Raw genomic sequence first — 71,337 nt, 5'->3', positions numbered from 1 at the left:
GAATTAAACTTAATACTTATCCCTAAGACTTAACCCTAAGACATAACCCTGAGTCTTAACCCTAAGACTTAAGACTTAACTCTAAGACTGAACCTTAAGACATATCCCTGAGGCTTAACATTGAGCCTTATACTTGAGACTTTACCCTAAGACTTAACCCTGATATTTAATCTTAAGACTTTAACCTTAAGACATAACCCTAAGACTTAACCCTGTCTTAACCTTAAAACTTAACCCTAGGACTTCACCCTAAAACTCAACCCTAAGACTTATCCCTAAGACTTAAACCTTAAGATTTAACCTTAAGTCTTAACCCTAAGACATATGCCCTATAGAATAGTTTTTGTATTTGATGGGTTTTATATAAGTATTGCACTGATGACATGAATGAGAATGGTATAAAAGCAGGAACCGTCCAATACACGAGGGCTGAGAAATGAAGATGCAGACAAGTGAAGTGGTTGGGGTTGGATTTATATGAAGCTTCTACAGAGGGGAAAAAATAGTTTCTTGTTGGAAGAAGGGTTCGCCGGAGTCAAGAAGACGCTCAATATGAGTTATGCATCTTGCTCAACTTTATTAGTTTCTAACACTACTTGTACAGAACCGATACACATGCATATTCGTAAAGCAGAAATAGAATTGGTTAGTAGTCTCTAAATGCGTGTGGCTCTCACACCCCTAATTATCATGACTAAAATAAGCATTCTATCCATGTAGCTAATTGTGTTGCTGTGCTTCAGCCTTGTAGTTTGTTACTCCCTATTTTCCCATACCGCTCCCTCTCTTTCTTGGCCCTGCACCTGCTTTCCCAGCAGCTGTAGCTTGTTACAGCCACGGCCTGTTGGCACAACATAATTACTTGGTCTCAGGATTCAAGAATAGCTCAAGGCTACCTTTCTTGTTAACTTCAGCACAGCAACTTCAGCACAGTTCTGATTACAGGCCTATTCTAATACCAGGCCTGGATTGTGCAGATCTTCAGAGATTCTAAGGCCACGCTTCTGCAGCCATTCTTCTACAGTTTCTCTTTTAGTTGCTATCTAGATTGAAGAGTATTAGTAATGTCCAGCTGTTAATTTATGTATGTGTTTTGAGGATTCTGAGGGGCCTGCCTGTTCCTCAAAGTTCATGTCAGACAGTGACTGTTGCTAGGTAGGGCCTGGCGGCCGGAAGATCTCGCGCTGTACGGAAACACAGGGCCCCCCTCCAGATAGCCAACAGCTTTTAAATTATGATGTAAGCAGACGGAAGTGACATTGTAAACCTAGGCTATATAGTGTCACGTCGTTCAGCAATAAACGCCATTTGCCATCCACCACATTGGTGTCTGTGAGCTGATGGACTGCGCGGCCAGGGGTCGGCCGCCGTGCCGTTCCTGAACCAGGTCACCGCGTGCCTGAAAAGGCAACAAGTGGTGCTGAAACCCGGGAAAATCACCTGGAGTCGGGTGAACGGCGGCCGGAGCGGCAGGACCAGCCCGGCGGGGAGGACGCTCCCGGACCAGCCAAGAGGATGGAAGCTCTTGCGAAGGTCGTATTACAGCTGCATAAGCAGTGCGGTATTGACTGTAAGCCCAAAGATTTTACTCTCGCAGTTGCGAGACTTTTGGAGCTGGGGGTCATTGACCAGCCGGTGGATATACTCCACCCAGATGTGTGGGACAAATGTTCCCGCGCTTTATGCGATGAAACGATGTCTACTGGTAGTGGGAAAAATCTGAAAGCGTGGGGGAAAGTCGTCCAGGCTCTCCAAAAAGCTAGACACGACCAGGAGACCTGGAAAGCTGCCAGGGATTGTCTGTTAACCACCCCGCGGGTGGGAATTGGGGCGGCTACGCAAACCTCACGCCCCCCGGCTGAGGAGGGTTCCGTGGACCCTCAAAGCCGACAGAAAAGTGACGCGCCCACTCAGCGTCCGAAAGACTCTAACATCTTCAGCTCGCCCACAGACTCCTCGGCGAACTCCTTTTGGGGCAAACTGGCGGCAGAGGCCAGGGGTGCTGAGGCGAAAGCCGAGGCTGAAAATACACGGATTGAACCACCACCATATGTGCCCCAAGATGTCGCCGAGCAGCAAGAAGAAGGGCGGGGCGAGACCACCCCCGGCAGGAGCAGGGAGGGAGCGCTAGAGTTAACAAGCGCACACAGAGGGGAGGGGGAGGAGAATGGGAAGGAAAAGAGTGATTGGCATGACCAAAAAAGGGAAAAGATCACGAGCGAGGGGCGGAAAGCTAATCAGAATGACCCTCCCCAAAACCGTCCTTATAAGGCAGGCGCCTCCCCAGGCGGAAGGCAGGGCGGGCAAAAAGGGAAAGAACCGCCCAATTACACAAGAAAGGGGAGGGGCTGAAGCCCGACCACATACCACCAACACCCGGAAGAGAGCAGTCAGTCGGACTCTGACTCCGACTCAGACTCTGCTTGGGAGACTTGGCTTGCAAATACAAAGACCAAAATATCACCACTCACGGAAAAAGAAAAACATAAGAGGACAGAATTTACTCTCACTGATTGGAGAAAAATACAAATTGCATGTGCCGATTGGGCCCCAACAGACACACTAGCATTCCCGGTCCGAGTGACGGACGGGGGACAGAGGGTTCATTCGCCCTTAAACCCTAAGGATATACAAGCGATTGTTAAAGCAATCGCAGACAAAGGACTCAATTCGGCCATGGTCTCCACCCTCATAGATGGAGTTTTTGGGGGAGATGATTTGCTCCCGTTCGATATAAAACAGACCTGTAGGTTGATTTTTGACAGGGCAGGGATGATTGTGTTTAAACAAGAATGGGAAGAGAACTGTGCGAGGCAGTTAGCCCGAGTAACCGGAGCGGATCATCCGCTACACGGCTCCAGTCTACAGCGGTTGATGGGTACAGACCCAACAATGATTACCCCCCAAGCACAAGCCCAGGGCCTGCGGGCCCATGAAGTTATGGCAACCACCCGTGTGGCTAGAGAGGCTATTCGCACAACCTCTAGAGTTATTGCCAAGCCATCGCCATGGTCCACAATACAACAAAAAGAAAGTGAGAGTTTTACACAGTTTGTAGATCGCCTCCAAGCAGCAGTCGATTCCTCGACCCTGCCCCCAGAGGCAAAAGGCTCAGTTGTCGCAGACTGTTTGCGGCAACAGTCTAATCTAAAAACCAAGGAAATCCTGCGATCGCTGCCACCTGGGTCAAGTCTCGCAGACATGATTAAACATGTAGTGAGCGAGGAACACCTAGCCCCAATCCAAGTGGCCGTTCGTGCACTGGCTAATGTGATGATATGCCCCAAATGTGGCCAACCAGGCCATGCGATGATTAATTGCCCCCAGTCAGGAGACCCGCCAATGGCACTCCTCCCGCAAAACCGATCTAAAGGACCATGTTGGGCCTGTGGAAAGAGAGGGCACCTCGCGAAGGAATGCAGACTTAAAAAGCAGGGAAACGGGAAGGGGAGGGGGCCCCTGGGCCGCACACAGCCCTCTCCCACTTGGGATGTCAGGCGGCCCCATTACACCAACCCCAGACAGGGGGGGTCACTCCCGAACCCGTTGCCCCCGCAGGAAGCAACCAACTTTATGGCCCAGCCAACTCCGTCCCAGGGACAGCAGGGACCGCCTGGTGGGGGCGAGACCCCTGGGTGGCCCTGGCAGTAAGGTGTGACAACCTGCCAGTGGTGTGGGGGATTTGTTCCCTCCATAATTCCATAAATGGTACCACCATCAGTATCCCCTTTTTAATTGACACCGGAGCAGATGTTACAGTCATTCCTGAAACGAGCTGGCCCCCACCTTGGAAATTGGAAGATGCCTCCACGGTGGGCGGAGTCGGGGGATTAACCCGAGCTCGGAAAAGTGCTCACTTGGTTGCAATCACGCTCCACACAGAAAAGGGACCAGAAAAGACCATTACCCTCTTTCCATACGTCATGTCAGGAGTCCCACCCCTGTTGGGAAGGGATGCCCTAGCCTTATTAAAAGCCAGAGTGACAAATTTACAGTAAGGGCCACTGCCGTACACCCACTTCCGCCGATCAGACTGACATGGAAATCGTCCGACCCAGTCTGGGTTGAGCAGTGGCCCCTGTCAAAGCCTCGAATGGATGCCCTTCTTGAGTTAGTTGACCGCGAACTGCAACGAGGTCATATAGAGCCTTCCACTAGTCCATTGAACACCCCAGTCTTTGTAATACCCAAACGAGCAGGCGAGGGGTTTCGTCTCCCCCACGACCTGCGCGAGGTAAACAAAAAAATCCAACCAATGGGTCCCGTTCAAACACTGTTGCCCATGAACTCCATGGTTCCGGAGGGACAACCTTGTGCTGTCCTTGATATTAAAGATTGTTTTTTCTCAATACCTCTGCATGAGGCGGACAAAGAGCGGTTTGCTTTTTCTGTAGTGTTTCCAAACAGCCAACGCCCTAACTTGCGCTTCCAGTGGAAAGTGCTGCCCCAAGGAATGATCAATTCACCCACTATCTGTCAAATCACAGTAGATCGAGCACTGGCACCGGTACGGCGCAGTGACCCGACTGCGACTATCATTCAATATATGGATGATATCCTGATTGCCGCACCATCAGGCAATCAGGTAGACCACCTGGTGACAATAATTTCAGAAACCCTCGAGACAAACGGGTTTGAAATCGCGAGTGCAAAAATCAAAAGAGGACCCTGTGTCAGTTTCTTGGGAATGGGAATCACAAGTACTTATATAACACCTCCTCAAATAAAAATCCGTCGAACCGTTAAAACACTCCATGATATGCAGCAGTTAGTGGTGTCTTTGCAATGGCTCCGCAATGTTGTCCTGATCCCTCCCGAAATCATGGCCCCCCTGTACGATCTCTTGAAAGGGAAACACCCATGGGAACAAAAAACTCTGACGACAGAGGCAGTAAACTCTCTCGACTTTATCGAACAACAGGTGTCATCAAACACGCTCGCCAGGTGGAACCCAGCTATGCCACTCTACCTGTATGTGCACTTCACGGTAGGGGGGGGAGTAGGAGCGCTGGCCCAAGGCCCTCCTGAAAAAGCTCAGCCAATACAATGGGTAGTCCTGGGAAAAACGTCACGCGCTTTCTCTCCAGGAGTCGAGTGCCTTGGTAACCTCATCATGAAAGGCAGGAAACTTGCCCTAAGACATCTGGGCATTGAGCCAGCCAGAATATACCTACCCTTTCGCAAACAGCTCCCAACACAATCAGTGGCAATGTCAGAATATCTAGCTATAGCCCTCACCGGATTTGGGGGGGAAGTCCGGTATGCCACAAAGCCCCCCTGGACTCAAATGCTAGCTATTGTCGACGTCGACCTCCCGCGGAAAATCACGGACCGGCCCCAACAGGGACCAACGGTCTTCACAGACGCATCCTCAGCGACCTCAACCACGGCAGCAGTATGGCAGTCGGGAGGAGAATGGCACTGTGTCAAAATGACCGATCGTGCGATCTCCGTCCAACAGCTGGAAGCAGCAGCTGTAGTGCTGGCATGCGGTCTGTTCCCAACAGAACATCTCAACATAGTAACTGATCCAATGTTTGTGGCCAAGATTTGCTTAGCCATGTCAGGGCCCGGCGTGTCAACATCCACAATAGCTCTGATGCTAGAAGAAGCACTTTTTTCCCGAAAGGGCACTGTATCGGTTATCCATGTCAATAGCCATAACCCAATCAAAGGGTTCTTCCAAATCGGCAACGACAAAGCAGATGCCGCTGCAAAAGGGGTGTGGACACTGAAAGATGCCCACCAATTACATGAGTCCCTCCACACTGGAGCTAAAGCGTTAGCAAAGAGATGTGGGATCTCGGCCACTGACGCGAAGCATATAGTAGCTACATGTCCCCACTGTCAAAAAGCACCATTGTGGTCTAGCGGAGTCAACCCCAGAGGTCTTAAAGCCTCCGAGGTGTGGCAGACAGATTTTACGCTCTGCCAATTGCTAAAACCTCGAGCATGGCTAGCAGTAACTGTAGACACATATAGCGGGGTGATCGTAGCGACCCAACACCTTAAGACCGACGCTAAGGCAACCATCCAACATTGGCTAACAGCCATGGCGTGGCTTGGCATCCCTAATCAAATCAAAACGGACAACGGCCCGAATTTTGTGTCTAAATCAGTCCAGGCATTCGCTCTGAAATGGGGTATTACTCTGATACACGGTATCCCGTATAATAGTACAGGACAAGCCATAGTCGAACGGGCAAATCAAACTCTGAAATCTAAATTAGAGGTATTAGCAAAACCAGAAGGTTTTACCAACGTCATTCCCTCAAGGGACCAGGCACGCTTATTAGCAACAGCCCTGTTAGCTTTAAACCAGTTCTCCAGGGGAGACGAGGTGAATAGCCCTGCCCAGAAGCACTGGGCCACTCGAGCGCTAGAAGAAGGCCCGTACGTCATGATCAGAAATGAGCTAGGAGAGTGGGAACAAGGGTGGAAATTAGTTCTGACAGGGCGAGGGTATGCTGCGGTCAGAAAAGATAGCAGAATCAAATGGTGTCCACTTAAATCTATCAAACCAGACCTCCAGAATAAAACTAATGAAAACTGTGAGTTTTTATCTGCAGGACCGGATCATCGGACACCCCCGTAACCAGTATACCCTGGTGTCAAGAGAAGATGACGAGTCGACAAGCGGCCTGTCCGCATCTGAGAGCTCTGCACCGGCGGAGTCCAGACAACGGCGAAACAGCTCCCGCAAGGCGGGGCTGAGATGTTTTTGTGTGATCTCAATTTTGGGGTTCATAACGCCGTCTAGCGGCTTGTATGAACATCAGCCGTGGGAATGGGTACTGGCAAGATGGGAAGACCAAAAGATACTGCAAAGGATAGTTACCGCGGGATCCCCTAGTTTTCAAGTATATCTCTGTGATCTAATCCTCTCAACCCCCTGTTCGAACACTATAATGTACTATATGTGTCCCAGCTCTAACCCCGGCAAATCTTACTGTAACGTCCCTTATCAGTATTACTGTTCTCGCTGGGGCTGTGAAACCATCGCATCTGGCTGGAAGGTAGCGAAACCAGACCCGTTTCTTAAGGCCAGTTGGGGACCAATAGGCTGCACCCCTAGGAGACCAAGTGGGATGGGAAGGACAGTATGCCGAGGGAAATGTGACTGCCAATATATTTTCTTAAACGTAACCAATGAAAACGACCTAGGACGGACCATCGGCAAAACTTGGGGCGTTAGATACTGGCAACCCGGCACAGATAGGGGGGGACTGTTTTTTATTAAAAAACAGGAAGTAAAAAGCGGAACAGCAATTGGCCCCAACGTCGTGATCAAAAGCGATAGACAGCAAAGAAAAGAAAACTTGCAGACTGCCATGCTCACCCCAGCCGATCCCTTACTAACCAAGCAGATAGTTCCCTCAAGCCAACCTAACATGAACTCTCACCAGTTACCCGACAAGTCATTTTTTAGCGTGTTAGATGCCACCTTTTGGTCGCTAAATCAGTCAAACCCAGATCTCATGAATTCCTGTTGGTTATGTTATGACGTCTATCCCCCTTTTTACGAGGGCATTGCCCTTGATGTTTCCTTTGACCATTCATCAGACAGCAATCCAACCCAGTGTAGGTGGGATACACCATGGAAAGGAGTTACCTTGAACCAAGTCAGGGGCCTGGGCGTATGTATTGGTAATGTTGCCCTAGCAAGCTGGGATAGTGCTGTCTGCGCAAGAACCGTTGCGGTTGACAAGACCCATAAATGGGCGATCCCATCCGCACCCGGAATGTGGATCTGCCATCAATCAGGAGTAACCCCCTGTGTGTCCCTCAAAATCTTTGATGATTCTGCTGATTTTTGTGTACAAATTCTGGTTGTTCCTAGGATCCTATACCATCCAGAAGAAGAAATGTACCGCTACTGGGGAGAAGCCAATAGCAGGCTTCAAAAAAGAGAAGTACTGACAGCTGTAACAATAGCAACGCTGCTTGGTTTAGGAGCAGCCGGCATGGCCACGGGAGTGACCTCCCTAGTGACCCAACGACGAGGCCTGTCTCAACTACAAGCTGCCATCGATGAAGACCTACAAAGAATCGAGAAATCCATTACCTTTTTGGAACAATCCCTCTCCTCGCTATCAGAGGTTGTTTTGCAGAATAGGCGGGGATTAGACCTCCTGTTTATGCAACAAGGAGGCCTTTGTGCCGCCTTGAAAGAGGAATGTTGCTTCTATGCGGACCACACCGGAGTAGTTAGGGACTCGATGGCCAAATTAAGAGAGAGATTGGCTCAAAGAAAAAGAGACAGGGAAGCCCAACAAGGGTGGTTTGAATCATGGTTTAACCAATCTCCGTGGCTAGCCACCCTGATATCCACCTTGGTAGGTCCGATTGCAATAATCCTGCTGATACTGATCTTCGGACCCTGTATATTAAACAAGCTAGTGTCCTTTGTCCAGAGCCGGCTAGAAAGGGTCAACATCATGTTTGTAGAACACCAACAACTGCTTTAAAAATGTACTTGATCAGTATTTCCCCCGATTTTCCCTGGCTCTCCCCAAGTATCCCAAGCTACACTCCATTACCCCCAGTCGCTTCCTAAGTGCCAGTTGCTCAGTGTGCCTTATCTTTATACTCTTTTTTAGAAATATTTTTACTATTTTAGCCTGTTTAGTTAAGCATGGGGGGGGGGGGGGGGGGAAATGTTGCTAGGTAGGGCCTGGCGGCCGGAAGATCTCGCGCTGTATGGAAACACAGGGCCCCCCTCCAGATAGCCAACAGCTTTTAATTTATGATGTAAGCAGACGGAAGTGACATTGTAAACCTAGGCTATATAGTGTCACGTCGTTCAGCAATAAACGCCATTTGCCATCCACCACATTGGTGTCTGTGAGCTGATGGACTGCGCGGCCAGGGGTCGGCCGCCGTGCCGTTCCTGAACCAGGTCACCGCGTGCCTGAAAAGGCAACAAGTGACCTTAAGCTTTCCCTTCTCTTTTATGATATGTAGCCACACTCCAGCAGTACTGTCAATCATTTTAATCTGTGACTTGCTTTGTATTCTTACTACCAAAATAACAGGCTCCTTTTGAAGACTGTGTGTGTATATATATATATGTATACATATATATATAAGCTATCCAGAATTTTGTAAACCTAATCTATCAGTATAAAGGCAGTTGTTATTCTAAAACGAGCTGAGTAAGAAGACTACAAGAGGATGTGATTCAACATACTCTTAAAGCGTATCTCAAAAGAGCTTTCAGATATTTGTATTCATTTAATTGTACTTGTATAGTGAAGAAACAGAACAAAGAACAATCTAATACAAAGTCCTGCCTTCAGTCACCAGAGTAATATTTGCAGTCAAACTATGGCTCTTAGATCACAACAGATTTCTTTGGGTTTTGTTAGAAAAAAATACCTGATTGCAGTGTGTGCTTGTTTATTGTTCAAGGAAGAACAATACTTGAGCCTTTTTTATGTGTTAGGAAACAGAAATCCGCATGAACAGCTGCTGATAGTTGAAGGTGCTCAGCTGAGAAAGATGATGAGAGGTTCATCATCTGTGCAGATGCCTGCTGGTGGCAGGCAAAATTTCATACCTTTGGGTTCAATCTAAAGACAGGTCTAATTGTATAATTGTATAATAAGATAAGTTAAAGGTGTATTTCATGTTCTTAGAACTTTCTTCATGCTCATTTAACTGTTTTGTTGGACAACTGCAGCAGGAGCTTGCTGATGCACTTAAAAAGCAATCTATGCCAGAAGCTTCACTTGAAGTTACTACATGCTACCGCAGTGACCTGGAGAGAGATAAGCTGCGCTTGCAAAAGGAGTTGGAAAAAAAGTTGAAAACTAATGTCCTTAATGTCTGTAACTATATCAAGAAATCTGACGGTAGCTGTTGAAAGTAGGAACAAATGTTGTACTTTTGCACCACCTTTTGCAGTGTTCTTATGAAAACTGAAGTATAGAGGGAACCAGAGGAGCTTTGCAGGAAAGCTGTAGGGTGATTTTGTGTGTGCGTGGACATGTCATCTTGTTCCCCAAAGTTGCAGCCTCATCCTGTCACTTCTAGAGTATTCCTTCTTCCCACCAGCTCCAGCTGCTGTTCTTCGTTATGGTTCCTAAGGTGTGTTTTACACTCCACATCAACCTTGGCCATAGGTCTTGGATGGGGAGAGGAGAGCTTAGGCCTGTTTCTGTGTAAGTTACTGCATTCTCCTGCGCTCTTGTCTTTTCCGGCCACCTTACTTTTTCTTCTGCTACTGTTGCTTTCAGAGATGCAGAAGCAGAACATGCTGGCTCTGACATCCAAGGACTTGCACAGCACGTGGGAGGAGCACTTGAAGTCACGATCCCACCTTGGAAGAGCGCGTTGCTCATCTTGACGAGGAAAAGGCTGAACTGTTGGAACAGGTGAGCCCAGAAAATTCTCTGGGCACCGAGCCAATACCCAGGAGAACCACATGCACCTTCTGGTCAGGTTCTTACATACTCATTGTTTTCTGTTATCCCTGCCATTCAGGCTGCGAGTACCTTATCATTTGGGGGTCATGGAGGATGCAAATAAAAGCTAGATGGGTATCTTTGTGTAAGTTCTGGAGTGGCTCTGTTGGGAAGAGTTCCCAGTTACTCCCTCTCAGAAGAGAGGGGAGTAACGCCACCACACTCGGAACAACTCTATGAAGTTGGCCTTGCCCAAGGTCACCCCCTGAAGCCTGTCTTAGGCACAAGTTGAGCAGGAGGCAGTTGGAGGTTTGCTTTTCGGAATGGTGTCTTTGCTTCCCAAGGCACAATGCAGTGTGAGGTGATGCAGAAAAAATGAATGCAGGAACTTATTGCTTACTAGTAGCTGACTCAGTCCGTCTTTCTCTTGTCATGGAGACCCAGAAGCAGAGTTCCCAGAAGTGCTTTTGAGGTTGCTCTGGGTGATAGATTCTAGTTTTTAGTTTTGCATCCTTTCTGGCTAATAATAAACAAATAGTGCCCGTTGTGCCCATAATACTATATCCACAGGACCCATCAGCACCCTCTTATCTTCAAAGCCTGAAACTGAATTTCAGCCCAGCCAGCTACCAAGTCCCTGCCAACTAAAACTGGGTAATCGGGGGGGGGGGGTTTAATACCATTCTGAAACATTTAATATTTCACAGGAACTGTAGAGTCTCCTGGTCTTGGCTGGGGAGTGACCTGTAAAAAACCCAAGTTTTTGTGGCTGAGCATGCGTGCACTTGAAAAAACACTGGAGAAGAAATACTTCCTCCTGGAAAGAGCAGAGATGGATTGTGTTTACTGTGTATTGCCACCTTGTAAATAAAATCCTGCCTTTCTTCTAATGTCTGGAAGAAAACAAATACACTCAATTAAAAAATGCATTTTGCTCTCCATTCCCCCATTAAATGGTCCGACTGATTACAGAGGTACTCTTGAAATGGCTGCTGCTCATAGCCATTTCCCAAAACTCATAGAATTCGAGTTTTGCAACCTGAATTTACTTGTCTGTGTTTTCAGCAAAAGTCTTTTTTCTGTCTTTTTAAAATTATTATTATTATAATTATTATAGCTCTTCCTTCTAGAGATCACGTCTGCAATAACGGAATGCTGCTAATACACTGAGCATCAACTAAGGAAAGTGACTGTACATCATCCACTTTGGTCAGCGAGAACACTGCCAGAGCGAACAGGCTTGATAAAGCTGTGAAGACTCATTCCAGAAAGGAAAAGGAAGGTTTTAGGAGCTGTACCATTATTAGCGATGAAGGAAAAGAAGGTGTTTCAAAGGGCTGAATCTCCTCCCTAAAAAGTGGTACTAGATTCCTGTCCTGTTGTAATCAATATTTTCAGCGCTAATCACAGTGAAGTGTGTCCCTCTCTCTGATTGAGGTTTTCTTTGCCATCTCTCCCATGTTTCACAAACTCATTGGCAAGAGGCAGTTTCTAATAGGAAGTAGTGTGCTGGCAAGGTGTTCCATGAGTCAAACCATCTAGGGTATACTGGCCTGTGACATCACCCCAAAACCATATGGTACTTATAATAAGGTTTCACCACGCTGAACTACCTAGCGGCATCACCACAGCAGTACAGAAGTTGGGAACCATCCTCCTAATCTATACCAAAGGCACGACCTGTCTTTTGATTTCTGGACCACGTTTCCATACCCTCAGTGCGCGTTTGTGTTCTTTTGTGGCAGTGCCAGCTCAGCCACATTTACTGGAAAGTAACTTTCTGACCCTGTCCTGGCAAGGCAGGTAACTAGATGATGCTTACAGCCCCCCCCCCCCCCCCGCCCCCCTCCCGCTATATTAACCCTTGCTGTTCGTTCCTTTGGCATCCATTTGCCCAGGGCTAACGATGGCACACAAGCAGGACTGCTCAACAAACTAGGAGGTGAATTGCTCGCAGAGCTGTTTTGGCCATAACTCCCTGACGAGATGCCCTTGCCCTGAACGACAAGCGCTTTCCCAGTTTGAGCCATTTTCTTTTAAAACCAACTAGACCGAGCCCCCCAGCGTGCTCGCAGCGCGGGCCCCGCCGGGGGCCAGCGGGGAGCTGCTGCTGCCCGGTACGCCGGCACCCCCCCGAGCTTCCCGACAGCTGCCCGAGTGCTCTGCGGGGGACGCAGCGCCGCCGCCACCCGCCGGGCCTCTCGCTGCCCCCGGCCCCGCTCGGCAGCGCCGCGGCCGGGCACCGCGGGGCAGGAAGTGACGTCACTCGCGCTGCGACACGCGCCGGAGCAGACCCCGCCCCCGCCAGCAGAGCCCGCCGGCCGTTTAACCGCCGCGCTCGCCGCTGAGGGAGGTGCTGTCCGCCGCTGCCGCGCTGAGGAGCAGCCTGTGCGCTCGGCTTCCCGCCCTCTGGTGGTTCGCTCCGTAGACAGCCGTACCGGGCCGCTGCCCGGGGCCCCGATCCTCCGTCCCTGCCCCGGGGCCCCCCGATCCCCCTGCCCCGGGGGCCCCCCGATCCCCGATCCCCCTGTCCCGGGGGCCCCCCGACCCCCCGATCCCCCTGCCCCGGGGCCCCCCCGACCCCCCGATCCCCCTGCCCCCGGGCCTCCCCCACCCCCCGATCCCCCTGCCCCGGGGCCCCCCCGACCCCCCGATCCCCCTGCCCCGGGGGCCCCCCCGATCCCCCTGCCTCGGGGGCCCCCCGACCCCCCGATCCCCCTGCCCCGGGGGCCCCCCGATCCCCCAATGCCCAGCCCCGGGACCCCCCATCCCCCGGCCCTGCCCGGGACCCCTGGGACCCCCGAGACCCCCGATGCCCTGCCCGGGACCCCCCATCCCCCGGCCCTGCCCGGGGCCTGCCGCAGCCCGCCGCGTGCCTCCCGCCATCTCTTCCCTGAGGCGGGACCGTGCCGCGGGATGAAGAGGTTTTTCGGGTTCGGGAGGAAGAAGAAGGGGCGGCCGGCAGCGTCCGGCAGCTCCGCCAAGCCCTTCCCCACCGGTGCCTACGAGCTCCGGCTGAAGGACCTGGGCAAGCTGCACCGTGCGGCCGCCCGTGGCGACCTGGGTCAGGTGCGGCAGAGACTGAAGAAATACGGCATCGACGAGCGGGACACGGCGGAGCGGTAAGCGGCGGGGGGCATCAGCGCCGGGCGGTGCTGGGGCGGCGTGTGGGGGGGTTGCGGGCAGCGCCGGCACCCGCAGGTGCAGCTGCAGCCGCCGGCAGCTCAAGGGCGCTGGGAGCCAACGGCAGCATCGCTGCGGGGAGCCTCAGCCTGGGCGGGGAGCCAGGCCTGTGCTGCCAGGAGCCCTTGGAGTCGGCCGAGCATCCCCCATCTTGCCCCGGCCCCCTCCGTGCCCTCATTCCCGGGGGTGTTGCCTTGCCTGGGGGCACAGGAGCGGCAGGGGGCCGGCAGCAGCCTGGCCAGAGCGGGTTGCAGAAGGAGCCTCAGGGCCATTCTCCAGGCATGCTTGGAAGGCAGAGTGCATGCACCTCGGAGGCCTCAGCGTGTGGGGTTAGTAGTTGAGCTGAGCAAGCTGCACTGCCTCAGCTGGGAGTAAAAGAGGGGTAAGCACTGCGTTTAGGATAGGGTAGATTTGCTGTGTATTGGTGCTGTGTGGACGGTTGCCTGATGTGCCTTTTGTGACTGTGATGTTGCAGCCAAAGCAACATCAGTCTGATTTTAGGTGGCAGTTACTTTGCTGTTTGCTCTGTGGCCTTGGTAGAGCTAATTAGTGCCTTGGTTTGGAAGATCTGGGCAGTGCCATGCAGAGGAAGCTGCCGCTTCTGGCAGGTGTTATGATGTGTGCTTTTGAGTCAAGCACAGCAAGTACTTGGCAGTTATATCTTAGGGAGAAGCCCTGGGCTGCAGCACAGCTCCTCATGGTCCGCTGTAAGCATAAGGGAATCAGCTGAAGTTTTTGGGTCTTGGATGTGTCGAGCTGTTAATGCCTTTTCTGAAAAGACTGAGTCAAAACATCCATGACATTCAGAGGATATGCTGGTTTAATCAGAGTACTTCAGCATCCTGGGCTGTCTTTTCTGAAGACTGGACTTTTGCCAGCCAGCTAGCTTATTGCCCTGAAAACACCTGAAACTGTCTAGATTTGTAGGAAGGCAATGAAGAATGCAGTCAGTCAGCATGTGGGCTGTGTGCCTGAGTGTTGCCAGCCAGTATTTGTTTATGCAGCTGGAGGTGGGGGATGCCATTTAAGGTGGCTTGAGTGCACTTTTGTGCATAATTCAGCTGCCAGAGTCACGGTGCCCGATGGCATTTATGGAAATAGTTTGGAACGTTTTTCTCTTTTTCTTCTTACTGCTTACTGATTCAGTCAGCAGTCAGTCACTAGCTCTTAGCAGACCCTGGTATGAAATTTCGCTAGTTTTTGTGTTTCAAGTTCATCTTGTCTAGAAAGCTTTTTTTCCTCTGAAGGGTTTCCTTCTGTGTGCTAGGCAATTATCAGTGTTATAACAGGACAAATACAGTCACAAACTGTAAAAAAACCAAGCCGGGGGGGGGGGGGGGGGGGGGGAGAGGGAGGGAAGAAAGAAAAGGCAGCATACTATGATGAGCACTGTGGTGGTTTTGCCATGATAATGCCCAGTGCTGAAAAGCGAGGCTGAGAGCAATTCAGTGGACAGAGCCTGCCTACTTGCTGCAGCCACTGCACTCTGTACCAGCCATGGGGGTTGCAAGGCCACCTGTGCCCTCTTAGTGCTTGTGGGTGTGATATGTGTTGTGAGTGACCACCAGATGCAGTTGTGTTTCAGGGCTTCGTGTTGGAAGACTTGGTATCATTGGAAATAGAGGTGAAGAATAGGAAATAATGCAAAGTAATGGCAAAAATGTGTGCATTGGTTGTATGAATATCTCAGTTTTGCTGCTCAGGATTTCCAAAAGCAAAATCCTGCACCAGGAGCATGGCAAGGATCACACCAACAGGTTCCTTCCATAAAGTGGGTCCTGTAGCCCATAAGACCTCCCGAAAGTGTGCTTGATACAGCATCAGTTAGGAGCAGGCAGCTTTCAGAGGTGGTATAGCAAAACCTTCAGCCTCACTGACAGAGACGGGCAGAAGTCAGCACAGAGTTGGAAGCACTGCAGGCACAATGCCAGCTAGTCATGGATCTTGGGTCAGAGCTCATTGCTAAGGGAGATTTACCGTGTCAGCTGCCTGTCAGACTGAACTCCAGCGCTTTTCATTGCTTGGCTTGTAGCTGCTGGGTTGTCGGCTCAAGGGCCATTCAAAGTGTGTACTGCCAACCTGCTGTTTCCCAGTGGGGTTGTTTCGTGGCTGCTCAGGCATCAGCAGTTCTCTTCTACTCTGTAGGTGATCAGCAGCAGCAGCAGGAGCAGGAACAGAATCTGGGCAGTGTCCCCAGGGCTGGGTGGCGTAAGAACTTTGGTGTTACTGGAGGCCTCTTGCAGGGACAGGCAACCCTGAACACTGGTGTTCTCTGCCAGCCTGTTCCCTGAAGTGGATCTTCTGTGGAGCACAGCAGGCCTTGCTCCAAGCAGAGCCGTCTCCTGTTGACAGACTGAGAGGCTTGGTTGAGGAGGACAGCAACAAGTCCACAAGTTTTCTGAAGGCTTTTCTGTTTGCAGAGCTGATAGTGACTACTTCACGTCTGTCATGCTTCCTAGTGGTTGGTAGTAGCAGCTTTCAGATGATTGTGGACTCCTTCATAACCGGTCCTGGTTAGCTTTCAGATAATCTCAGTCAGTCATTTCTTCAGAGATGAAGAATCCTGCATGTTTCCATGGAAATTTCTCAAAAAGTGGTGGTAGTTGCTCTTGAGCTACTCCTCTGTCAGTGCTCCAGTCTGTTCCCTGTCTGTAGCAAGACATTACAAATTCTTTGAAGTTTTCTGTATTTCTCTCATCCTCATCTTTGTTGCAGTGGAGGAGGATGTCAGCTGCCCTGTAACAAGTATCTGCGTTACAGATTACTGTGTTTCTGCATCACCTGCCACTGCATTTGTGTACCTCTCCCTTTCCATTCCCCCTCAGCCAGGGAGCTGTTGTGCTCCTGTCTCAGCAAGGTACCAAAACAATTGCAAGGCTAGTTGAGCTTTCCTAAATACAGAGAAGGACCTACCTGCAGTGATGTGGTTCAGAACCAGTGCTGGTGTTCCCCTCGGTTCTTGAGGAACTGTGGGATTGTTACTACATCACCTTCAAGGGAGGAAGGTCCCAGCTGTTTTCTAGCTTGTCTTCTGCTCTGTTGGGACAGGTGTCCTGCAGAGCAGGAGGTGCTTTGCTTTTGCGCAGAGTGAAGCTTGTGCTGATTTGTGCCTCTGATTTAGGGGGAAACACATGCAAGGACTTTCTGGGCAATTTCTTTCAGTATAAGTAGGCTGGTTAATTGACATCAGACCTAAGATGTTCTGTGGTTTGAAGGAGGGGTTTTTTTGGGTGTTTTTTTGTGTGGTTTTTTTTCCCTCTGGCAAGGCTTTAACTTGCATTTTCTTATGCTGGTCATGTATTATGGAAACACAGTATTCCCTCCCTGGAGAGGACTTCCTCTGTGGTAGGCTTATTATGACTATCGTAGTTATACATATCTGAAGGATCAGGTATTACTTTCCTGTACTCAGGATTACAGTGTTCTGCTGTCTGGTTTGCTGCATGTGATGGGGGGCACTTTGGTGCAAGTGAGTACTTGGTTTTGTTGCAGTAGTAAGCAAGCTAGAGAAAAAGCAGAAATCCCCAAAGTGCAGGGAAACGCTAATACTCTTTATATAAAGCCCATCTACATCTCTGATACACTTCTGGCACATGAATAATTATAGAACTTAGAGGGTTGCTTGCCATAGTTCTCAGATTCCCAAGCTTTGGTCTTTTTTGCTGTGCCACAGGTGTAGTCCTGCTGGAGGCAGTGACCACCACCTGGGCACAGGAATCTGTGCAGATTAAGTTCTAGAGTGAAGGAAATGGCACCTTACTAAGCAGATGCTGCGGAGGGGTTTTGCTGGCCAGTCTCGGGTGCGTGGTGCGCAACTGCTGTTACTGGTAACAGAATGAGAAATCATTTCTTAAGCTTGCTTTGTGCAAAGTGAAACTTGTGGTCATATCAATTTATCAGAGCCTGAAATTATTTCTCTAGTTGTCTATTTGTGCTAATTTAATATGTTTAATTTTTAGGACACCTCTGCATCTCGCTTCTGCGAATGGCCGTGTGAATGTTGTTACATATCTCGTAGAAAACAAGTGTAAACTAAATCTTACTGACAGTGATAACAGATCGCCACTGATGAAGGTATGTGGAATATGTTATGCTCTTTCAAGTGGGGCTTGTCAACTGTGCATTAAATGAGAGGTGGCTGGTAGGATTCTTTACACAGCTCTGCATAGAAGCATGCATCTGGTAATCAGCGTGGAATAGGCATATGTTAGCTCAGCTTTGAAGGTGCTCTTATTTTCCAGCATTGGGAAGCTGCGGCAATTGTAACAGAGTGCTGGCAGTTCTTCCTTTTTTGCGTGTTGTTCCCAGGCAGTACAGTGCCAGCAAGAAGAATGTGTAGCTATTCTGCTGGAGCACGGTGCCAACCCACACCTGGCAGATGCTGATGGCAACACTGCCCTTCACCTTGCTGTCCGATCTCCTAATACAACCGTAGCGGGGCTGTTACTTGAGCATAATGCCAATATTGATGCTCGGAATAAGGTAAATTTTTGTATTTGTTGAAGAAGTTCTTTCAAAAAGTTGTATTAGTATTTCTCTTGTAGGTTTTTTTTTTTTACTTTTATTTTTAAATTTATTTATCTGCCCTTTCAGGAGGGAAACACTCCACTTATTCTTGCTATCTCTGAACATCATGAAGATATAGCAGAGTTTCTTCTGCAGAAAGGAGCTGATGTGCATGCTCGAGATCACTGTGAAAGGTGAGTGGTTTGTCAAAACTCTTCATGGGTCTCTTTAGTATTCTTTAGGTTGGATTAATCAGAGGCATGAGAGTGAGCTCCGAAAAAAACCTGGGGAGCCACATAGCAGCTATTTCTGTGTGACTTGTGAAAGCCCATCTGCGCTTGGCTGTTGTCATACCTCAGTGGGTGCTTTCCTCGTTGAGGATTACAAGAAGGCATTGTCTGTGGTGGCCCTTCTGGCAGGAAACATGCTGGTAGCTCAGCAGCACTGCCTCAATTTGAAAAAACATCTCCTGCATAGTGGCATAGTTTGTATGTGAGTGTTGTCTATGTGGAAGCTTTGTCTGAAGATTGAAGGTTTGGTTGTTTTGACTCCCTCTTGCATTTTATGGTTGCTCTTAATATTTAATGAAAACTGCTTTTTCTTTTGCTCATTCAGTAATGAGGAAAGTAGTTTTTGAGAGCAAATAGGAATAAAAATAATTACACTGTCTGTGTCAAATGATCTACACCATAACATATTTTTGGTGTTTCAGAACCCCACTTATGACTGCAGCATCTGGTGGACAGCTTAATTTAATAAAAGTTCTTCTTCGATATGGTGCTGATCTTTTCCATAAAGACACTAACGGATGGACAGCTGAGGATTATGCTGTTACTCATGGATATTCTAGGTAAATTTTTGACTTTATTGTTAGAATAGGTTGTCAGTTGTCAGTGTGGCTTTTGAATGTTTTTGGTATCAGCAGCAAGGTTTAATGGTGTGTTGAAAGCTGTCCTGAAGCTGTGCTCAGTGACGTCTTCTGATACGTATCGTTCCCTGTGTCTAGTATTAATCTGGATGTTGAAGAAAATTTCCGCCCCGAATTGTCTGTTAGATTTCAAGTTTTGATGCTAAACTTGCACCTGCCCAGTACAAGCTCTAAAACATGTCTGTATCCTACAGTTACCCAGAGGTAGAACGTGGCAAACTGAAATGCATGTCAGTCCTCTCCTCAGACCAGCACCATTGTCCTTACTGACTTCCACTACAATGAGCAGGAACTACCAGCCTTTTGTTTCAGAGATCTAACAAATCCCTTTTGTTAAAGTCTTAAGCAGTTTCACCCCTCTTATGGATAGCTTTGTACCTGTGCGTATCCCTTCTCTAAGGTGGTTATGTGTGCTTAACAGCTCGGCTGAAAATACTGTGCCGAGCTGGAGCTTCATAGGTGTGGATATGCACCTCTAGAGTGAACATGACTGTAGTGAATATTGAAGTAGGTAGTAGTCGTGCAGTAAGTTCTGTGTGTATTACTCTCAGTGAATGCATACAAGTATATGAATTCATACGGTTATGAATACGTGTAGGGTGGATAACTGGCTGTTAACTGTTCTATTAAACTGTATAAGCAAGTATGTCGTTGTTTTTACCAAATACGTTTCTTCTCTTTCCCTATATAGTCTTTGTAAACAACTGGTGGCATACGCATTCCGGGGAGGCAGAGACGAAGGTGGTGCACAAGGCGACACAGTACCTGGCATTCCTCACCGGGCCAGAGCTGCTGGCTTGACGTTGGGTGCACCTGCTGTGGACAGAGGAGGTAGGATCTTTAATCACGCAGGAGCTCACGAGGAAAATCACTGTGGCCTTTTCTTTAGGGGGTTTGTGTTGTCAGCGCTCACTGTGTTTGCCGTTGACTTTAGTGGAGGCATCAGGTGGGGTAGCGCAAGAAGCTTTGTGAATATGCTGATTTGTTGCTGGTTGGAGGTGCTTCTTGTCAGGCGTGAAGGCAGCTGCGGTTTGTGTGCTACGGGGCCACTTACCGGGTTGTTGCGTTCTGCCTGCCAGATTGCCCATCTGTATAGGTTTTCATACAGAGAGAGAAGGGGGACAGGGAAGGAACTAGGTGAGAGTGGTTTTGGTTTTGGGGTGTGTACTTGTACCTGTAGATGGCCATTCAGATTGTGAAAATGAATTGCAAAAGCAGTAGGTTCATCCTGAGTAGTTGTTCATCTTCCTGTAGTTGGGAAGCAACAGATGAGTTAGCAGGACTGTACATGTCTTGTTGATATCCACTGAGTTTGTGCAGTGGTGTTTTAATATTAATAGTTTCACCTGCACTAAGCTGCCTTTAGTGAGTTGTCTTATTTCTCAGCATCAGTTATGATTGTTTCTGTGTAGGTGCTGTAGAGACATACTTAGGAAAAATCGTCTTGGAAAAGTCACTTTGTTAGAAACAATAATGCAACTTCTGTGTGTACTGTATCTTCATGGACATAGTTTGATTCCAGTAAAAATAAATAACACTTCTACTTCCAGTAATTTTATGAAATAAACGTTAAAAAGTCCATATTAACTTGTGATCCAGAAAAACAATTGAAGATCCAGAAAAACAATTGAATTGCCTTGTTATCAAAAAATTAGCTCCTTCAGTGAGTTCATTTTAAAATAAAAAAAAAACCCAACTCCTTAATTTTTAAGATCCAGTCTATGCTTATGAGCTCATATAGCCCTAGAGGAATCTTAGAAAACTAATCTTTTAATATAGATCGAACTTCTTGTACTTTACTCAGGCCCTACAGTGGGAAGTTCTATCCTTTCTGGTTTTTTTAAGGGTGTTACATCAGAACTTTGTGGCAAATGGGCAGCAGACAGTGTTCAAACACAGTTTATTACTCCTTTTTTAAATATGTTGTGAAATATGAGCAAAACATGAGATATTTTTCCGAGTTCACTTTTCCCAGATAGGGGAATTTAATTTAGAGCCAAACTTTGTTCCTTTGACTTAGGACTAGTTATTTTGATCTAGTCAGTGATGTGTAAAGTTTCTTGATAGACTGAAGGAAGATGCGGAGGTTTTTATATTTTATTTTATTTTTGGAAAGGGCTTGGTACAGGTAGTTTAATCAACAAAATGTTGCTTTTACCCAAACAGCACTCTGTGGCTGCCTCCTGTGCACATAGATCATTGCCGTGGTACCACATTGTGATGACTGACAGGCCTGGGTTATTTTAAAATATGTGGCTTGCAGAATAATACTGTTGTGTGATTCCAAAATTAATATGCCCTCAGGGAAATATGGGTTCTTGAACCAAGTAATTTTCTCAGTTCCTTGAAGACAGTAATACTACTAGCATAAGTCCACAATGTTACGGGAAATCCTCACTTGAAGAGGCATAGTAAGTGTGAAGAGAATATTTATGTGGGTTAAGGACTTGGGAGGAGAAAGAGTGCGCTGTGGTCTCAAACTGTTTATAGTAGGGCTTGTTTTTCTTGAGTAGTACGAATCTTTTTCTCCTTGTGCTGAGTCTCCTGGAAAATGACCCCGGCCTGTTGAGTGAGAGGGATTAGTAGCATGCAAGGAACACTTGGTGGCATTGATTCTGCAGTCTCTTGCTTGCACACACAAAGCGCAGGTCCTGCATCATGAGTCCCTTTGACAGGCTGCAGTAAAAGCTTTGAAGCCCCTGTTAGAGGAGAAGCTCAACTGATCGTGAGACAACGCAGGAATACCCACTTTGAATTCTTTGTTTTAATCTTGCTCTTCATTCCTGTTTTTCTGGGATTTTCAATGTAGTCCTTCCTCCTTTTGCTGCTACTTTTGCACTTGTTGAACATTGTTCAAAATATTCGCCTCTAGTGAGCAAGTCAGTATATTTAAGAAGTTGGCTCATGCTTATTTGAGTGTTTACTTTTTGTCAGAACATGAACCTTTTTGTTGATTACAGACAGACTTGCAAAAACCTCCAAATGAATGGCTTCCACCTCTAGCATATCGAATGACAGACTTCTCAGATTTGAAGTTGGAATTTCTTTGGCAAAAAGTAATTATGTATTTTTTCTAAAAGCAAGGGTTCAGATTTCTAGTATGTCTTCAGTGGCAGCTTTTTTTAGCTGCTGCACTGCATATTGGTGTATTGTTCCTACAGAAACCATTGGTTTTTCATCATAGAGCTCTTGGAAAAGAAACGAGTGCTTCAGTGTGCTTTATATCTGCTGTATCGCCTTTTAAGAAAACTGAGAAATGGAGAAGGAATGAGAAACAGTCTTGAGGTCCTTTTTTTAACTCTTACATGTGTATTTTTGATAGGAGTCCTCTTGCCACATCCATTCCATGTATTTGTGGTAACATCAATATAAGCGGGACTCCCTGTTGCTCTGAGGCAAATGTTATGGCCTTGTCACACAGACATTTGGTGTTGGGTAGCTGCAATAACAGAACCACACCATTCATTGATATAAAAAATAAAATTTTACTAAGTAGGATGGGTAGAGCAGGTGGATGGTGATTTATATTCTAAAGCTTCTGTTCCACAACACATAGACACGCGTACACACACAAGCACACATGCATGACACTCACACCAGTCAGTGCACCCGTTTTGGTCCAGTTGTGGCCTGCCCTATAGCCCTGGGGGAACAGGGTATTCACTCTGACTGCTTGTCAAGCCTGCGTTCTGGCTGGTGGCGTAGCTTCTCTATGTGAACAGTTCAGCATGGTCAAATCAATATATGCAGGGCTTTTACCTTCAAACTGAGGTAGGAGGGGGCTGTGTTTGCATCAGGCACCATCTGACACAACTGGCTAGTGTATCTCCAAAGTTTGTTGGCACCTACAGATTTTTGGGATGCTTAGACGGAGGGATTTTAAGTGTGCCGTACGTATAAAACACTCTACAAATATGAAGGAATTGCATCGGCAGTCAGTGCTGGGCAAGGACTATTCAAGCTGAGAGAAGTTCAAAGTTGGCAGTACAGTAAACTGCCAAGAATCTGTTTCAGTGTTTCAAAATATTGGAATATAGGTATTCTACAATGGAGCAAGTAAATTAAGTTACACTGTTTGACACTGTCCCTTAAGAGTAGAGTTCTGTAGGTTGTGATAGGTTTGGCTTCTACTTCTTGTAACTGTAGAGTAGGCTGATGGTCACAGTACATTCTCCCATTGCTATAGCTTTGTTAATGTACTGGTTAGGTTTTCCAAATTTCTGGGAATTCACATTTATTCTGGTGCCCTTGTTTGGTCTGTCCTTGACACGCCTTTCCCTAAATGGATATAGGAATGCCACAATCTCCTAGCCAGACATCAAGAACAGGAAAAACAAAGAAAGGTATTCTATACAGTAGCATTTCAACTATGGAACATGTTGTGTGATGTACAAATACTAACACACCTGTGATGTTTATTATCTTAGAGGTCTCTATTCTGATGGTTTTGGTTTTATAAATCAGGTTTGAGAGCAGGGTTTGGGCACTTCTTGTTTGCGTGTTTTGCACGGGTCCTTTATTACTGAATTGAGTGATTGCTTTGTGTCATTAGTGATAGTAAATAATATTAAAAAAAATATATATGCTCTTCTGTTACTCCACAATGAAAATGGACTTCAATTAAAGTAGAAACAAGTGATCCCTAGATACTACTTTTCTAGATCCCATTTCTACAGTAGGGCATCAAGATCTGTCTGAAAACTAGCTCATAAACTTTCTCTCTTGCTTTTTAAAGGAGAATGGGAACTGGTTTTGATCATTGCTTAAAGTTACTATCCATGGAAAGCAAAAGTTCAGATAACTTACTCAACATGATATGCCCTTTGTTTTCTTTTCCTTCTAATGATTTTGTCTAAGACATTTTGTCTAAGGTTTGGCTGTCATCATACAACTTTATGGAAGGCCACCAATCTCCTATTTATAAGCAACTTCATTTTGTGATGATAGTTAACGAGAACTAATTATCGAGGACTTGAGGAATGCTGAAATAGATACGATGTGGAGGCTCTATTTGTTTTTTTCCTTTCTGTCCTGGGAATTGAAGAGGCCTTTTATTTCATCTTAGTTGTTGGTAATTGAGAGGTTTTCGCACTCTTCAGGCTGGATTCCTAGAGTTCAGGTTTCTTTAGTACATCAGTGGTGTGCTAGAGTGCGCTATCGTTGAGTTTGCAACATGTGCATCTGGGCCACGCTGCCATTCGGAGGGATCTTGACAAGCTGGGTAAATGGACTGTCAGGCCTGTCTTAACAGAATTCAGCAAGGGCAGATGCCAAGTCCTGCACATGGAAAGGAACAACCATTTGCTACAGCACGTGCTGGAGCTGCCTGGCTGGAGAGCTGCTTTGCTGGGAATAGCCAGAGGGTCTTGGCAGAAAGTGAGCTGAGAATGAGCCAGCAGGGTGCCCTGCCGGCTGAGAAGGTTAACGGTGTCCTGGGCTGTATGAAGAGCAGCATAGCCAGGGGACTGAGGAAGGGGATTGTACGCTGCTACCTGGCAGTCCCTGGGTTGTGTCCAGCTCCCTGGGTATAATTTTGAGCCCCCAGTGCAAGAGAGAGTGGTCTTTCATCCGTGAGCGAGTTCAGTGGAGGGCCATCAAACTTTGCCAGGAGCAGGACTACTTGCCTTTTGGGGAGAGACTGGGGGAACTGGGCTTGTTCAGTGTAGAGAAGAGATGACTTTGAAGGGGACCCAGCAGCAGCAGCTTCCAGTACGTGTATGGAGAAGACAGAGACAGGTGCCTCCCAGTGGTGTGTCACATGAAGCAAAGGTACAAGAGGCATAAATGGAAACAAGAGAATTTCTAACGGAATGTGGGCAGCTTCACCATGGTGAGAACAGTAAAACAGAGAGGTTGTGCAGTCTCCCTCCTTGAATGGTTCAAGATCAGACTGGATAAAGCCCTGTGCAGCCTCATCTGACCTCAGAGCTGAGTCTGCTTTGAGGAGGCGGTTGGCTGAGAGACTTGCCGAGGTCCCTTGTGACCTGATTTATCCTGTGATCCTGTGTGCAAGTTGCTGTCTTAACATGGATGAAAGCTTGGAGCGTAGTATAGAGTGCCCTGGTTACGCCTGTTTTGCCTGTTGAATACCCTTTTTGGTGCAGTGTAGAGAACTGCTGGGGATTCTTCTATGTGAGGATAAGCTTTAGATCTTGGTTATGCTTTTTGATGTTTTTTACCTTTTCAGGATAACCTGTAAGTGGGTAGAGCACCAGCTAGTATAGTATATAAACCAGTAAAATCTCTGTCAACAGTGTGTGCTTGTGTGTGCAGTAGTACTTCAGCAGTTCATTTATTTACTGTCTTGCTAAAGCACCAGTATTTTGTTAACTGTTTATTAACACAGCATATTCATGCTATGCTGGCTTTTTTTAGTTTAGAGGTAGTTCTTAAACTTTTGGGTATAAAAGTTCAAAGGAGATAAAACTCTGGTCTTTTTTGTTTTGTCAATTCAGTGTGACTTGAAAAAGCAGTTGTTTGGAAATGCATGCATTCATTCATGCTGTCTTACGTTAAGTTGACTCCCCAAAGTTTCATTCTGTTATGACATGTAGAGTTGTCCAGGTTAAATGTTTGTATGTGCTGGTTAATTTTTAGCATGCCAAATCTAATTTCAACCTGTCAATTCATGTTTGCACAGCAATAGATGACTTGTCGCAAGGAGACTCAATCAGGTAAGACTTTAAACATACCCAGCACATACCTGAGGAATGACTGGAGAGACACAGTACTCATTTTGCTTTACTTTTTAAGAAGCTTGGAGAAAGAGGGGAGTGATGTCAGTTGGCATACTTCTGAGGAAGAACTCGATTTTACTCCCAAGGTATGGTGTATTTACAGTAAATGTCCTATAGAAATAAGTGATCTGAAGGCAAGTTTTCTGGGGGATTGAAAGAAACTACAGTTCTAGCCAATATTGTTTTCTCCTTAGAAGCACTCTCTGACCTGCCAGCCTTTCTTCTGCTGTGAGTTTTTCCTAAAAGACCTTGTAGCTGTGGCAGATCATGCAGCAGATTTGTGGTTTGAGGCAAAAGAGCAATAGGCGATGAGATAAATCACCACAGTTTTATTTGTTCTTGGTCATTTGAGTCAGATTTTCAGTTTATAAGTTACTAATATAACCTGTTCTGTTCTTCCCCAAACACTGTTAATGTTTCCTGTAAATTTTTAGATAGAATCCTAACCGATAAAGGGCACTTTTTAGCGAAGATGTACTGAAATCCTTCATCACTTAGTTCTCCTTTCCTCCTCATCAGGTTACTCAAGAGTGCTCAGTGGATGAGTAACTCAAATGGGTCATGTTTTTTCTTCTATTGAGATGGCATTCTGTGCTTGCACGTAATCTCACACTGCATGTTTTCCCTCTTCTTTTTTTTTGAATGCTTAGGTAGTATTCTTTTTGTCAGCTACAAGCTCTCAGGCCTGCTTTTTTTGCTAGTGTTCTGAAGAATTATTAACTTCTGCAGTGATGTCTGGAACATCTGTTCTGTTGCTCTGGGATTCTGCAGCAATGAGGAACCAGTGTTCTAGTTCAGCCTACTCTGTAATACTGGAGGTGCAAGCATGTTTAGTTTTAACATGATTTCATTTTCTTGCACTGATTTAAATATAAATTATGCATTTTTTGGCATGTTTTTGAAATGTAAGGATATTCTGGTAAGTGTACTTGCAGGGACTAATTAATGCATTAAACCTAGGGTTCTTAACAGTTACTTCCCTTGTGCACAATTGCAAGTAAGCACCCAGAAGCTGCGATCTTAAATATAACTGAATTTTACTGAAGTACTACAAATATTAAACCCAGATTTTTAAAACTGCTATGCATGTAACCATAGTTTTGGAAACAATTTTCAGAAGGGTGCCTGCATGGTATTTTGGGGGTGAAATACTCACTGAATTGCATATGTGAGGAGTGTTTTTGTAGTTAGAAGTATAGGATGGAGCCAGCACCTGACCACTATCAAAAGGACAGCCTGATTACATTTAGTGTTCAAGGTTTGTTGTGACCAAAGGATTTGTTGTTGTCGTTAGTGTTCTAAAAGAAAATAATCATTTATTTACAGAAGCTGCAGAAGCCAAATTTGACATTGTTAATGAATGTTTCCCAGCAGTTCAGGAAAAACAGTAAGCTATTTGGAACAGATTGCATAGTATACTAATGTTTAAAAAACTACTTAGCAAATCTACTTTTATATAACTCTTTTCCTATAGTAAATGAGAAAAGTAGCATTTTGAAAACACAGCGCTTAGGCATTTCAGAAAACATAAGTCATGTTGTTAAAATGAAGGTATTAATCCCCTCCTAAGCCTTTGTCCCTGGCCAAGTCCTTTCTCCATCCTGCCCATCCTTGACTTGGTTCCTTTTCCAGACGTTCCCAGATTACTCCATTAATCTGGTAACATGCCTGTTGCCATTTCCATAACTCCTTTTGTTGTTTTGACATAACTGCCATGTCTCCAAAGACGGTGAATAATGAAGTATCTTGCAAGTCGGTACCAAAGCAAACTGTCTTTCAAAATCTAAATAATCTGCAAGATCAACAAGAAAGTTGGAACAAGAAAAGCATGATTGGGGTGAAGTTTCACAGAAATGATGACTCCCTTTTTGCAGAATCTAAGATGACAAACTGGAAAAAAAGAGACACCTCAGCTTCTCTCAGATAGTTGTGGTCTTAAGGAGAAAAAGTCAAGCTTCAGTAATGGCTTTGAAAGTGATAATAGTTCTTTGTCAGCAGGAAAAAACCCAAGGCTTGAAAGTCAAAGACCAAACTCTGTCTTTCTTGAACACGTGGATGATGAAGATACAGAAGAAGAGCAATGTGAAGTAGATAACAAAGTCTGTGAAGCCCTGAAACAAGAAAGTGAACGCTTGTGCTTGAATAGGCATGAAGAAAACGTAAGAGCAGCATTTCACTCGGGCACCAAAGTAAGTTATATAAGGATGATTCAATCACAAAGGTATTTTCTAAGGGTGATAAAGGTAAGAACCAAAAGGTAAACTGGATTTCTGTTAATATTTTGCGTATATCCATCTTTTGATCTTCCTTTTTTTATATTAGAAAATGCCTTTACTCCTAACCAAAGCAGTTTCTTAGGTATAAGAATAATATTGGGCAGTATTTTCAATATTATTTTATTGGTTGCAGTGGTTTTGCAGGAAAACAAATAGGCAGTATAATTTTTCTGACATAAATTCAGTTTTTCTCAGTTGTATGTACAGTTTTTATCTGTCAAGATTTATTGCCATTTAGTAAAATACCTGGTGTGATGGCTGAAAGTGAGGAACCAAAAAGTTTGAGTAAGATTGAGAGCAGGAAGTTAGTGATTTTCCTGGAGCAAAGTAGAGGAAAAGGAGCGTGTTCCGGAACGATGTACTGAAATGAAAGCTAGAGTTAGGCTGACGTGAAGAATTGCTTCTCGGGAGCTTTGCAGAACCAGGGGTGAGACTTAGGGCTAATGTCATTGCTGTCTTCTGATAGAGTCCCATGGAAAAACTGAAGGCCTTGTAAAACAAAGCTCAACAAAGTTTCCCTGTTGTCTTACACAGGAAAAGCATTTTTAAAGTTGTCGATGGATGGCTAAGAAGGTGCTTGTTTCTGCTATTTCCAGCTGTTTGGTCAATCTCTTCTAGGAAAAATCACCTGAACGGGAAGAAGAGGAGAAGGAGCAGGAAAAGGAAAACACTGGTGAAGAGCTACAAACTGCAGTTGTTGAGGGTGTGAAAAACTCTATTTGCAATGATAGCCATCAAATCCACAGTGCTTCCAAAGACGACACTGGTAAGAGAAGTGAGTTAGTGAATACTGATCCCAGTTCTTCCTCTATAAATATTAATGCACAGAAAATGAACTGAAATGGTGATTGACTTCTGAAACAGTAAGTTTTTCCCTTGCCTGTGAACCCTAGTGGGCATTGGCAAGGAGGAAAGTAGCTTTTGTTCCTTTTCATTCATTCCTGAAGAACAAATTGTGGCCTTGGATTCCAAACGATGCTACATGGAGCAGGTGTCATTCTTGGTTTTTTTGCTGTGTTCTCCCTGAAGCGATCAGAACAAAACGCACGGTTGAAAAAGAGGAGGATTAGAGAGTCTTGGGTGTGACAGTAGTATTCCCCTTTCTGGCCCGTACTGTCAGACTGAAAAGTTGTGATTGCTTTTGGCTGAAGCCTGGGAAAGATTTGAGTCAATCTGAGAGAAAGCTGTTCTGTTCCAGTGCCTCACCTTGTCCAGTTTTAAAACGTAGAAAGTCTCTCCAGTGCCACGCTTGTGTGTGCTCGAAAGCATTGCCATGTCAGTCAGGGCTGAGCACTCTGGTACTCACCTCAGGTCTTGGAGCAGGAGGAGAAGGCACACTTTCCACTGTCTGTCTCCAGAGAGTAGAGTGTTGTGGTAGATGTTACCAGAGCGTGTGTAGCTGCTGATCAAATGCTACAGAGCGGGCCTGGCAGAACCTGCTGTATTCCAGGTGTTGTGCCTATACATGCTCTTCTGTCTGTGCATTTTACCATAAGCCTGCATTTGGCACAGTGTGAGTAAAGTAGTCCTAGCTGAGGCTGGAACCAGCAGTTCCCCTCTGCTAGGACGGGTGCCCTCGCTGGTCTCTAGCTCCTTTCCCGTTTTTTGTGTGCATGTCTCCACAAGAGCGAATCCTGAATCAGTTTTACCTAACGGACTAGCTTAAAAGAGAGAAATGAAGATAGTTTAATCTGGCCAGGAACCTACTGAGACTGAGCCTTGCGTGTGCCTAGTAGAGAAGAGATTCGGATGTTAGCCCCCTGAGATAGAGACAAGTTGTGTGTTTGGGGTGAGATTTTGGGCGGTGAGCCTCTCCTCTTTTTCAATGGCAATGCTTAGGTGTCTACCTTCTGGGAAGGTGCAGGGTAAAAACTGCTGGTCAAGGAAGATCTTTTCTGGTAGTGCTACAAAAGGAGCATTGTTTCTTGGTGATTTTAGCGTGAAGATGTGTCGGGTGGTGTTTCTATGGTACTTCTTGTACAGTGGATGGTGGTAGTCTTCTGGAGTGGCAATTTCTGGAGCTGTGGACTGGAGAGCAGGTGACCTAAACTCTGTATGCCACAGGGCTGCAGCGTGCTGGAGCCTTTTCCTGAGTGTGACCCAAACACGTCTTCAGTGCTGCTTGTAGCTGTGTCAGCTGTTGTGCATAGCCATCTTCTGCTGGAGAGGTGGCGATCCAAAGGAAGGACCATGATGTTGTGTGCTGGGTGTGAAGAAACCCTTGAATTCAACACTCACTCCTTAGTTTGTCCTCAGCAACAGAACCGCTGTGCATCTTTTGGGCGCAGGGGTGATGGGGAAAAGCAGAGTGAAATAGAAGGGCTCAGTGTCTCACCTCTTACTGCCTTTGTAGGTGCCCTGACTGCGGTGGGAGCAGAGGAAGAGGAAGATGCTGAATCTCCCTGGGATTCTGAGGTATTTCCCGTGAAGGACACCGGGGTTCCCAGTGGGGCGGGGGTGGGGAGCGAGATCCAGAAGCACTCGGAGCTTGGGCCCTGCCGCGGCTGAGGCTTATTTCCCCTTCTCCTGGTTCTGCTGTATGTTTGTAACTGGGGGCCCTTGAAATACTTGTGCTGTGTGCTAGCTGTTCAGCGAGGCTTGGGATGAAGGTAGGTCGAGCTAATGATTTGGGTCTCGTGGCAACTGGCCCTTGGAGTTGGGTTTCTGGTACAGTATTGCGGCAGTGAAGTTTCTTGCTGCTTAAAATAGTCTGAGCTCCTCAGCGGGGCTGGCGGGATTGTTGCTTTTTCACCACACAACTCTATTCCGCGGACGTGTTCAGTGGTTGCCCTTAGGGTCTGCAGCCTAGATGATGAGCTGCTTTGGGAAAGAGCCTTTCTACCTTTTTGGCCCTTTTTGAGAGTAGCGTTCAACAGAAATACCACACGTGCTGGCTGTGTTTGCCCTTTTAGTTCTTCCTGTCTGTGGGAATGGGTTAGAAGAAAGCGGGCAGAGTCTGTAGCTTACGCCCTCTGACTTTTCTTGTGAGGAAGAAGGAACTCTTCCCGACCCGCTTCTTAAAAATACAAGGCTAAAATGCTGCTGGGTTGTTTTTGGGTTTTTTTTTGTAGCCTTGGTTTCTGTAAGCTTTGTCTTGCTCGTCTTTGTTCAGCCCAAATAGTCTTTGTTCAACCCTTGCAACTGGGAGTAGCAATGTGTTCGCTCCCCACTGCAGGACGTGTGCCTGGGGAACGTCAGCACAAATTTGAGTATCGGGTACCAGTTGGGTCCCCCCCAGACCTGCAGTTACGGGTTCGCAACCCACAGCTCGAGTTACCGTGTTAATTCTCCCTTGCGGCTGTGCAGTTTGCCAGCGTGACAGACTAGTTTAGATGAGTTGTGAGGTTTTTGCCTAAGATCTGAAAACACACAAGTCTGCTGTGATTTTCCAATATACTGTGTCTTGACGTGCCCTTTCCAAGGGGCTGATCAAAGGCTTTTGTGATTCCATGCTGTGCAAGTTGGCTTAGCAGGAACATTTTGCGTAGAAATGAGTTGAGAATTTGTACCGATGCTCACGCCCGTGTTTTATGCTCTACAGACGGATTCTGAAAGTCCGGAAGAAGGATCACCTGGTGTGTTGCTTCCAGCTGCAGACAGACACGGAGCACGCTCACGGATTGTTTCAGGGGAGCACCACACTGGTAACTTCCTGGTGGACTAAATGTTTGTCTGTAAACACGTATAGGCTGAAGTGAGCTTTTATCGATGTCTGTCTTAGGCATGCACTTACAGTGTGGGTGCGCGCTATAGCAATGAAGTGCTTAGTATTTGTTAATTAACACCAGCTGTCACGGCGCTTGCTGGCAAGTTGTAAAGGAAGTTACCTTGTTTGCGTTACGCGTGTCCTTTGGATGTGTTTGTATCTCTTTGGGTTCGGGTTCTTGTGGCATAGTGCTGAAAGTGTATGTGGTTTAGGGCTGACCTGTCTGAACACCTGGACATTCTTGGATGATAACGTAGCAGAAGAAAGCTATGATCTGGCCGAGCACTTTTCCCCCCCGTCTTAATTTTTGATACCTTACTGTGACGCTTTGCCTAGGAGCTAAAATGTGACTGAAAGTTCAGGGTTTGTTGTGAAGGGCTTCTGCCTGTAGTTTGCGACGCTGTCTCTTGAGCATCTGGAGTGTAGAATGGCAGGGAAGCTTTGCTGTTGGCGTAGAACTCTCATCTGAAGGATTTCTCCTTTACTAAACGGTCAGTCGTGCTTGTAGTGTAAGTACAATAGAACAGCTGAAGAAGCGAATCCAGTTTTAGTTTAGTAAGCTGGAAGCAAAACTTTAAAAGCTCCTGGGAGCTTGTAAATCCCCTTGCTGAGTAGTTGTCGTGCTTTGTATGATTCTACTAAGAGAAGTTTAAAATCAGTGTAAAAAGGAGGTAAAAGGTGATTACGCTAATCTTTCTAAGGTTTTTCTATACTGCTAGACCACCAAGTTTACTGAAATCAAACGCTGTTTGCTTTTTAACCGTTTTTGTAAACATGAAAATAACGCTGTGGAGCCATTCTTAGTAACATTTCATGCACTTCTTTCATGAGAGGACTCAAACTGTAAGATGACTAAAGCAGAGGACTTGAGAAATATAGGTGGGCCAGTAGATTGTGTGGGTTTGTAAACGATTTCCATGTTGGACAAAAATTTTTAAAAACTTACATATTTGGAACTGTGCTATAAATGCAGATTACAACCAATTGTAATGTGTTGGGTTTTTTCCTTTCCACACAAGCTAGACCCGAACAACCTGATAAGAACTAGTTTGCTTCTACCTCATTGAATGATGTGTATGAGGTGTCTGTGTCTGCACCCACGTTTCCTCTGTCCCATCGATGGAAAGGCAAATACTCCTCAACATTAAACACTTGTAGGATAATGGCAGTCGTAGTGCTGCTGGACTGTTTTACGGTAATTCGTTACAGCAGACCAGCTTTGGCTTTTGAAATAATCTTTGTAGAAGGCAGGATTCAGCTCCTCAAAATAAGTATTTTGATCTTGTTGTGTTAACAAGCATGTCCTTACTGCTTCCTATGGATTGTCCTAGTTCTGTGAGTATTATTTCTTAAATCCAAGGCGCACGATGGGAAGCGTGCATTGTCCATTTCTTGTATGCTGATACAAATGCTGGATGATGAGGTAAATTGAATGTTAAGTATCGCAGTCTCGATGGAATAAAGCTTGCAAGTAATACTTAGTTGTAGAAACTACTGATGTTGAATGGAGTAAAAATTTTATAAATCAAATAAATTTGAATAAAATAACACTTTCTTAAACATTTTTCACTTCCAGGCTTTTTGGAGAAACCCAACAATTCCCAGGTAAGTATTTGTTCATGTCAGACTGACTACTTGTCCTGCTTATTAAATGTTACAGAGTTACCTTAAGTGTGGTTTTTTTTTTTTTGTCATTGGATTGTCTTTCATAGCTGAAGGCCCCTGAATCTGTTTTGGAAATGAATGAAACCTCTCCTAACAAAAAGCAACAGAAATCAGGTAACGTTCACTTCATGTGGTTCTGGGTTTAGCTTCATAATCTTTCTAGATAGGAGTATATATTAAAGCATCTGATTTGTTTTGCAGATCTTTTGGAGGAACTCGGCTTAGGAGATGCAGAAGATGTTGAAGGTATTCATAAAAATCTCTTTGTAGTGTTCTTTTATGGACAGACACTTTGTACTTGCAATTTTCTTTCTAATATTAAATTAATGGCTCTAGCAAGGCATCCCGGGAGCAGAAGGTCTACTGAAATAATCCTCGGTGTATGTGTTTGCTCCCTCCTCTAGTCTGCTGTTCAGCACTGTCCATACCCTTCCACGATGTATGCTTCCTACACCGTACTTGCTGTCATCTCCCCTTTTCAGGCAGTCCTGAAGTCTGCTTTTCTTTCCGTGGCTCAACCCCCCCCCCCCCCCCCTTCCTGATTGTCTTGGTCCTTTGAGCATGTGCTGTGGCTGATTCCAGGCTAGGGATCTGTAGGCTAGGCTGTCCAGGAGCTGCAGGTGAGCCACAAAGGGTAATTCTTGGGCTCGTGCCGTAGCTGTAGTTTTCAGGAAATATTACTTGCCTGGCTTTATCTCTACCTGCCTGGCAGTTGTTTTGAAACATGTACAAACACGTTCCTCTGAGGCTTCCCTCTCTTGTTTCATGGAAAATGACCAGCAGGCTCAGAGGCAGGGGAGGGAGGTGAGGAAGAGAGACAAGATGGGAGGAAATTAGTGTCAGCCTGTTTCAGGAATTCTCTTTTCTTTGGAAACAAGGCTAAAGTTGAGGCGGCTAGCTGGTCGGCTATGTATTGGAGAGAGGATATGTAACCTTAATGGGGTTTTTTTGTTTCTTTGTTCTGAGGTTTATTGATTTGTATAGTTGATAATTTGTGTTGTATTTTGTATTAATCGCTCTTGTTAATGATGAGAAACAATTTGCCACTCAGGTTTTAGAGTTTCTACAATTGGCTATTGACAATATAAACCAGAGAGAGGTGAACAGATATGTAGACAAGTAAGTGGACTTGTAACTTCTAAGTATAGAATACAAATAGTTCCAAGTTCTTTGGCATCTTCGCTTTAGGGGAAGAAAAAAAAAAAGTATTGTTGTTCTTTTGACAATAATAGAGATGAAACTTCTCTCTAGGAGATGTATCTTCCTCCTTCTCCTCTCGCTCTTCTCCCTCTCCTGTATTTGCAATGGGTAAGCAACAGGTCCTCTCTTGCCCTTTATTTTGCAGTGACAGTGTTCTGGTAAGACACACAAATACTTGTTAGAGGTTGTTCGGTTAAAACTTGAGTTTTGGTTATGTCTGTATTCCACAGTAATGTGGAGTGTAGCCCCCGAATGGACCAGTACGTTACAATTTTACAAACACAGAAAGGAAAGGTTGCCTTTTCATGGCTTGTTTCATGTCGGCTGTTTTTCCTCTGTGGCTTTATTCATTTGCGTCATGCTGGTTTTTAGCCATATGTTACCTTGAAGGTCAGGTGCTAAGAAGTAGATGTAAAAATTTCTTTCTTTCAAACATTTTATGTTTGGATTTGGGTTTAAGCAGTTTAGATTGCTTCAGCAAAGCATCATGATTCCCGCAGCACAAATATTTCTGACTCTAAAGGGGTTGAATGCCATCCTTGACAACTTGATTTCATAAATCTGGAGAACAGGTACGGTATCTTGCATAATTAAATATCCAATGAGAGGTGGAATTTCCCATTCTATTTACTTTGTTACTGACTCATAGTAATACATTCTTAAAATTATTTTTGAGTCAAAATAAAATAGGGGTGTTCTCATGTTTTCTGTATAGCAAAGTAGCTGCTGTCCACTGTAATCTGCAAAAAGTCGTTATGTACATTATGTACAATTTATGAAGAGGGAAGTCTCAGAATAGAGTGGAGAGGTAAAGACTAAGTGGAAAGAACTACGATGACTAGAAGTCATCTTTCAATGCTAGCTAGAGAGCAGAGAGAGTAAAAGGTGGGGGAATGACAGGCAAAAATACTGGAATCTGGTTTACCCTGTGAATTTTTTATATACGTTTTTTTGAATGACGGGCTCTTCAGAAGCCTTGGAGTAGGGTTCTGTCAGTGTTTTAACTAAGAATTTCTCCCTGTGCTAAAAGTGAAGAACTCTTGACAATGAGGAGTCATCCTCTTTCACAGTGTTGACAGAAGCCAGTAACACAGAAAATAGACTCATGAATTACTGCTCCAAGAAAAGAAGAAATTTTACTTGCAACAGCTAATGGGAGAAGTCCTTAGCTTTTTGGTTGATGTTTTTTGAGTTATTTTTCCAGTGGTTGGAAAAATAATTACTGACTAGAGCTACCGACACGATGAGAACTGGAATTTTGCAGACAGAAGAACACTGTAGCCTTTCACCTTTCCTGCTTCTTCCTTGTTCTGTACCCATCATACAGAAATGTCAAGGCTGATTAAACCCTATGGAAAAGGATTCTTAGGGGCTCCAATGTTGTTAAAATCTTACCTAAAAAGGGAGACTTCAGGCTCAAATAGCTGCTGCTGAAAACTTTCCTGTTGACCGTGACGGGCAAGGCTGAAGAGGAGTTAAGGGTTGCTTTTCATTCTAGCAGCATGGCGCCTAATTTTGAAGTGACTGCACTCTGAAACAGAATCCAGAAGACGAAGACACCTACGTACTCTGAACAGAGAATGTGACTTGCATCCTTAGAAGGCCCGTACAAAACAAAACCCAGGGTGCTCGCAGGTCTGCTTTTATCCAGCTTTCAGGCAGATACAGTTGACCAGAAAAGCTTATTCAGTCTGTGTTGTGCAGGCAGGAGAGGTGTCACAGCTGTCCTGCATCCACAAAATATTGAAGTCTGTCTTCTAAGCAAAATTGTGGTGTCCATGTTACATGATGGGAGTGATGGCGCATATCAAATTGTATGGTAGGAAGCTGCCTGCATTTTTCTGTTTGTGACCCGAGTGAACATTGGTGAAGTGACAGAAGAAGTCTGGTAAGCGTACCTTCGTGGAAGGAGAGTAGGAGCAGCCCCGTCTGTCTGACCGACTGACCACCCGCTGCTGTACGTGGGTGGAGAGGCTTCTAGGAGTAGCACGTAGACAATGAAAGTTTGTAATAGGAGTCACCTACAGGAGAAAATGCCAAGAGTGAGGTTGGCCCTGTGACTCATAAATAGTGAACCCTTTTATAGTTTTATGATTTTATCTATGTTCTTCCTGTCTTGCTCGCTTTTCTTGTGGGAAGAATGTTGTGTCCCTCTCCAGCAGCGAAGCTTTGTGTATTGAAAGGCTATTAGGTAGAAGCCATAGGATTATGGAGCAGGAAAGGAGATTAAGTGATTGAGGTGAAAAGAATCCATCTCTGTTTTTAGATGCCACACTTGACCTGCTGGGACTTGTTTCTTTCTGAATACTTGTTCCTTCAAAATGTTCAGTGTGCCTTCCACACAAACAATACAATGAGTTGCTGCTTCTCAGTTGTGTCTGGAACTATCTGGAGTCCAGTTCTCGGATATAACAGAGATTCAAGGTAGGCACCCCATAATGGGGAGCCCAGACTGAGTGAGTGCCTGCTTCCGAGGAGTTTGTGACCTGTCCAGTATTACGTAGAAATTCTGAGAGAGGAAAGGATGGAATCCAGTTTTCAACAGTAAAAACATCCGGATCATGGGTTATTTCTCCACATTTCACAAGCCTGTCTTTCATTCAGTGGCCTGTCCATGTCTTCTGGAACAGATGGGGCAGCAGTTTGACTGAAATACTCTGTCTAGATCCATGTCTAGAGACACATTTGTGTCGTGCAAGGAATAAAGCTGGGGTCTTCAAGATTTCAAGCCTGTGACTTTGTTGTTCATGATTTTCTGTGCACAACACATAGGGAAACTGAAATTGCTGGAGGAATACTGTGTGGCACACAGTGTGTCAGAGATACAGAGGTGTATATCTACGTATGAGAGAGAGACGTTATGCATGTTTAAGAAACAAGAATGGCCTCTTTGTGACCATATGTAGTGATTTTCAGCAAATTTCCCTTATACATTAAAAAGTAGAATGCCTTGGAAGAAAGGAATTCACCCAGATGCATCTTAAATCTGTATTATGATAATTTTCTCTTGGAGTGCACAAATTTGAGGGGATTTATTTTATGTTAAGATTTTTGTCACAAGTAGGATGATTCAAGATGCACGCTAGGTGTAAATAAGTAGTATTAAGTCATGCTGGTTATAAAAATGTGTGGTTTTTCACTGCAGGTGAGAACTCGGGATCTACCTTTCATATGTCATCATCAGCTGAAAAAGACGACGTGAAGGATGCCATTGAATATTATGGGGTGCAGGTATGTAAGCCCAAATATTTTGGATTACAATCTGATTCAGTAAGTTGTATTATACACTAAGGTAAAGAAAACTTACCAGTCAGTGAATAATGCTGAAGAGAGAGTCCTGTAGGTGAAGGCTGCGTTACAGTCTGAAGGAGAGTTGGATACAGTCATCTTACGGTGGGGTAAAATCCCTGTCACTATGTCGGATGCTTGCTGTTACACTGATTTGTTTTCAGTTGGTTTGCTTACATTTTGAGGGGTGTTTTTCCTCTTGTGCACTGCTAAGAAACAGTGCGGCCACATGTGGGTTTTTTTTTGCCTGTGCAAAATGCACATTCAAGTGAAGAGGGAGATTTGTCTATAATATGCTGATCTGTTTGAAACATGCCGGTCTTCCTCTTTGTAAGACAAAGGTCAAAGAGAACACCTTGAAATGTGGTGACCTTTCTGATGCTTCCCCAGCCTCTGCAAAATGTGCTCTTGTTTGGCCACGTGAAGTGTTTGAAAAGGGTTTTCTCGGAGGGTATCCTAGAGGGGAATAAGGCAGGCGTCCTGCTTGTGGCGGGCGTGCGGGGCAGGGCTGCACAGCGGTGTCTGGCGTCCTCTGGAACACCCGAAGGGACAGCGTAGCAAATGATTTCCACCCCACAGCCGGGCATCACGAGAGAGGGACGTGCCTAATTCTAGCAGGCAAAGCGCAGGACTTAAGCCTGTTGCAAGGTGGTAGTAGTTGGCCAGTGAGCTTGGGAAGGGGGAGGGTGAGACAGGTGGTGTCTGGCTGAGGTGCTCCTTCCCTCTTGTGAGCGGAGGGGTCTTTGCCGCGGGAGAACAGGGCCTGGCTGACGAGAGGAGCGCGAGGAGTGTGACGGTCTCAGCCCGCTGGGACACCAAGGCTGCAGGCCCTGTTCAGAAGGCACCACGAGGGGAAGGGGCGTGTGGGCAGGACTGTGACACGGGGCAGAAGCAGTGGGAGCTGTTGAGAAACAGAGCGTGGGGACAGGGACTTGAGGGGGCTGGGTAGGGTTAAGGCATGGTGCGGTTTTCCTGCGAGCTTGGGTTCCTGATTCCTGGGATGAGGGCAGGAGCAGGCAGGTTCCCCTAATAAATCCTTTCCTTTGCACCTTGGAGTGGAATTTATTATTTCTGAAGCTTGGGTGAAGAAATAATCCTCCCTTAGCCAGTTCTCTGTGTGGTGAACGGTAAGAAGCTTGTCATGTTCATTCCCGTTGGGTTAGCTTAGGTGGCCGGGGACTGTACAATGCCAGACAGTGGAGCGCGATGGAGGGAGGAGGGTAGGTGAGGAAAATGTTGACAGTTTTAATGAAAAATGGTATTAAAGCAATAAAACATGAAAAATAAACATGCTCTGTGACAAGCACCGGCAGTTACAGCAAGCAAGCAGGCTAAAAGGTAAAAGCAACCCTAATGCCTAGGCAAACCGAACCCAGGAAACTGCTGTCTCTGAGTCCTTCTCTTGTTAAGAAGATGGTGATGCAGTGAACCTTTCATTTAGTATCCCTTGATTTTTCTTATAAAAATGGCTTTCAAAATGCCTTATTTCTATTATAGGATGAGTTTGCAACAGAAATTGCATACATCAACTGTAATTTTACCAGATCTGTAGCACAACTAATTCAACCTTAAAGGCAGTATTATAGAGGCATGCACATACAAGAAAGCACTGTCATTTTAAAAGCTTTACACTTGAGATGTTTTAAATAATTTTATTATTTGGTTGTAGGTTTAAGGGGGTATTGTGTATTTGGGATGTTCACTTAGGTTTTAAGGATGTTACACTTCCGTTGTGTACGTACATTGTACATGTGCGTGGGTTCACAGAGTAGCTTATTGCCTGAAACTTCATCTTTGAAGTCATGCTTTAGTACTAGACATGTTAAAATGCAGTTTATTGCTGCAGGTTTTTTTGTAGATTCATTTCCCAATTGGCTCTTTATTCATGTTCCCTGTCATTCAGGAATCCAACACTGAGAGAGAAAAGGATCTGTTGTACAAGAATCAGTTACTACAAGATGAGATTGCTGTGCTAAGGCTAGAAATCAATCAAGTAAGACTTAGGCACCAGGAGGAAGAAGGAAAATCTTTAGAGGAAAATAAGACCTTGAAAGAAAAAAATGAAGCTCTCAAAAAGGAACTTAAACTGAACAAGGAAGCATTAACACAAACGGTTCTTCAGTACAATGCACAGCTGGACTTACTAAAGACAGAATCTGCAGTGCTGACTTCCAAACTTGAGCAGACAAACGAAAGTAAAGACAGACTAGAGACAGAAATCAAATCATTTCATTCCCGCCTGAATGCTGCTGTTCAAGAACTTGAACGTCATCGGTCATCAGAAAAGGATGCTGAACAAAGATTTCACAGAGAACGTGATGAATGGCATCGCTTGCAAGACAAGCTCCATCATGACCTCTCCGACACACAAGAAACCAACAAGAGCTTGTCTCAACAGCTGTGTAAAGCTGAAAGCAAAGCTAATAGGCTAGAAAATGAGCTTCACCAGTTGGAGCAAACCCTCAGAGAAAAAACTTTGCTTGTAGAAATGGCACAAAAAGAATTAAGTCAAGCCCAGCGTCAGGCAAAGGAATGTGATCGTGCTCAACAACTTGAGAAAGATCCAGTAAGCGAACTTGTAATAAAACAGGAGTCCTTGCAGGAGCGATTGGCCCAGCTCCAGAGTGAAAACCTTTTACTGCGTCAGCAGCTGGAAGATACACAGAGCAAGAGGATCATGAAAGAAGAAGTAGTGAATGATGTGCAGGACCGGTTTAATGATACTCTGAACAAACTCAGAGCTGATAGGGAAAAGCAAATTTATCTCATAGAAGAGCAAAACAAGGATTTAAATGCCAAGTGTACTGATTTAAGGGAACAAGTCTTCGAATATGAGACTGACAAAGTAGAAAGAGAGGTAAAGGATATGCTTAGAAAGAACAATTTAAAGTTTGTCCGTTCTTGAAATTATTTTGTTTCTACAGTGTACCTGGTATGTTATGTGCATGGGACCAAAGAATACTGATTTGTTCTGGTTTGTTATGTTTCTCTCGGAATTGCGGAAGGTTTTGGCAAACGGGATGTTAGTCCTCAGATCTAAGCAGAGAGCAGAAAAAAGGTATCCAAGTCTAAGCTTTGATCAAGAAAGGTGATTCTTCTTATTTAGTTCCTAAAATGTTGAAGAACTCCAAAAGATCAGATTCCTCTAGAAGCCCCTGCCTGCTGGTTGGTGGAAGATCCCATGAAAGCTTTAGATGGGTCAGTGTTGTCCCATGAAGTGCATACCTACGTAATCCCTACTGTGAGCAGAGGCACTGCCAAAAGTGTTCTCCAGCATCTTTTCCACCTTTTTGTCTAGAAGAGGATGGCCTTTGCTTCAGCGAGGGCATCTGTTTCTGTAGTTACGTATTGGTCTGTTTGATGTGAAACCTGAAGGGATGGAATAGCCTCAGGAATTCCGTCCCATGGCATTCTGTGGAACGTGGCTAACGGATAGAGACGTCCGGCAGCTTCTCTGTGGAGAGCGCTAGATGCACAGACTGTACGTCGGTATTTTTCCTGTGCTCTGTGTGTGTGATACATCTTTCTTTTCTCTTTTGAAAGTGCGAGAGTGAAAGAAAGGAAGTGAAGAAGCTGGTAGAGTTGAAACACCCAGTTGAACTACGTCTGGACCAAGAAATGAAAAGAAACTTCGATCTGCAGAAAGACTGTAAGAGGTACGGCTTTTTAGCGTGGTGAAGAGGTATCCCTGCGTAGAAGTCATGTTTTATTAAACTTTAGTATAAAAATAGGTGTACCTAACTGTGAGCAGATGCCAGCCTCGTGTTAGTTCTTGCAAGGTACTTCTGTACACCAGCCCCTAGTTTTCAATAGCTGCCAAAACAACTGCAGATGCAGGTTGCCCTGCAGTTCTCCTGGGAAAAAGGGAGTCTTTCATTCCTCTTTTCAGGTGAAATCTGGACTCTCCAAGCGTATGTGGCACAGGAATACTGGTTTTTCCTGGTAATTCCTGGTGTGTCAAGCATGTTAAAGATGAAGCAAGCCGTGTCTGTGCTGTTTACATGAGAGTATGTGAAAAAGTCCAGTTTTGTTTCTTTACTTCATTGTTTTTGTGACTAATTTGCTGTGCAGGTTGAAGAGGCTGCTGAGCAGAGCTACGAAGAAACTAAGGGTGTATGAGGAGAGAGGGGGACTGTCCCAGCTGAATTTGCAGGGAGAAATGAAGAACAGGTATTCTGAAATGGTCAATGAAATTGGCAGATTAAGAGCAAAGGTGAGCTTTGCTTTGTTTGGGTTATTTTGGTGGTGGTGGTTTTTCTTTTGGAACCTCTGTTCTTTCTTCGTACTACTTTTCATGTTGTTGACTTTGACTTTTGTTTTCTTGGCTGTATTTCTGAAATTATTTGGCTGGTTTTTGATGTTCCTTCTATGGTCACAGTAGTAGGCGACTGTAATACTGATGTAGCTCTTAGGGGTAAAGATGGAAGTGTTACGTACACAGCAGTATCTGCGAGGGCATATCAGGGGTAGGCTGTCCTGCAGAGGAAGGGCAAAGCAAGAGCCACAGCAAGGCTGGCAGGGTCTGTGACCACACAGGCCAGGGATCAGCCCCACAGGCCCTCACCAAGAAGAGCAGAAGAGTTCTGGGGACAGTAAGCAGAGTCCTCCAAGAGTGCAGATCACCAGGCCGGTCCATAGGGATGGGCAGGTCTGCAGTCCTACTGGGACGTCACGTCCATGGGTGAGGGCCAGGGCTGAGAGCAGTGAAGGCCCAGCACAGGCCTGGCTGCAACTTGAGGCCGTGGCAGCATCGTCGGGCTCCGACGGATGCATTCCCTCTCGGAAGAGAGGGGAGTAACGCCACCGTCACTCGGAACAACTCTGTGCAGTTGGCCTTGCCCAAGGTCACCCCCTGAAGCCTGTCTCGGGCACGAGTTGAGCAGGAGGCAGTTGGGGGTTTGCTTTTCGGAATGGTGTCTTTGCTTCCCAGGGCACAATGCAGTGTGAGGTGATGCAGAAAAAATGAATGCAGTAACTTATTGCTTACTAGTAGCTGACTCAGTCCGTCTTTCCTGGTCTTGGAGACCCACAAATGCTTTTGAGGTTGCTCTGGCTGTTCGGTAGCATGTAACCTTTTATCTGCTTCTCCGCTCATTTGTTGCTAAAGTAGCTGTGTTTCAAAGTTATGCTCCTTTTTAGAAGATATTATTGTAGAATGAATCAACTGCCTTGAGAGTGGCTCATTTTTAGTTCACAGGTTAGCAGCATATTTGTGTTCCTGTTGGAAGAGCTATTTTGAATGACAGGGAATGGAATTGCGTTTGGGCAATTTTAAATAAGTGTAAAGTTTCTACTTATTTTAGAGACTCTTTCAAGTGTTGACTCTGCTGGTTTCCCCCACTTTTTTAAAAATAAAAGATGGTGGGATATCATGTTTTATGGTTAATAGGTATTGACGATGGATGTTTCTGGAGGGGGAAAGAAGGGGATAGAGCTGTAGTTGACCATTGGGACCTATGGGAAGTCTGATATTTCCTGGAAATCTTTTGAAAACAAACCGTAGCTTTGGCCTAAAGAGACTGTCTTCTGCCACCACTGCTGCAAAAGCGGTGTTCTGAACCACTACTTCCAGATCTATTAGCGTAATGGAAGGAAAGGGTATCCGTTTCTTGTCTTGTCAGTTCTGTGACGAAGCTTTGACCGTGTGACAGCATGTGACAGTTCCTCTGAAGCATGATACATGGGGTTTTTTTCTGATGAAACCAGAATGTGGCTGTGATGTAACTGGGTATGGGTGTGTTTGATTTCCTATGATCGTATGAACATCTCGCAGCAGAATAGCCCTAGTGCTTTTCAGCCTAGCCCTGCGGGTGTAATGCCGCTGGTTTGGTACCTCTTGGTCTGTGACCCACTGCAGAACTGAGGAAGGATGGGAACCTGAGGAATGCTGTCAGAAATGATGTGAAAGCTGTTCTTGTTTTAAAAGAAGAGCCTGGTTTCGCTTTTGTTTTAACACTGAATCAGCAGATGGTAAATACAGTGTTGATGGCCAACTCCTTTACCAATTTTCACAGATTTGACTAATTTTAGATCCCTCTGAGTTCCCTGTTTTTTTCCCCTTTCCTGTCTACAGGTTGATGAACTTTCCCAGCAGCTGGAGATAGAGTCTAAAAAAGGCATGCAGCTAGAAGCACAAAATCATGATTTGCGAGAGGAGTTGTCCACCATGCGTGGGAGCCATGAAAAACTGGAAAAGAGCAAAAGCCAGCTGAAAGAAGAGGTGGCTAATCTCAAACACCATATGGAGACTAACATGGTGGATCGCAGCCAAATAGAACAATACAAAAGAGAGGTGGAAGAACGAGCTGCACAAGAAATAAGACAAAAACTGCAAGAAGTCAATCTGTTTTTGCAGGTAAGTTAGTTTCTTATGTGTGTCTGTTACAGACTTCTGTTTTGGTTGTCATTTTTAGGGGTGGTGGTGGTGCCTGATTCCATGTGTTACGCTGTACTGTTTTTCCTGAAGGGCAGTGGGAGAAGGGAATATGGTTGGGCAAGATGCTTTCATGTGTGTGCAGTGTGCCTGCAGGCCCTGAATCAAAAACTTGCCCAAGGTAGGTTTCCATTTTGCAGTTCTTGGAGGGGTATCACTGTCCACTGGTCTTGTTCTCATTGTTTAGGTCTTGTTCTCATTGTTTATCCTTGAATGGGTATTGCAACTTAGAGTTGTCACAGCCCCCCATACACATCTTCCTTAGTCATTGCACAAGGGGCAACGCTCAGAAAAGAACTCACCAAAGCTGCAGGGTGGGGGCTGGGGGTGCGGCATCTCCATAATTTCTTTGAGGAATGCTATGCCCTGTCCTACAGAGATAGTGTTCTTCCATCAGTAGCTTTGATGAGTAATAGTGCTAAGATGGGGGTTCTTTCTGAATGAAAAGAATCATTTAGTGTGGTAGTTCCAGGGTTGTGCCCTGGTCGCTGATGGCAGTGAGGAGGCACAGTTGCCTCGCTGAATAGAGCTGGGCCCTTGAAATTGGGTACACACAATTGACTGGCGAGGAGAGTTCTCTTTTTCTTTGTGGTGGTTGAAAGTGTGTATCTACTTCAGATGCAGGCAGCCTCCCAGGACAGATTAGAACAAATCAGAGCCAGTCATCATGCTTTGCTGACAAACCAGCTAGAACACAGAATTGGAGACCTCGAACGTGAATTGGACAGGATAAAAAATACCCAACGAGACAGTATTTTTCAAAAAGAATCCGCACAGGCAGAAGCGGAAAAGTACAAAGACCTGTATCTGGAGGAAGTTATAAATGGAAGATGCCTAGCAAAAAAACTGGAAAGGTAAGTCCCTGCTCTTTTGGGGTGATAATAAGATACTACTTTTTCCTCAAGCAGTTTTCTTCATTAAATACCTTTTCTACATCTGGTCAGCATTATGCATAGGATAGCATATTTGTGATGAAAGTACCTTAAGGCTCCCCCCTGTTCATTGGAACTATCTTCATTTCTCTTCAGTGTTCCAGCAGTAACACCACCAATCATGGGCGTTAATAGGATATTTTTGAAGTTGAGTTTGTTTTAACAGGCAGCCTTTTTGCCAGTCTCTAATCTCCTCTTCTTATTCTAAGTATGGCAGAAAAGATAATGTCATGTCCTTTACTGCTTGAATAGGGATAGGCCCTTCAGAGAACGACATTTGATGCTATGAAGAAGAAGAACAACAAATCTTTTGGCTTCCATTTTAGCCGCATGTCATAGGTTTCAGCTTTCTTTGGGAAAGGAAGGGTAGCCCAGAGTTCTTATGCAGGTGATGTACCTTTCAGGAAGAGCTATGTAAACACACGGTGTGCACAGACTGCTTTGGGGCCTTAATGCTGAGAAGTCCAAAGTATTGGTTAACTCTTGCTGCTTCTTGCAGGTAGAGTGACTACTTAGAAATAGGCTCTCCAAAAAAACCCCAGATCCAGTTATGGAGATTTTTTTGGACTCTCTTAATCCCTTCCACTTTCAGAAGTCAGATAATAATCAAAGACCTGGAGGGTAACTTTGCGGAAGTGTTATTACCAAAGATAATTCTTTGTATGCTTCTGAATGTTTCAGAGCTAATGAGAGACTAGCAGAAGCCAACGCTAAGCTCCTTCAGGAGTGCCATAGAAGCAAACCTTTAATTGCAAGCAGCGCTGTCAGTGGTCCAGTTCTGTATTCAACTGAACTGGGACATATTAGCAACAATCTGGCACTGAATAGAAGTCTAAATCTAGGAGGAAGCTTCCTAACCCCACCCGTGAATACGTTACCATCAAGAAACAGAGTTGAAGCCTATGTGGCTAAGGTAAGCGTTTTTAAATACTGTCCTCAACTAGTGTTGAAGAGTATCTGTAAGCAAGGTTGTGCTTTTCAGTCTAAAGTTAGAATCCATTTCTAGTTCCAAACCATATGCTCTAATATGCTAAACCAAATTGCTCATCAAAACAGTACACAACTAGGTAGTAGAAACGAAGACTTTTGGTCATCAGGGTTATACAAATTTCCAGAAGTGCTCAAAGACCAAAAAATACTGAGTTCTAAATGATGAACTGCGTAACAGGTTTTTTTTTTGCAAGTTCTCTTTTGCAAGAGAAACTGTGATGAAGAATACTGTGGCATAGGAAGCTGCCAAAGAAGCTCTTCAGTAAAATTTAGTGCTGATGCCCCATCCCTGGCGGTGCTCAAGGCCAGGCTGGGTGGGGCTTGGAGCAACCCGGTCTAGTGGAAGGTGTCCTTGCCCATGGCAGGGGGGTTGGAACTGGATGATCTTTAAGGTCCCTTCCAACCCAAGCCATTCTGTGGATGACCTTTTTTAAAACAGCTAACTTTATGATGAGTGCAAAATCCCATCAGACATCTTTGTTTGAGACTCCTTTTCCTCCTTCACTGATGTTCATGCTAGCAGTTTCTTCACCGGAACTTGTTTTAGTACAATACCAAAACAAAGGGATGCTTCAAAACTAGGATGGTATGAACAGGACACGTAACTTCTCACTTGAGTGCGGGACGCATGCTGTGCATAGGAGGCATTTGATTTTGTGGGTCCTGCTATGTGGTGTTATATGTAACTGCTCCTCAGGAAGTCTACAGAGCTTTCTGATTTTGTACAAAAGCTGCAGCCTCTGCGTACCTCTGGTCAAAGTATGCCCTGTAATTAGCAGTCAGCATGATAGCACATCCCTCACAGAATGGTAAACGTGATATCATGAGACTTGGAAACCAGATGTCAGTCGTTGTAATCCGTTTCCCACCTAGCATAGGACTGAGGCATGGGCAAGCTTGCCTGTTCAGTCAGTGTCTGTCCCTCGCATATTCTGTTGTTGAATGGATGTGAGAGGCATTCGCTCACTTTTAAGTCTATCTCGGTTCGGTGGTCCCACCTACACTGGAAAGAATCCATTTAAATAACGTGTCTGCATACTGTGCCTGGCTTAAGAAAAAAAAAACCAAACCAAACAACAAAACAAAAATGGACAAAGCGGTGTGTAGGTAGTGCGTAGCAGCGGCAGTTAAGAGATGAACTTTTCTGTATCGTTGCGAATGTGTTTTTTGTGTCAGAGGGGTGGACATAACGCTGCATAAAGAACATGGGAGGCAATTAGTACTGTACCACCTGCAGGGATTATTCTGCACGCAAGCAGCAGAAAGGAGGTGAAATTCAGGGATCCACTACAAAACTGAAGTAAGGAGAAAGCCAGGACAAGGGAACAAGAGGGACAGGGAGCAGGGAGCAAGTGAGGGCAGGGAAAAAAGAGAGAGAGATGGGAGTGAGATGTTACAAGAAGAAAAAGGCAAAGGAGGAAACCATCCCACTTCTAGGAACAAAGCTGTCCTAGTTTAAAAGAAAAGGGTTTAACAGTTGTGGTTTCTTTTTTTGAAGAAGAAACAGGAAAAAAAGAATAACCTCCCTGTTACTAAATCCAGCTGCACATCTCTTTATGATATTTCTTCCTGTAATCACCAGTTAGGGAACAACTGAGACTAATTGTAGTGGCACTGCTTGTAGCCTCAAGTCACCTGACGTTCAGTGTATTCAGGGAAGTCTTAAAACCTGATCTTCTCTGGAGTCCTTCAGAAGAAAGGAACTGAGTTCTCAGAGGTGCAGTAGTTGCTAGAGGACTAGGTGAGTATTTCACTTAGAACTGCGGGCTTAATTGTTCTCAGTCAGGTGCAGTATGTCATGTGCATAACATGCATCTGAGAAAAGAGGACTGAATTGGAACGTAAGACTTTGAAGTCAGGAAGTAACAAAAGGGAAAAACTGCACGTATCCCTCTGCATACAATAATGGGTGGCAAATCTCAATCAGTTTCCAAATGCAAAATCACCAGATGCACAGTCTGTGCTGTCATTTCCGCAGGAGTCCCGTGCCATTCAGGAGGCAAGTTGGAGCATGAGGGAAGAAATCAGAGATTATAGTTTTAGTCTATTTTGAAATGCTTTGCTGGTTGTGCTGCCTAGTATTCTGTCTGTTCACCAGACTGTTTCAAAACAGAAGAATTTCTCTGACTCTAAGCCTTTTCTTCACTTCACTGTTTACTTCAGTTATGCCTCAGCTTTGTTTTCCCATTAACCTGGTTCCCTTCTACAGAATTTGCCTTGCCTTTAAATTCAGGATGCGCAGTGCTGCCTTGGCTGGAGATGACACATGTTTCTGCCACTGAAGCTCTAAACGACAGGGAGTTAAGAAGCTGAAATTGCAGTGTGCCTCAGGCAGTCCTTTGAGGCTTCTTTTTTTAGTCAAAGCTCTCTGCAGATTTGGTGTTCCTTGTAGTAGCTTCCTCAAGGTGAGAAAGGCTATTGGAAGTAGAGAACATGCCAGCCATTCTGAAGGGGAAGATGTTTGTGTGAATTTCGTTTGTGCAGAAGCTTTGAAATAGCTTCAGGGGCAAAGAGGTGAAAATAGTTCACACTGCTATTATTCAAAATGATGGTATTCATTGGTCCTGCAGCTGTTGGAAAAAACCCTGGTAAATGATGCTGACAAGAGGAAGAAGTGCTCCACTAGCAAGTGGACACAGTTTCTCCTTTAGACTTAACTAAGGAATTTGGTGTTTAAAGGCTTGAAAGATTGCACCGTTTTCCTAAACATCAAGCATGACTATCAGTGATTACACATAGAGCCGTACATGTTGAAGATGGTCATATCACAAGTTCAGCAAAAAATGAGCGTGTTATTCTTAAAAAAGCATAAAGAAATGTGTTCCATTACAGTATAGCCCCTTCCCCTTTATCAAATATATACGCTACAGAAATGAATAACCTTGAAGTGCAAAAGGATCTTTAAAAATACAAAAAAAAGTTCATATTGGCACAAGCTTATTAACCAGTAGAATCCCGATCACATGCAATGTCTTCGGGTTTTTTTGGTGGTTTTTATTTGTATTAGAGCTTCAGTAATGTGGAATAAATTACAAGTACTTGACAAATTCTGTGCATGTAATTAGACAGTGACCGTAGCAACTAGCAATTCAGTATTTCAGACCTGCTCCCTTAGTCCATAGACTAAGGCAAGGAATGTCTCCTGCAAGTGCTGCAAGGAGGTTTTGGGACTGGAGTCCTGTTGTTAGGTTTAACAAATGTCAAGCTTAAATCCTAACAGCTGTGCCAAAGGCTGGTGAAAATGAACATGGGTGTCTTGACAGGCAAGAACAGTGAACTCTGCAACCAGGGTGAATCAGTGGATAAATGAAACCAGTTTAATGTGGGAAGGGAAATGTCTGCTTCCTACTTCATCTTCCAATTTCTGTTCCATTTCTGATTTGGCTTTCTGCACTCTTGTAGCAGTCTTTGTTGTTAGCTTTTTTACTTGCTTCATTTACATGTAGGCCACGTTCTTGTTTCTCACTGAAGACCTGTGAACTTAAGGCCGTTTTTCTTTCTTCTTCAGCTCCTTAATCAAAAATCTGTCCGTCTCTCTTCTCTGCAGCCAGATACATGGCAAGGTTTGCAGCCAGCATTGTTTAATGTTGGGATGGTATTTTATACTGGAAATGTTGTCTTGTTTATGCTGTTAGGTTTTGATTAAAACTTACTGATGTATTCACATTTTCCTAACACTGCGCATATTTTGAACTTTAGTTTGTCCAAGTGAAAGAATGACTGCTGCAGGGGACTTCTCTGCTTTATGTATTTGTAATGCAATGGCTTCTGTGGTAGTTAACCATCTGTGAGATGTAATGCAATGGCTTCTGTGGTAGTTAACCATCTGTGAGATGATAGTCTATGGATTTAATCTGTTATAATGGAACTTTGAGCTCTAGGAGTAGGCTGGTTTACCCTCCTTGCCACTTCTGATATACAAAAAGTTCTTGGTGGTCGCAGCAGTTGTGTCTAGGAACTCAACTTCAGAACAGTACTGGTACTCCAGACTCGGAGCATCATTTCACGGAGTCTTACAGGATCCAGCTTACTCTGTGCTAAAGCAGCCTGTGTGGATAAGTAGTAAGTCAACACCACTTTGTGAAAAAGAACTGTTGAGAAGGTGCCTGCTGCAAATGAACACCTGGTGTGTTACCGCCTGAAGAGATGTGCAGTGAGGTGAGAAGTACCTGCTCAGGAGGTTTGGGACACTCAGCTGTGATGCCTTTCCTAGGGGTTTGGGGGGAAGGAGAAAAGTGGAGGCAAGTTAAGGTCCTCGGAGGTGTATTTTGCCTGGCTCTTCATTCATTCCCTTTTCAGAAATCAGTGTGTTGGCTTTATTTCCACCTATTTCTCTTCCCTCAGACATGGATGAGAATCACAAAGACATTGATGGAATGAATAAGAGGAAAAGAAGACCTTTTTCTTCTCTTGATTGATTTGTACATGTTGCGGAGGGTCCTGTGGACCTTCTAGTCATTGTGAAGACTCAGGAAACCAGGGAAGGTGGTTTCTTCTAACACCACTAACTACTACGACTTTGCTTGGGCTTGGTCCTGGGTTTGGGCCGTATTTTGGTCTAGGCATTAGTTTTCCTGCTTTTTTCTGTTACCTGTGTCTCGTCTCAGGAGTTAGGGGGTCCTTTCTCCCCAGAATTTTGCTTCTGCTTGTACCTGCTTGAAAACAATTAGAGATTTGGGGGGTCCTTTTCCATTGTTCATGCAGCTCTGTTGGCACAGAGTATTTCAATGAAGTATCACAGAGTGGTGCTTCTCCTGCAGGATCTAGTGAATGTGGTCCCAGCTATCCCTGTGTTCCTGGAGAGAGAGCCCTTCCCTCCACTTCGCTGGTTTACAGCCCCGCTCCTTTGACCCTTGCAGTTACTGCCTGTTACTGCTCCTCTTGTGAGGGTAAGCGGATTGGTTTCCTTCCTGAGGCTCTTGCTCTCTCTGTCCTGTTGAGTACCCTGTGCAGTGTTTCCGTTCTTCTTGTTGTTGTTATGCTGCTAGCTGGGTCTGCTCATTTCATAAAATAAATGCTCCTTCCCCCAGGAATTCAGTACTAAAATCAAGAGAGTCGCAGAATGAGTGAGGGGAAGGGGCCTCTAGAGATGATCTAGTCCAACGTCACCCCTGCTCAAAGCAGGGTCAGCCGTAGCAGGTTTCTCACTGTTCTGTCAGCCAGGTGTTATACATCTCCAAGGATGGACACTCCACAACCTTTTCTGGCAACTCGTTCCAGTGTCTGTCCATGCTTACAATTTTTTTAAAAATAATAATTGTAAAAATCCTTGTGTTAAAATTTCCTCTATCTGGATTTGTGCCTATTCCTCTTGTTCTTTTGCTTGGCACCGCTGAGAAGAGTCTGGCTCCATCTTCTGTACTCCCCCCACCAGGTATTTATACACATAGATAAGATCCCTCTGAGTTTTCCTGTTCTCCAGTAAAGAAACAGTTGCAGCTCTCAGCCTCTCCATATAGCTCACGAGGTCCAAGCCCTGCAGCATCTTCATGGCCATCGTAGCCCTGGAAGCTGTATGATACGTGTTTTGAAATTCACTTCTGTGTGTCACAAATTTGATGGAAAAAATGTAGGAGTAGCAGGTATCATCAAATGTAAACAGCAGCATATAGCGCTTGGACTGTGACTCTTAAATTAAGAGATGTGATTCCTTCTTGTGAAGGCTTCTGAAGGCAGAATCATAAGTGAGAATAACTTAATTGGTAACAATACCCACTTTCTAGGGGAGAAGAGGCGTAAGTGCTCCTTTGTAGTGATCCAGGCTGATTCCAGCTACATAATAAACCCCACAGCACTCGCTGCATAGAAGCTGTAGCTGTGGTTATCTTTTCTTAGTACACAGTTTGCAAGAAAAAATTGTGTGTGCTTTTATGTTTTTATAAATGTGTGTCGTGGTATTTGCAATAACAATAAAGAAGTTTTGGCATCATCTGTAGGAGCTCTTTCAATTTCCCATCTTAAGGTGGAGAAAAGAAGAATATTGGCACACGCTTTTTTCTATACAAATGGTGTATGTCAATCCTGCAGCAGCTGCTGGTGCAGCTCTTCTCTCTGTGAAGTTGCAGAAGCCAGCCTCAACTGGCTGATTTGTCCCTGTGGGTGGCTTTTGTACATATCTCGGCATGTAGCTGACATTCTGTTCGTGTGTTTGATGATAAACTTCAGCCATACCTTCACTGCAATAACTGCGCTAGGCTTTCTTGCTTTCTTCCTGTGTATTTTGTTAAACGCCCAGTAATAATCCAGCTGGTGAGTTACAAATTGTTTTGTTAACGTTGCTGAGCAATGAGGCAGCTGCAGCCCGACTGACCAAAAGTTTCTCTTCAGTAGAAATCAAACCCCAAACCAAGATGTGTCTATTTGGAATTATATTTTTAGGTTTTCTCTCATTATGTGTGGATTTTAAGAATGTTTTAGAAGTTTAATATTAGAAAAACGTAACTGTTAAAATATTAACTGTATTTTCTGTATAATTCTAGGTACGGCAGGAACTAGATGAAAAAATCGCTAAAGAACTTAAACAAGGTAATGTGTCACTATGTTAGGGGCATTTTTAAGGAAAAAGAGGAGTGTTCCTACTCTTGAACATAATGGCTTGAAAGCTGTGAAGTTCCTGTGCTAAGCACAGGGAGGTTTTTCTGCTAGCTTTCCAGTTTAGACTTGAATGTGAAAACTTCCAGCTTACCAAAAGATTGTGTAGAATGTTATGCAGTTGCCTGAAAAAGACAAGTGCAGAGAAAACTAACCCACTTCCTCTACACGGGTGCACTTGGCTTAAGCTGAAGTCACGTTTTTCTAGAGTGAATCCTTGAGCACAAACGTCAAACGTAAAAGAAGCCCTGAGAGAAGATGTTTATAGACTTCAGCCATCACTGCTTCTTCCATGTGCATCAGTTGCATTCCGCACTAAATCATACCCTGCACATTCTCTGCTGTTGGACCTTGGTTTTTTGCTGTTTCTTATTCATTGCTTGTATATGTAGCTTATGTTGCAGTCTTTTTTGAATAAGCAAGAAAAATATAATCAGTGATGAAAGATACCCTTTCTTTAGGAAAAGCACTTAGGCAAACATAAGATGAGTTGAATGCTTTTAACACATAGCATGAAACATGCTCTATAATATGAGGCCAGGTGTCGAAAGAGGAATTCCACCTGTTTCAGGGTAGTCGTTCCTCCAGAGTCACTGCTTTGCTTTGCAGTGACTGGTGCTATTTCAAAGCAGGTGGCCCCTGCGAGAATTTCCTTCTGTTCCTGCATGCTTTTGGTAATACAGAGAGTGTTCAGCTGTAGCTTCACAGCTCGTTCCATATGTCTGAATGGACACAAAGCCGTTGCATTTCATCCGTGTGCATTTTGAACCTGATTGTGCATCTGCTAGGTGTCATAGAGTGTGTTTGTTTTCAGGACCTTGTCTGAAAAATGTGGCTGGAGAAGAACAGGAAAGGTGGGCTTGCTGTCACTGAGTATGTGTTTTTGTGGAGGAAAGAGGGTTTTGCCAGGGTGAGTTACAAAGACGCCCCTCAAAGAAAGTGCCAGGCTATGAGACTTTTGCTGGCCTGACTGCACTGCAAAGGTGTTTGCGTTTTCACCGGCGGATTCTTTTTAAGTTTGTCACAGAGAAGGCAGAAGCTGGTTTTTAGGAGTAGAGTTCCAATAAATCACTGCTTTGAACATTCAAGGAAAACAGATACTGGAGGTTCGAGAGATCTGCAGGGGGGCTCAGTTTAGCACTGATGTAAGCAGGAGTCATTTGTGGATTCCCTGAAGATGTTCGCTGTGTAGCCTATAGAATTTCTTTCACTGGCTTTAGAAATACTGTTGACTGGTAAGCAAATGTGGAAAAAGATTGTTTCTTCCTTTGTGCCTAGCCCTTTGATTGTTACGATCCCTTGGAAGTTTTCAAATCTGTTTCTGGATTATAGTCTCTCCAGTTATCCATGATGTTTTCATAGTGACTGATTTGGCCCTGTCTAGTGTAAAAGCAACACTGGAATCTTGTTTCTCTTCTCCCTAGCCACTGCTGAACTTGAGGCTGGATCTGCTGGAGCTTTTCCCATGGTATTTTCCGATGGATCTTCAAGAAGTATCCACGTTGACCAGGATCCCCTTTGCAGGGCAGTACAGGAGTACCGTGATGTTTTAACCAAAAATTACCTGATTTGAACAAAATGCTGGGAAAAAAGCTCCGGAAAGGACTTTGTTTACATAGCGCGTCTATAGTTTCTCATCCCACAGTTCAGATGTGAAAATGTGTTTATTGCAGTCCGAATGTGAATTCTATTAAATGGATGTCAAGCACATTGCACTTGCCTGTTGGTTTATTGATGCATAGGTGTTTTATTTTGCACTCACCATAAGAAGCACACCTGTTTTTTTCTGACTAGCAGAATGACTCACCTTGATTCTTGAGCGTGACGGAATTGTCAGAATGATTCTTATTAAGGTAGAAGCATTATTTTTTCTCCACTGATGTTCTGTGTTTTAACAAAAGCATTCCCTTTGTTCTGCTTAATCCTTTCACCCTATGTGTTGTTCATGTTTCCAGTGTTACTTTAATGCTTAGGACATCGTTTGATGTGATTTGAGCCTGCTGCTTCAGTCCAGATGCCGTGACTGTTTCTGCCGATAAAGTGAAATCTTTACCAGTGGTCATGCTGGAGGACAGGGCACTTTACGTTGCTGTCACCTTATGCGCCTTAGGTTTAACATTACTGTGAGTGTGTAGCAGTGCCAAGAGAGTTATGTGGTGGGTTTGGTATGTTTGTTTTGGATCACAGAACCACAGAATGGGTGAGGTTGGAAGGGACCTCTGGAGGTCATCCGTTCTAGCTCCCCTGCTCAGGGAAGACCACCCAGAGCTGGTTGCCCAGGACCATGCTGGCTTTTGAGTATCTCCCAGGATGGAGCCTCCATGGGCAGCCTGTGCCAGTGCCCAGTCACCCTGATCGGAAAGAAGCATTTCCTGATGTTCAGCCCCGACCCTCTGTGTTTCAGTTTGTGCCCATGGCCCCTCACGGTATTCATCTTGGGGTTCGTATTAAAGGTCGCTGCAGCTGTAGACATTCCCAGTTACTACATCAGCAGCTGTGCTGTACCTGAAACACTTCATGTGCGGGAAAAATGAATGTTAAAATATTAACTTCCAGTCTCCTCAGTACTTTCCAAACCTTGTATGATAGGACAGCCAATCTTTTTGTTGCTGCTAGCAGCTGATGATGTGGTGGCTGTAGCCCAGATGGTAGCCAGTGTTCTGGGACATTTGTGTCAATAAAAGAAGCAGGTTTATTTATTTCAGGGAGTTACCTGTTACTGAAGATCTACATTGTCATTTCCTGTCCACAGAAGTCAGTAGTGGTCAGGAGATGATAGAACAAAGTCCCAGTTCTGGGAAAGGAAGAATGGTTGTCCCGAGATCAATTAAGACTGGAAAAATCTGGGGGTTTACCCACTAATTCAAGGACTTGAGTTAACAGGCAGTGAGGAAAGCAATGAATGTTGCTGTGACGCTGTTCCTTTTTATATGAATACATATTTGTGAAGTTAATATACTGTATTTAATTCCAGATATTCTGTTTCAGCTTGAAATTTAATAAACTTTGTCATCTAATACATGTCTTTGTTTTATCGTTTCCCTTCTTGACATCGCTTTCTACCCCTTTCCCTAACCGTACAGCTCTCCAGAGCGCTCTGCTCCTTTCAGCTCTGTTCACCGCTGCACCTTCAGCCTGTCCTGGAGGCCAGGCAAAAGGCCAGCATGTGTGTATGTCCTTCTCCACAATTGTGTTAAGACCGCAGACTGGTGTTGCGGTACTCATGATCAGTTCCCAGACTTTCCCTGTATTTTAGAGCAATCCTCCTTGTGGTTTGGGCAGAAGGTAGCAGGTGAGCTTCTGGTGGCCGTGAAACGCTGGGAAATCCCACAGGTTTTGATCCCCTGCAAAGGAAAAAGGTGTAACGAAATTTCTCCAGCCTGCACCGGAGTGGTCAAAGAGAAGTTCAGCTTTTGCTACTTTCTAGTGTCTCTCCACAGAAGAAGCAGGGACAGAACATCTTGAACATTCACGTTGTGTTGTCAGTCACTGTGATAAACTCAGACGTGACCTGTGCTCAAGTTTCCTCACTGCTCTCTGCTGCCAGCTCTTAGTGAGAGGGGAGAGCTCTTGGCTGGTGGAGCAGCAGAACAGAAATTCGGTGTTGGCATCTGCCATAACCGGCATTGATAGCAGTTATGATGAGGCGTGAGGGGGTACAGAGAAGTCCAGGCAATTCCTGCACTCGAAAGTCCATCCCCAGTGTCACTGTGGGGACACTCCTGATGAAGCAGGAGAGGGCATGGCACTTGGGGGAGGCTCTGAGGCCTGGAAGACAGGGAATGTCTGTCCCATCTTCAAGAAGGGCAAGACCGAGGAGCTGGGAACTGCAGCCTCACCGTGCTGCCTGGGAAGGTGGCGGAGCACGTACTCTGGGAGCCGTTTCCAAAGATGCTGGGGACAAGAAGTTGGGAGGGAGGAGTCAGCATGGGTTTGCAAAGGGTGAAATCATGCCGCACTGACCTGGTACCTTTCTAGCGATGTGTGAGTAACTGAGTGGACAGAGGAAGAGCAGTGCGTGTTGCTTACCTTGACTTTAGCAAGGCTTTCTCTGGCTTGTGCCCGAACAGTCAAGTTCAGGTTCAGGAACTTCCTGATCTCTTTCCAAAGAAGAAAGCAAGTGTGTTTCTTGATTTCTTTGCTCAGGTACATTAGAAACCCTTTGGGGTCAGTAGCTACAAGCAGGTTGCAGATCTTTGCAATCAGTAGTATGGAATAAACAACTCTGTTTCAGAAAATCTTATTATGCCAGTTGCTTTTTCCTCATGAGCAAATGTGTCAGGAGTTTCCCAGGTTTTGCTGTCTTCAAAATACCATGTTGAATTGTTGCTACAAAACATTAGTTTTTCAGTTACTCATTGGCAGAGTAGTGGTTGAGTAGTGTTGCTGCAGCACTAGTATGTCTACCCAGTGAGTCCTGACCTCTGAAACATCCAGGCTTTTGCTTATAATTCATTGCTGATCGCTGCCACTCCGCTCCACTGATGCTCTGCAGAGGGAACATAACTCTGGTACCCTATAAGCACGCTGACCGCCTGTGTCCTGTTTTCATCCTGCCTTTACCTCAGAGGTACCCCTCGCCACACTTCCCTGGGTATAGAGATAAAGCACTTGTGACTGAAAACAAAGCAGCTGCACGTTCTGTGTGCCTAGAGAAGCCAGTGGTAAATGCTGCTTTACTGCTGGCTCCCAGCGAGAAGCGGAGGTTACTGGCTGCTGGGCAAAGCAGCGTTAACATCGAGCACAGCAGCGAGGGAAAGCCCAGTCCAGTCATTCACTGCAGCGATGACGTGTCTGTTTTCTGGTTGCCAGTGAGAAACCTGCTCTCAAATGTGGGTGGCTGCTCCTTGCTGCTTGTTGGAAACAGCCCCCACTACCCTGCAAGTGGTGCGGTGTCGTGGTTTAACCCCGGCTGGTAACCCAGTGCCACGCAGCCGCTCGCTCGCTCCCCCCTCAGCCAGAGGGATGGGGAGAGCTGGAAAGGAACGCAAAACTCAAAGGCTGAGGTAAGAACAATTTAATAATTGAAACAGAATAAAAATGGAAGAATAGCAACAACAATGACAATAATAGTTATAATGAAAAGGGAGAGGGAAAGGAAGAAAGGAGCACGTGGTGCACAACGCAACTGCTGGCCGCCCACCGGCTGATGCCCAGCCAGTCCCCAGGCAACAAGCCCCCTGCCCAGCCAGCCCCCAGGTACACAGAGAGCAGGCGTGCCGTCCCATGGCATGGAACACCTCTGCGGTTGGTTCGGGTCAGCGGACCTGGCAGTCTCCCCTCCCCAGCCCTTGCGCCCCTCCAGCCTTTTTGCTAGCGAGGCCTGAGGAACTGCAGTGCCTCACACCAAAGCCAAAAGACAGCACTGCGCTAGCCCCTAAGAAGGTAATTAACGCCATCCCAGCTGAAACCAGGACGTGCTGCTAACACATCTGGCGATACCCGAGCTCACTATGCTGAAGCAGAGCTGTATCCTGTTCCATAAAACAGGAAACTGATCTTCTGTGCAGGTGTCTATCTTGCACAATTTCTGTCTAAGCGTCTGGACCAGTTACCTAGCGTCGTAGTACCCGACCACGCGCTATTCGCACACAGCGAGGGCATGCTGAGGGTTGGTTGGGTTTTTTTTTCATTTTGTCTGTACAATGCAAACAGTGCAGGCAAATCGCATGTGACCAAGGGAATTTCAGCTTCTTCCTGCACCCCACTGCCAGTGTTCCTTGCACTCCAGAGCAAGGGGTTCAGACAAAGGATGCCTTTCTTAAGCAAGGCAGAAATGTATGAGACTTTGAACAACCAGCATGCCAAGAGATGTTTCCCACTACCAAACCACATCTCTTCAACTATGCCTATTAGTGGAGCTTTTTCTCTAACATGAGCTTTGGTTTCTTTCCTATCCATCACACCTTCAGCTCCAGACCACAGTGTCAGGCATTCTATTGCTAAATCCAGCAGGCTGTTGAGGATGTGACAGTGCAGAAACATGTATAGCCCTATATACAAAGATACGTGCATGCAGATGTGTCTGCAGACGGAGATACCTAGCTAGATACAGGCACACACAGCGTGGATCTCTCTAGCAGCCTACTGGATTTGGCAAGCCCCTTCCTCTGAGTCCTTAGTTTGGGTTCCCGCCCACCCTTGGGCCTCTCTGCTCCCCTGAGCTGGTGCAGATGGGCTTCTGAAGAGCTGGCAGCTCCTCTGATGGGCCTGGGTCAGCTGGAGCAGGGTATTATTCCGTGTCCCACCCCACCTGCACCACGGTCTCCCTGTCTCTTTTGTGAAGGCAAGCAGAACAGCTTTTCTCACGTAACACAAGACTTAACTCCTCAGTGCCTCAACACCTTCCAGCATGCATGTGGGTCAGATTTCTCACACTGTGTCACTTGTACCCGTTATTTACCCATAAACCCCCAAGAAATCGGCAAGACAACCTTTGGCTGTCCCAATCTCTCCTCATACCAGTGTCTGTTAACTTAACATTGCTGTTGGCTAACTGATTTCTTTTCACTTCTAAAACAGGTTAACATCACAGAATGCTTAAAGAAATAGCAGTGTGAAAGACAACTTCTTGATCTGCTTATAATTATAACGTCTTTGCATGCCTTTTCCTAGCACAGCTAGTTTGAGAAGACTATGGAAACCACCATCGAACAGAGCTCCTCTACATGACAGCCAGCAGCATGGCAGCACAAGGTGCAGGTGCTGGGAGGTACCTAGAGAAGGCCCCTAGGACAAGGGGTGGACAACCAGTTTTTCAGCTTTTACTGTACCATCGGTTTGATTTATCTCTCCTCTCACCCGCCGGTTACATATTGCCAGTAGCAGATGGTGTTGGCTCTTTGCACCTGCAAATGAAGTTGATTTTATAATTGTCTTTCTTGACACAGTCAACCTTGAATTTGCAAATTGCTTTTCATTGGTAGTACCGCCTCTCCCTAAGCATAAGCGCTGCTTTAACTGAGGTTACTGTGATAGCTGATCATTGTACTACCTATTAACTATGATGAATTATTAATGATTAGTTATTACTATTAATCACTGCTATAAGCACAACAAGGACAGTGACTGTTAGGAAGAAAGCAGCACAGCCCATGTTTTATTCAGGATAATCTGGACCACACACTAGTTGGGCCTTTTGAGCACAGCTGTGTATCACAAACAACAAGGACAATATTCACTTTTATCTTCCTTGCAAATTCTGTTCTATTTGTAGAAACTGAGTACAAGTTCTGCTCCCACCTCACAGGCCCACCCCCAGATGTCTACAGCAATACCTTCATGTAGAATGGAGCTCCAGGCACCTTTACAAACAAACAAACAAGCAAGCTTCCTTCACATCTATAAACACCCGTGGCATCTACACAAATACTACTGCCAGTCACCTTCTTGCTGGTGAAGTGCCGATTGGCCATAGCCTTAGAGAAAGTTCACTTTTAACCTCCGGCTGTATTATCAAAATCCTGTGCATAAAACTGCGTTCCCTGTTGCAGGAATGAATAGACAGTTATTACCCAGCTCAAATGCTCCTCTTTAATGGCTCTTCATGAAACAGCATCATGCTTACCTATTTCTGGAGCATCAAGGCAAAAATAACCCTGTACAAAGCTAACAGTCCTTTCACAGCAACCAGGTAGCCACAGTAGAAATTATTTACCAAGGAATCCTAAATCACACAGGCCCATTCCAGCTCCCTTTTCCACATAATTCTTCAGAGCAATCTCATCAACAATGTGTCTTTGTATTTACTGTTCATAAACTCTGTTTTGTGCTGCCCTCTAATTTTCAGGAGTTGCAGGGCTGCTTCCCAGAAATACATCAATATCTCAGAGAAGCTGGGATTTAAAACCTGGTTTGTTTCTTGGCATCCACAATGGCGCTGAGCTTTCTCCCATCAAGAAAAGGACATACTTGGGGGACTTTTTGACTGATCTATTTGGGGGCAAGGAAAAAATTACTTTGAACATGGGCTGAATTTAATCTTCGCCTTATAAATGACTGGCTGTTTTACATTCCAGCTTCATCCCTGCAACAAAATCCTGCACCTGTATTTTGCCATCTGTCCTATGAGGGGCCCGAGCCACTGTGAGAAAGACCAGCTTTCATTTTGGACATGGAAGACAAGATGTGTCGATGTTACGGGCACACAGACAGGAGCAAACAAGAGAAAACTATGTACCAGAAGTGCAGGGGGAAAATGATGGATCACTGGCTTTTGCAATTTACCTAAACGTCCTTATGTCTAGATTATCTTCACTGATTAAGCCTTTCTTGGTGCTGTAGTAGAACCTTTGTCATTCTAGAAGTTTTTCACTTTAATAAGTTACTATGGCTCAGATGGTACATGGAAGAGTGCAGGGAAACTTCAGTGCTTTCATAAATAACGCTCAGCTGCTTAAAGGCCCAGGGTGATGAAGGGCATTGCCCTGGGTACATCTGTGTGTTGAAGCATGGCATTAGCAGTAGGGTAGCCTGGCGATTCCCTTTCAGCTATGAGTAATTCTGCTGGCACGTGCACTTTGCAGAAAAGCAAAACTGCTGACATACACAATGTGATTGTAGAGCATCATACACATCTTACAAAAAAAAAAAAAAAAAAGTAAGGGCTCCCAGGTTGAAGTTTGTCTTTCTTACTGCTTTCTACACTGACCAGACTTCTAAAAAATGGTGGAATCAGAAGTTAGATAACACTCAAAATTACTGAATGGATACTATAAACTACGCCAGATGTTAACCTCTAGATAAAAAGGAAGCTGTCCCCTTCACCCATATAACAATCATCACTTACATTATAACAATAGCTAACTCTACCAAATATTTGAATTCTGTTCCATTTCTCATCAGAGACACTTTCCACTCAGATCCTGGCAATTTTAATTGAATGCGAGCTGATGACTTTTCGGGGAAGCGACCTTGAAAATCAGAAGCACAATTCTTCACAATGCTTCCCCAGTATAGTTACACGGAAGAATCTTAAGCCTTTTCAAAGGCCTCTTTGCACTTGTTAGACGTAAGCTGCCCTTACGCCTGACTCTTGTATCCAGGATGAATTAGAACAAGCAGGAGAAGAAACATGGCAAAAAGCAAGGCCGTTTCCGCTCAGCGTTGATGAGCACGCACTTCCATGCATTTTGCACTTGCAGTTTAATCATGGAAATCATTCTGCACACTCCTACTGCTAATGACCTGATTGTTAGGAGAAAGGTGGGCCCCAGTCCTATTGACTGTTTACATCTTAATGTGCCCTGGTTTTGAAATCGATGTCCAGACTAGCTGAGGTTCTAGGTGTTACATTTCCTCTGCAGCATCACACACTTTCAATCAGCATCAGCTCTTTAGCCATAATCGCTTCCTGCCCTGGCTTCTGCTCGGCACTGCAACTTGCTGCAGAACAGAACCCCCCCAGACCTGGTCTGTGTGCATGAAATGGTATAGATGAAGTGGTATTTAAGTGGCACTTGGCAAGAACCGGTGATATTCATTGGAAATGCTGTGAATGGGTTTGAAATGGTTGTAAATAGGTTTTCACTGTTGCATGTTTTTTCCTGGTCTTCTGCATGCACGTTGCTTTAAATGCAATTTTGACAATCTGTCCCCTGTATCTGAGGGCACTACGTCACCTGCATGTTCCATCAGTGCAAATACTGCAGATTCTTGCCATATGCCACCTGCAACTCTGGCCGCTTCACAGAAACGTCACAGCATTCATCTGCACACAGGTAGGTTTCCATCTGCATCATAAGCAGAGCTGAAGTCTAAAATTATACAAGTGAGAGTTCCGAAAGACTTAAGCGCAAAAATCCAAAGCAAGAACCAACATTTTAAAATAACATTTTATGATAGAAAGCTTCCATATGAAATTCTAGTGCCCTAAAATATTTCTTGGTAGGGAATGTTTTCTCACAATTACTCAGTATTTCTTGTAATATGAATGACATGCACAAGAATTGTATCTGTGTTAGAGAAAACTTCCCTATAATGGGCACTGCTCTAAAACCTGACTTTGTCCACATTCAACAGGTTTGTGTTCTGCTTGCTTCTGCTTTTTGTGGATTTCACTACTTCAAATCCAGCTTCTTTCATTTCTCCGCCTGTATAATCTCTGCTTGTTTCTATGCAAAGCACTGTAATCACTGCTGAGAAAACTGGCACTAAAGATAAAACTAAAGTACAAAACAAAAAGATGATGGTGGGACAACCAGTAAAGCTGTTTTGGTGGACAAACCCAGCGTATGCACGTGCCCTTGTGCTCCCTTGAGTAATGAACACCTTTTATCAAAGAGTGCAAGTAGCAGACAAGGAGTTCAGCACTGAGTGAAATTTCTCGGCGTTCAGCAGCACCGTGCCTGATGTAAAGCTGAACGGCAGCAGCACGTTGTTCCACTCAAGTTCCAGAGTTTCTGGAACGTTCTGCAAGGCTCCAGGAAGGAAGGTATTACCGCCTGGGTGAGGTCAGGCCCTTAGTGCTGGCAAGTAATTCTTGGCAAAAGTCTGAATGCTATTGTGTTTTCAGCTTTGATTTCCACCTTTGTCAGTGAAGCTTTTATTTTCTTCAGGGACAACATTGCTACCGGAAGAAATGTCAGCATTTCTGCCATAACTAAACACTACTAAAAAAAAAGGCCCCAGAAAAGGTCCCCAAGACAGAATATAGCACACTGGAAGAGGCTGTTAGAACAGGACTTCCAGGACAAATGCCCGGCTCTTTGCTCTCTTCTGTCATCTGTTTTTAACCTAAGTCTGGTACAAGTTTTCCCTCCCTCCCTCAAGGCTTGGCCCACACAGATAGCACCTTCTGGCACATCTAGGTTTTGCGGTTTGTCTGTGCACACCCGATATATGAAGTATGTCTTATTATTTAAGCAACAGGGAAGCAAAGACTGATTTACGTGACACAGCTTTACTGGATCTTTACCGTGACTGAAGAACTCTCTTCCACTTAAAATAAGAACAATCCACAGATTTACTTTTGTGATTCTAATCAAGGAACTGCCGTTTCCCCAGCTAGAAAGCAGAAATAAGGACACAATTAGTAAAAATTAGTAGAGTTGCATGCACAGGTGCCAAAATGCACCACAGACCAAATATAACTGGCGAGCACAAACCGTCCTGACGTTTCACTGGCGTGACTCACATTCGTAGTTTCCAAGTCTCTTCAATCAAGGCTTCTACCTTCTTCAGAAGTGCCTTCATCGTTGTTGCCATTTAATTCCTAAAGGAACAACAGCTCATGGCTTGGTATTTGTCATATTAACTGTGGAATTAATTAAATTCTTTCTTAACAATGCACAGAGAACTCAACCCTGGCATTTAGGATCATTTCTGTATGAATCTGCAGAATAAAATTCTTAGCAGAGCGCAGATTCCTGCAGGAGAGACTGAGAGGTGGAATTATGTTACCACATTTGCTATGAAAGTAGTACAGCAGTGGCCATGAGAAATCATACGAACCACCTGTACTGTACCTTCAGCTCTAGCACAGTGTGTTTAATGTGTCTCTCAGCTGCTTTACTTATAAAACGGATTGAAGAATAAATGCTCCAGGAACTAAGGATGGGATGACAGGCTATAGTTGATAGCAAAGGTTGAGTCATACAGAAATTCTCCACTGTTGGAGTAAGTCCTCAGAACAGAATCCATGTTCTTTCAATCCAATAGGCCATGCAGTATTTGAAGAACTTTGGTTGCAAATACGTGGACATGGAGGCACTTCACATGGACTGCAACTAGGGACGTTGCCCTTGGACCACAGAAGATGGCTCCTGCATCGCTTCATGCACAACAAATGAATGTAACTCATCTTTTTATAAGACAAGTCAGTCATTTCACTGGAGGCATCCTTTTCCAGTACTCATCAAGACTTGTCCTTTCACTCCATGATCTCTATTAAACAAACAAAAGGAGGAAGTGACCAACCTAGGGCAATGCAGGAAACTTAATGGAATATGACAATTACCTCCAATTCAGCATTACTTCTTCTTGTCCTTAGCATCACCTTTCTCTGCCCTACTCATTTTGGGAAAATTGGTTTATTACTCTGCAAGGACTCACTGGATATTAGGGAACATCGCCTGTTATTTATTGAATCTTTAATCTAGGCTTTTTGCAGGAAAAGACAGTTTCCAAGAGCACTATGGACTATGATGACCCTTTTCCTATCTCAGCAGGGCTCTTCACGTGCCGCAAGGAACCAGCTCAGCCATCCAGCCACAGTGGGCAGAACCACTGTAAATGCCTTCAAGTCTGAAAAGGGAGTTACTTTTTTTTTTTGTTGAGGGTACTTTTCCGTCAGAAAGAGTAAAGCACAGGCTTTTTGTAGACAATACTACTCCTCATCTCCCAGGAGACATTTGCTTTGCTACGTCTCTACAACCAGTGGGAATCGGCAGAGATCCTTTGCCCCAGCCAGCTGACACCCACTGACTGGCATTCCCCCGCTCAGCACACAACGGTAATCTGTGGTGCTCTTTTTCCATTCCAGTCCTCTTTCGTACCTCCTCAGCATCAGAAATAACTTTTCCTCCCCAAAATTCAGCTCTACTTCATTTCCTCTCTGTTTTACCTTTTCACCACTTTCAACACTTTTGCTACGCTGGCTGCAGTGTGGGTTCACCTGGAGTCAAGATACATCCGCAGCCTTCACACCTGCTGAGCTTCCACCCTAGGCTCTTCCTCCTCCGGGGACTGACATCCTCTAGCTTTCTGTTTTAGTATCACTAATACAAGGCCATCACTCTATGTCCACATTCTGGTTTCAATCCCATTTATTTTTCCTGCTTTATTGAAATGAATCAAAGTAAATTAATGACATAAAAAATATTAACTTTCAGGGATGACCTATTTTTTAGCTGGACTGCACTACAGGTTTGATTCAATGAAAATAGTTTCAGGGTGGTTATAATTCAATAATGCATCAAATACTTTTCCTGAGTGCTTTCTTTCCACCACATACATACAGGGATCTAGCTATCCACTATGGATTAAAAGTTACTGTAAATTCACAAGACTATAATTTAATTTCATAATTTTTAAAAGCATATTGGGCCGTAGATTAAATTTCAAGATACCCCTTCTGACTGGGTGTAAGAGACTGTGCTGCTGAGACCCGCCATCACCACAGCAGATGTGTTGTCTCAGCATTGCTATGGCAGGAGACTCATGCCATCCCCACGGGGAACGATCTGTACATTGTTAAGGCAGGAAGATAACACCACCGGCACAGAAGGGATTTAAGGCAGGAGGGTAACACCGCTGCCACCGCAGAGATCGGTCTATACATTGTTAAAGGAGGAAACCGACGGACGCCATGGAGCAACGGGGGAGGCTGATCCTGCACAACCCAACCAAACCCCTGTGCACGTGCCCAGACTTGGGGTCAGGGGGTCAGGGTGCCCAGAGGCCTCTGAGGAGTGTTGGGCACGTACACCATTGCCGGGTGGAAGGTGTGGTGTAGCAGAACAGCTTGTAGCAACTCCATAAAAAATGGAACCAGCTAACATGGGACAGAACGTTCCCCCACCGGACTGGGGAACGAATCAGACCGTTGGGACGCTGCAGCTCCGGGGTGGTGGCTATTGCCTTGAACTCTTTCTTTTTCTTCCCTTATTTCTTTCCTTCCTTTCTCTCACTTTAGCTCTCGCGCTCTCTCCCTTTGCATTTGCAGATTTATTGTTAGGCAAATAAAGTTCCTTGGCCCCTGACTCTGTGTCTGTGTGTGTGTGCGTGTGCGTGCGCACGCGTGTGTGTGTCTGTGTCTCTGTGTGTCTGTGCGTATCTGTGTGTGTGTCTGTGTGTCTGTGTGTGTGTGTGTCTGTGTGTGTGTATCTGTGTGTGTGTATGTGTCTGTGTATCTCTGTGTGTGTCTGTGTGTGTGTGCGCACGCGTGTGTGTCTGTGTGTCTGTGTGTGCGTATCTGTGTGTGTGTGTCTGTGTCTGTATCTCTGTGTGTGTCTGTGTGTATCTGTGTGTGTGTGTGTCTGTGTATCTGTGTGTGTGTCTGTGTCTGTGTATCTCTGTGTGTGTCTGTGTGTGTGTCTGTGTCTGTGTATCTCTGTGTGTGTCTGTGTGTGTGTGTGTGTGTGTGTGCGCGCCTGAGATGTGCCTTGGTGCGAAGTGAGTGCGGAGTCTGGATCCGTGGTTCTGTTTGTCCGTGAGGAAAACAGCCGAAGGACAAAGTGATAGAATTGAACAAGAGATGAGTCTCTACAGAAGTTTACAAGTGTGACCTCCTGAGAGTGAAGGGTGGCGGCAGGGGTGGGAAGTGGTAAGAGAATTTACAGTGAGGCCCTCTCAGGATGAAATAACCCCTCTTTAGTGAAGTGTGTGCCCACATTCTACAGATGTTCATGTGAGAAACTATGGACTAGGGTATTGTTTATTAAGATTTATGTTAAGCTCAATGTAAAGTTTAGGCAACAAAAGATATGAAAACGCTTATGCAAACAGCTACCAGACACCTGTGTAAGATAAGATAACCGCAATACACAAACTAAACCAGACACCGCTGATGCAAGATAAGATAACCACCAGATGTCCAGGAACCGACAGAAACAGGGCAAACAACCCCATATAAGGACATATGAGTGAGGGGTCAACTATGGGATGAAGGAGGAAGACTTCTTACTTCGGCCTCAACGACCACCAGGAGGCAGAAAACGACCCCCTAACAACAACTGAAGCATGACTCCACTACCTCATGAGCACGGAAGTAAAGATGTATAAAAAGGGACTGTTTGAACTGCTCAGGGCGGCAGTTGGTGGAGCGCAGACTCCCCTGCCGTCCAGCGCTGTTTTTGCTCATATTCTACTTGCTATAATTAATAAAATTTTAATTGGATTATGATCCGTTGCGGTCTCAATTTATAACAATTTCTGGTGCCGTGACTCGGATAAGGAACGGTGGGCTTTGGTCCTCCGGGGAGGCGCCCCGCGACATTTCACGGCCCCGCGACCAACAGCTTACTCCAACCTTACCAACGAACCTAAAATCTAGGATATTGAGCAAAAAAGGACTGGTAAAATCCCATAAAGTTCTGTGCACGGGAGTCCGGACGAAGACGCAGGACGCGTAAGTATATTGCGAATTTGTTCGCGGGTTTGCCGTTCGGGCGGGATTGGGTTTCCTGGAATATAACGAGTGAGAGGTTCGATATACTGAACTAAGCGAGTGCGGACTCTTAAGTACTGCGTCTCCCATCTCCCGCGAGGGACTGGGCCAGGAACAAGGGGAGCGAGTGAGTGTATGTTTGTGGATATTCCAGAAGATGGGGGCGAAGGGCAGCAAGCCTTCGACTCCCATGGGAAGGGTACCCACTGTACCTAAGAATACCCCTCTGGCATATATCTTAGACAATTGGAGATATTTCCCTGGAACCCTAGGGAAAGATAAGCAGAAAATGATAGACTATTGTACTAAGATATGAGGAGGGAAGAAGATTTCTAAAAATGTCTTTTGGCCAGTCTATGGGTCAGAAGAAGATTGGGTAAGACAGCAATTAAACCTCTGGGTTAATAATAAAAAACCCCTTAACCTGGAGGAGAGTCAATATGCGGAAGTGTGGCTAGAAAGACCGGGAGCTAGACTTTACCTGCTGAATGAAATAAAAACTAAACAAAAGAAAAAGAAGGAAGAGTTAGACGAAACCCTTCTAACCCCCCCTCCTTACATTCCTCCTCCTGCTCCCGCAGAGGTCCCCAGAGTGCCCACTCCCCCACCAGAGTCGGAACAAGGGTCTCCCCCTCTTCCTAGACGCGTAACTAGAAGTCAAAAGGGGCAGCTCAGATGTACCCCCTAAGGGAAATACCCATGGGGGGACCTCAACCTGTGATCTTTCTGTGCCTCTAAATTCGGCTGACCTACGAGATTTTAAAAGGACCGAGATGGGAAACTTAATTGAGGACCCACTCGGAGTGGCAGAAAGATTAGATCAATTTCTGGGACCAAACCTTTATACTTGGGATGAGATGCAATCTATTCTTTGTCAATTATTTACTACCGAGGAAAGAGATATGATTAGACGAGCAGGAATGAGACTGTGGGATGCTCAACATGCCCAGGGACCCCAAGCAGATATTAAATGGCCACTCCAAAGACCTAATTGGGATAATCAGGATCCGGCGCATAGAACTCATATGCAGGACCTGAGAACTATAGTAATTCAGGGAATTAGAGAAGCAGTACCCCGTGGCCAGAATATCAATAAAGCATTTAATGAAATGCAAAGGAAAGATGAGAGCCCCACTGAGTGGCTGGAACGACTGAGGAAAGCCCTTCAGCTGTACTCTGGGGTAAATCCAGACAACCCTTTAGGGCAAGCACTCCTCAAAACTCAGTTTGTGGCAAAATCATGGGAAGATATCAGAAAGAAGATTGAAAAGTTAGAAGACTGGCAGAATAGAGGGTTGGATGAATTATTGAGGGAAGCTCAGAAAGTCTACGTAAGGCGGGAAGAAGAGAGCAGCAAGCGACAAGTAAAAATGATGGTAGCAGCGGTCAGAGAGGATCGCAAAGGGCGGACTGGTGAACACAGATCTGCTGGAACGAAACAAGGGAACGTAGTAGTAAAGAAGGAACAGAGATGTTGTTTTTACTGTGGAAAGAAGGGACATATAAAAAAGAATTGCAGAGAAAGGATCAGGGATGAGGAAATATTGAAAACGGAATAGGAGAGTCAGGGGCTTTATATTTTAGGGGACCGGAGTCATCATGAGCCCTTGATAAAATTAAAAATAGGTCCCCATAAACAAGAGTTCACCTTTTTAGTAGACACTGGGGCTGAGAAATCAACTATTAAGCAAATACCTGAGGGATGTAAAGTTTCCCCTGAAAAAGTACAAGTAATTGGGGCAAAAGGAGAACCCTTTAAAGTAAGCAAAATCAAAAATGTGGTATTCGAAACTGAAAATAAATTTGGAATGGGTGAACTCTTGCTAGTCCCTGAAGCAGAATTTAATCTGTTAGGACGAGATTTAATTGTTGAATTGCAATTAGAAATTAAAGTGAAAAATCAAGAGCTTACAGTGTCTGCTTATCCTTTGACCGTGGATGATCAAAAACAAATTAACCCCGATGTCTGGTACTCTCCGGACACAATTAGTAGACTGGAAATCCCACCGATTAAAATCCAAATTTCCGAACCCCACATACCTGTGAGGGTAAGGCAATATCCCATATCCCTAGAAGGACGGAGGGGATTAAAACCAGAAATTGATCGATTGTTAGCACACGGAATCTTAGAGCCTTGTATGTCACCCTTTAACACTCCCATTCTGCCTGTAAAGAAACCCAATGGGAAATATCGGCTCGTACATGATTTAAGGGAAATAAACAAAAGAACTATCACCCAGTTCCCTGTAGTAGCAAATCCATACACCCTGCTAAGCAAGCTAGGACCCCATAACTCCTGGTATAGTGTGGCTGATTTAAAGGATGCCTTTTGGGCCTGTCCACTGGCAGAAGAATGCCGTGATTATTTTGCCTTTGAATGGGAAGACATAGAGACAGGCCGTAGACAGCAATTGAGATGGACCGTGCTTCCCCAAGGGTTCACTGAGTCCCCTAATCTGTTTGGACAGGCCCTGGAAGAGCTCTTAAAAGAATACCAGGTACAAACGGGAAACGTGCTGTTACAGTATGTAGATGATCTGCTCATAGCAGGGAATAATGAGGATGTAAGAAAAGAAAGCATTTGACTTCTAAACTTTCTTGCACAAAAGGGCCTACGGGTATCACAAGAAAAGTTACAATTTGTGGAGGAAAAAGTGAAATATTTGGGGCATTATTTGTTTAACGGCAAGAAGATATTGGATCCAGAGCGCATTAAAGGAATTCTGGAATTACCTATGCCTGTCACTAAGAGGCAAATTCGGCAGGCATTAGGGCTATTTGGGTATTGTAGGCAATGGATAGAGAACTACAGCTTTAAAGTTAAATTCTTATATGAACAACTGTCTAAAGACAAAATACCCAAGTGGACCCCTCAGGATCAAGAGCAGTTTGCCAGTCTCAAAAGGGAGCTAAGTCAAGCACCGGTTTTAAGCCTCCCAGATTTAAAGCGGCCATTCCATTTATTCGTTAACATACATGAAGGAACGGCATTCGGAGTATTAACTCAGGAATGGGCCGGACAAAAGAAACCGGTGGCATACTTATCAAAGCTGTTGGACCCTGTGAGCAGGGGTTGGCCGAGTTGTTTACAAATTATTGTTGCTGCTGCCTTATTACTTGAAGAAACGAATCGTATTACCTTTAATGGAGAAGTTGTCCTATATGCACCTCATAATATAAGGGGGGTGCTTCAACAAAAAGCAGAAAAATGGCTTACAGATAGCCGACTGCTAAAGTATGAGGGAATACTCATAGAATCTCCAAAACTATCCCTAAGGACTATTGGAGTGGTTAACCCTGCAGAATTTTTATACCCAGGGGAAAGTACTGAGTTAGTACATGATTGTCTTCAAACAATTGAACAACAGACACGCATTAGACCAGACTTAG

The 71,337-nt window shown here is 45.0% G+C and overlaps 2 protein-coding genes across 5 annotated transcripts in view; both read left to right on the top strand.

Annotated features, from left to right (window-relative positions):
- The first annotated feature begins 13,092 nt into the window (after window positions 1–13,092).
- LOC308057142 (uncharacterized protein) lies at window positions 13,093–55,858 on the top strand. The gene is given in 23 exon segments (XM_080411293.1): window positions 13,093–13,528; window positions 17,549–17,663; window positions 17,898–18,071; window positions 18,183–18,289; window positions 18,808–18,945; window positions 19,715–20,218; window positions 27,429–27,654; window positions 27,656–27,949; window positions 28,655–28,802; window positions 30,390–30,451; window positions 31,578–31,680; window positions 33,319–33,347; window positions 33,455–33,521; window positions 33,609–33,653; window positions 37,753–37,838; window positions 39,799–40,752; window positions 41,439–41,551; window positions 41,967–42,108; window positions 43,969–44,250; window positions 44,947–45,182; window positions 45,942–46,173; window positions 52,730–52,775; window positions 54,266–55,858. Coding segments are annotated over 23 exon segments (4,629 nt in total). The 5' UTR covers window positions 13,093–13,151; the 3' UTR covers window positions 54,415–55,858.
- Window positions 55,859–67,323: 11,465 nt separating this feature from the next.
- The window catches only part of LOC308057141 (protein NYNRIN-like), an 8,377-nt gene continuing 4,363 nt past the window's right edge, over window positions 67,324–71,337 (top strand). For 3 of the 4 annotated variants that reach the window (XR_013925152.1, XR_013925153.1, XR_013925154.1), the window contains exon 1: window positions 67,324–67,908. Coding sequence is in view for 1 of the 4 variants with exons in the window: in XM_080411292.1 (XP_080267418.1) it covers window positions 70,683–71,337 (655 nt within the window). In the remaining 3 variants the exon portion in view is untranslated. Of the gene's footprint in view, window positions 67,909–68,666 lie in introns of those variants that run through there. The other variant, XM_080411292.1, reaches the window with a different exon arrangement.

The sequence above is a fragment of the Falco punctatus genome (assembly GCF_963210335.1).
Source record: "Falco punctatus genome assembly, contig: scaffold_176, whole genome shotgun sequence".
NCBI lineage: Eukaryota > Metazoa > Chordata > Aves > Falconiformes > Falconidae > Falco > Falco punctatus.
This window is presented reverse-complemented; position numbering and strand designations above follow the sequence as displayed.